Source organism: Brassica napus, chromosome C2, assembly GCF_020379485.1.
Source record: "Brassica napus cultivar Da-Ae chromosome C2, Da-Ae, whole genome shotgun sequence".
Classification (NCBI taxonomy): domain Eukaryota; kingdom Viridiplantae; phylum Streptophyta; class Magnoliopsida; order Brassicales; family Brassicaceae; genus Brassica; species Brassica napus.
The window spans coordinates 39,479,962-39,552,050 of record NC_063445.1 but is presented as its reverse complement, the minus strand read 5'-3'; the positions used below and the strand labels follow the sequence as shown (position 1 = coordinate 39,552,050).

Here is a 72,089-nt window from a genome sequence, read left to right as displayed (position 1 = left end):
AAGCTTTTATAATCTCTTGTACTGATCGCAACGCTCTTACGCGGATTCGAAATAAGATCTACCTTTTCTATAAATTCTGTTTTGTTATCTTTTCATATTTTCCGCATTTATTTGGTTACTTGTCGTTGGCTCTCGCAGAGAATCCGAGACATGAGGGAAAGTTAGGGTTTCTTGACTTTCCTCCGATTACAGAAATCACAGTGCGAATTTCGGTTCCCACAGTTTGGCATAAGAAGGAAGGGGAGGGGGGGGGGGTACAGATTACTCTAACTCATAGCCGCAAAACGCTTGATCAAAACGATGTCTAGAAATACGAAAGACAAAGTCGCAGTTCGCAACAACGCTGGTAAAACAACTCCAGCAGACACTGCACCTATGGCCAACGCTTATGCAAATGCCACAGTTCTTGAGAAAATCGAAAACTTAGCCACGACCTTTCGCCACAGGAAGAACAACAAAATGAGCTTACGATTTCTCTGTCTAAACAAAAAGGGAAACAATAAAATTTATCAAACCCCGTAAGATTTTTCTCATTACTGAGCTAAAGAAGCCTCAACACGTAAGGGTTTTTGTAAGACCCGATCTTGGATTCCTAAATCCAACCAGACCGCGACTTACCTATCCATCCTAACCAGTTTGATTCCCTTACTTCCCATTTCAAGTGTAATATTTTTCTTATTATTTATCAGAGTTTTGAGGTTTAATCAATCACACTTAGACAATCAGAATCAAGTAAAGGCAAATCGACATTTTATAGAGAGTAAATGAGATCCATACATCATCCATTCGTTCATACTAATAAGTTACACACTAGTCTATCATATAAGTTCACAATTTGCACAATAGGCTATCAATATTTCACATCTACTAGGAATGACTTATTCACCACACATCTTCCCATGGCTGGAGTCCTCACGGCGCCTTTCCTTTACCACGGTCCAAGTCAGTACCTGAAACCAACACATTACAAACACGCAAGCATATGATCAGATAACCTAACACACGGTTCTATCATTGCATGGTTCGGTTACTAGAATTCTCTACTCAACATATATCCCATCAGTACATATAACAAGCGGCCACACTTAGATTCAGAAGAGAATCAAGCATGCCCAAGCAAGGGCTCAATCTAGATCATCCGATCGTCCCTTGGTGTATCCGAACATGCCTAAGTCCGGCCAAAGGCCAATGACTTGGATTCTGAACCGACCAAGCCCTAGGTTCAATCTCTCCTGATCAAATCAACCATAAAACAACACAATATAAAGAGAGAAGGCGATTTGATGAGAAAAGGGATAGAGATGATGCAACAGGTACACAATCGGCCGCATGGCTCGATCGGATCATCCATCGGCTAAGGCCGATGGTTCCCGGTTTACACCACTGACCTTAGGCGTGCGGTCTCCTTGTGCCACCTTTTTCTCCTTCTCTTTCTCCTTCTGTCTGGTATCCATTTCCACAAGCCTTGTCTTCCACAGCCAAGCCTTCGCCAGAACAGAACAAGCTTTCACACACGGTTTCTCCTTAAGCCGCTGGTCTCTCTCTCTTGGTTTCTCTCTCACGATTTGTGCAGAGTTTTCCCTAAGGAATATGATGCCCAAAATCGACCCCAGAGACTTATATTTATAGAGAGAGGAACCGGTAACTGCTGGGCGATCGGTTGCAAGGGATTGGCCGAAATGGTGCCACTTGTCCTCTTGCACCCTTTCGCCTATAACTTCCCATAACCGGCCCATAACCGCCCAACTGCTCCCTTGCCAGTTTCCTCCATCGAAAATCAACTCCCAGGTGTTTGCCCAAGTCCTGGTTCAGTCTTGGCTGCACACGGCCCTATCGTCCCACACGAGCCGCCAACACGGTCCAGTAACCGCTCGGACCCGACCACACTGGTCCGGACTGGAACACTCCGCCAAGCTGAGATGAGCTGGCCACCAGCTGTCCCCAGCTGAGTGAGCTACTCCATCAGCTCCAGTGAGATGACCAAGTCTAAGTGAGCTAGCTCCAAGCTTCACCTACCTGATTGAGCTTGAACCGGACCTCGTCCAGCTTCTGGATCACTCGTCCATCTCTCTTTAGCTTGTCTCCATCGTATCCAGATTAAGTCTCAGCTACCTGACTTCCTTAACCATCAATTTGGACCATGATACGCTTGTCTCAAGGTCTCACGACCTGGATGGTGCGTCTCCTCGCACCATGGTCCGTCCGGACGATCTATCTAGGATTGGGGACATGACAAGTCTCCCCCACCAACAATGGATTCGTCCTCGAATCCAAGTTAAGTGTAGAATCAGGAAGGAACTGACTATACCACTCTGGATACTCAGCCCTCATCCTTGCTTCCGTTTCACAAGTGATGATGTATTTACCATTGTGTTCCCACACCACTTTGATCATGGGAACCGTCTTCTTCCTCATTTCCTTCTCTGTCCGATCAATGATACAAACTGGCCTTGTTTCTAAGGTCAAGTTTTTACCAAGATCACCAGGAATCTCAGACAAAACATTATCTTGATTCGTCAAACACTTCCGGAGTTGGGATACATGGAACACATTGTGAAATGCATCCACGGCCTATGGCAAGTTCAACTTGTATGCCACTGCACCCACTCGTTCTATGATTCTGACGGACGCAAGTACCTAGGATCCAGTTTCTTTCTTCCAGAAACCCTGGTCCTACCCTTGAACGTTATTATCTTGAGATACACCAGATCATCGACCTCAAACTCAAGATGCTTCCTGTGCTTGTCCGCGTAGCCCTTTTGGCGATCCTGCGCCTCTTCTATCTTCTCTTTGAAAATCATGATCTTATCAGTGGTCTCTTCCACAATCTCAGGACCCAACATGCTGCGCTCCCCCACTTGGGTCCAGCATAGAGGTGTCCGGCAAGGCCGTCCATACAAAGCCTCATATGGCGACATGCCAATGCTTGTGTGGAAACTGTTGTAGGCAAACTCCACCAAAGGCAAGTGTTTCTCCCAAGACTCTCCCCAGTCTAATACACATGCTCTCAGCATATCCTCCAAGGTTTGGATCTTCCTCTTCGACTGTCCATCCGTTTGAGGATGATAAGCTGTGCTCATGTTTACTCTGGTTCCCAAGGCTTTCTTGAAAGCCTGCCAAAAGTAAGAAGTAAACCTTGGATCTGTATTTGAGACAATGCTTGCAGGAACTCCATGCAGTCGCACTATCTCATCCAAGTAGATCCGCCGAATCTGATCTACACCATCTCCTTTCCAGATGGCTAGAAAGTGTGCTGATTTGGTCAAATGATCGACCACAACCCATACCGCATCCTTTCGGTTCCTGGTCGTGGGAAATCCGGTCACAAAACCCATTCTGATGTGATCCCACTTCCACTCCGGTATAGGCAAGTTCTGAAGTAGACCACTTGGGACCCGATGCTCTGCTTTCACAAGCTCGCAAGTAGGACACTTAGCCACCCATTCAGCAACATCAGTTTTCATTCTCACCCAATGGTAATACCTCTTCAGATCACTATACATCTTGTTCAACCCCGGGTGAACCGAAAATTTAGACTTATGAGCTTGTCTCATAATCTCTTCCTTCAGTTTCTTATCATTTGGAACACTAATCCTTCCATTGACCAAGATGGTACCATTGCTCGTCGTCTGGTACTCAGTCTTCTCGTTGGAAGCCACCTTCTCAAGGTTCTCATCCAAACCATGTGCTTGGCGAATCCTGGTAAGTAGATTGGCCTGATCCACTGCCTCTTACCCCAATGGTTCGTCCTGTCCAACCAAGGTGTTGAGATGCAGCGACCGTACCATCCCTTCCAGTTCATCAGCTTCCCTCTCGGCTGATACCTCCGCTCTCCTGCGGCTCAAGGCATCGGCCACTAGGTTAGCTTTTCCCGGATGGTAAGCTATGTCCAGATCATAATCTGCAACAAACTCCATCCACCTCCTCTGCCTTAAGTTTAACTCAGGCTGAGTCAATATATACTTCAGGCTCTTATGGTCTGTCAGTATCTGTACCTTAGCACCATACAGATATGATCTCCATATCTTCAATGCAAACACCACAACCGCCATTTCAAGGTCATGGGTCGGGTAATTGCCCTCATGCTTTCTCAACTGTCGTGAAGCATAGGCTATTACATTCCCGTGCTGGGTCAGGACACATCCAAGTCAAGTGATTGATGCATTAGTATACACCACGTAAGGCTGATCCGCCTCAGGCAATTCCATGACCGGTGCACTAGTCAACATGTCCTTCAAATATTAGAAACTCTTCTCACACTCTTCAGACCATGCGAACTTCACGTCCTTGCCTGTCAACTTGGTCATGGGCTGAGCCAAGCACGAGAACCCTTTGACAAACTTCCAGTAATAGCTGACCAACCCCAAGAAGCTCCTCACTTCCGTAGCATTCCTTGACTGCGGCCATTCCCGTATACACTTGATCTTCTCCTGATCAACATACACTCCTTGATCAGGACAATGTGTCCAAGGAAACCAATGCTCTTCTGCAAGAAACTACACTTGCTCAACTTAGCAAAACGTTTATGCTCCCTCAAGCGTCCCAACACTGCCCGAAGATGCTTCTCATGGTCTTCCTTAGTCTTGGAGTACACGAGTATATAATCTGTAAAGATGATCACAAACTCATCAAGGTACTCCCGGAAGATACCATTCATCATCTTCATAAATGCAGCTGGTGCATTGCTCAATCTGAACGGCATGACCACAAACTCGTAGTGGCCGTACCGCATCCGGAAGGCCATTTTCCTAATATCGCTTGGCTCAATTGGAATCTGATGATATCCAGAGGCCAAGTCGATCTTGGAGAACCACTTTGCTCCATGGAGTTTATCCACCAACTCATCAGTCCGAGGCAACAGGTACTTGTTCTTCACAGTAACCCGATTCAAACCCCGATAATCAATACACAGCCTGAAACTACCATCCTTCTTTTTCACAAAGAGGACTGGTGCGCCTCATGGCGAAACACTAGGGCATATGAAACCCTTATCCAACAACTCCTCAAGTTGTTTCTTCAGCTCAGCCATCTCGGCCGGAGCCATACGATAGGGACTTTTGGACATTGGGCCGTCCCTGGTTCCAGTTCTATTATGAACGGGTCAGCCCTATTAAGGGAAATGCCATGTTGCGCCCGAAACACATACTCGAACTCACTGACCGCGGAATCCCATCTGGATCACCACCCCCAACAATATACCAGACCGGAATGGATGTCGACCGATGTAAGGATGTTGATATCAGTCGCGGCATGTGATGCTCTGTCGATCGATGTCAACAGTGTCTCGTCGATCGATATGCATGGCAATCGTCTACTCGGATCTCTTTATTATTATTTTTTTATGACCTGCAATAAATAAAAACTAATATTAATACTAGATAAATGAAAATCAAATAAATATTACCTAATAGTGGGTTGCCTCCCACTCAGCTTTGTTATAGTCATTTAACTTGACTTTGGAGGTGATTTGGCTAGTAGTGTTGAAAGCTGGAACTTGTTAGAAAACAAGTATCCATCTCTTCTCTGCACTTGTTGAACCATGTACCAGTGAAGTCTTGTATTGCTTCATCCCCTCTGCGCCAGTTTTCCTTCATTGTTGCAATCTATCTTTAAGACTCTCAAGTTTGAACTCATGTCTTCTGAGTGTGGCATAAGTGTCAGCTCAGATCTCCTTTCCATGGTAATGTGTGTCAGACATGTTTTATGTCACCTTTAGTCGGTTTGTAGGGTCCTCGACCGATGTTTGTCTAAGAATGTCGGTCGATTTGTTGTTGCGTCTGTCGATCGATGCTTCTGGTCGACGGGCAATGTAACTCTGAATCTCCACTAATTCCCCTTGTATAGCTTCTATCTTGGAAGTCAAAGCGCTAATGGATGTCATCACATCTCCTATCAAGCATATCTTCTATAGTTTCCAGAGTTCTGTAGATCTCTTCTACCAACTAGTCAATCTCTGCTCTGGTGTGAAAATTTGGTTGAGACTTCATCGGGTGTGAGGTCTTTGGGTCATCGTCGATCGATGTTGAGTGCTATCTGTCGATCGATTCCGAGTGGTGTCTGTCGATCGATGGTGAGTGGTGTCTGTCGATTGATGGTGATCGATGTATGTCGGCCGCACGCTGAATCTTGGCTATGTCTTGCCTCATCTCCTCCATACATGTAGTCAACCAATTGATGCTATCATTCAGTGGATAGTAAATACCATCAAGCTACATCTGGAAATCACCTTCATTCTTTTCTTGGGCTCCACAGACTCCATAAAACATCTCATTGATCTCATCTTTGGTGTAGATCTCTGGTACCAGCTTGGTCTGTGTGAATGAACTAGCTTGTTCTGGAAGACTTATGTAGCTGTGCTTATCTTTCGAAGCTCTTTCCGTCTGGTGTTAGATACTGGTTATCTAAATTAGGGTTTTCGCTTACAGTGGGTTTTGTTTTTGGACGGATGTCGATCAATGATGGAAGATTTTCATCGATCGACGGGTGGTTGGCTCTGTCGATAGAATGGTAAGATCCAGTGGGAAATAGATGTCATCACATCTCCTATCAAGCATATCTTCTGTAGTTTCCAGAGTTCTGTAGATCTCTTCTACCAACTGATCAATCTCTGCTCTGGTGTGAAAATCTGGTTAAGACTTCATCGGCTGTGATGTCTTTGGGTCGTCGTCGATCGATGTTGAGTGCTATCTGTCGATCGATTCCGAGTGGTGCCTGTTGATCGATGGTGAGTGGTGTCTGTCGATCGATGGTGATCGATGTATGTCGGCCGCACGCTGAATCTTGGCTATATCTTGCCTCATCTCCTCCATATATGTAGTCAACCAATTGATGCTATCATTCAGTGGATAGTAAATACCATCAAGCTACATCTGGAAATCACCTTCATTCTTTTCTTGGGCTCCACAGAGTCCATAAAACATCTCATTGATCTCATCTTTGGTGTAGATATCTGGTACCAGCTTGGTTTGTGTGAATGAGCTAGCTTGTTCTGGAAGACTTATGTAGTTGTGCTCATCTTTCGAAGCTCTTTCCGTCTGGTGTTAGATACTGGTTATCTAAATTAGGGTTTTCGCTTACAGTGGGTTTTTCTTTTGGACGGATGTCGATCAATGATGGAAGATTTTCATCGATCGACGGGTGGTTGGCTCTGTCGATAGAATGGCTGAAACGTGTCCCTTCCCCAGTAGCTGCTGCTTGATGTTGATCTGCTTCATCACGTCTTTTCATGTTGAGAAGTTCCTCATAAGTGAAACCTTCATGAGATTCATCTGCTCTGGGCTCATGAATTTCCGTTTCTACTACATAGCTTGGGTGGTGGTAGTCATCTGTCCAACTCCCAATCGAGTGGTCTCCTTCTCGCACACGGTCGACTCCAGTGTCGATCGATGGCTGGTAGGCAATGTCGGTCGATGATCGTTTTCGTTTTGTGTGATGAGGTTGAGTGTCGATTGACGTCGAGATTGTTCCGTCGATCGATGGTGCGTTCTTCATCCTTCTGCAGCTCGTTCCTCCTCATAATCTTCATCATACTCCTCTGTATGTATGTTGTGTTTGGTGTATGCTGCCAAAGTAGGGTTGTAGTAGTCGTTCTCCCAATCTTCTGGACTAATGTCGACCGATTCTTCTCCTGGTATGTCGGTCGATTTCTGGTGGGCACTGTCGATCAATGTTTCAGTGTGAGTTTCGATCGACGTCGAGTATTCTGTCTCGTATTCTGCTCCATAGTGGTATGCTGCAATGATTCCTGGATCATTGATTCTTCTGGAGGACGCATGTGGCTTCTTGACTGGAATATGGTTGTAGTATTCTGTCTCGTATTCTGCTCCATAGTGGTATTTTGCAGGTTGCATACTGCTCCTACTGTTGATAAGAAGGCTCTCCCATGTAATAGAGAAGAGTTCCAGTTTAGCTTGATATCCAAGACATGGAAATCAACTGGAACTAGGGCATTACCAATCTGCACCTCTAGGCCTCTCACAATCCCTCCTGATTTTCTCTGAGAACAATCCACAAAGATGAATAATTCCTTGGAAGGCTCCACTTGCAGACCTAGATGGTCTGCCATAACCCTAGGTAGGATGCTGACTGATGCTCCTGGTTGCACAAGGCATGTGGGAACTCAATACCCTTCACCGTACATGGTATTGCAAATTTCCCAGGATCACTCTTCTTTTTCAGTGTAATCCTATTCCTCATCTTTTCTCTAGCTTCACAGAACATTCTCCTAATGTCTTCTTCAGTTTCCCTTGTTTCTCTGAATGACATCCACAATCTATGGGTAAAATAAGCCTCCTCGAATGACTTTTCTAAAGGAATCCTGAAAACTCTCTTTTGGAAACTTTCCCTTTCCTTTTCATTAGCTCCCCTCTTCAAATGTTTCGCCACTTTTTCCTTTCTTTTCCTCAGGGTTCTTCCCATAGGAACCCTATCAACTTCCGTAGGATCTGCTCCATCATCTGAAGGTATCCTGGCGGTTTCTGGTGGGTTTTCTGAAGGTTTGGGTTTGGGCCTGAGTGCATTAAGACATGCAACATCTATCTTCGGCATCTGCACTGGGTATGTTAGAGGTGCTCGTCGACCGATGGGCGCTGGTGGTTGTCGATCGATGGTGGATCCATACTGTCGATCGACAGGAGTATTTGATTGTCGATCGATTTTGACGTAAACAGGGCTGGGCCGATGTGGGTATCTTGCTGCGAACTCCTCGTGAGTCAGAATCCTCACGGAATTGCAAGATGCGGTTGACTCCGTAGGTGTCTTCGATCAATGCTCTGGAGAGCCTGTCGATCGATTTGGATGGTCATCGTTGTTCGAAGTCTGGCGTCGCTCGACACCAGTGCGATCCGCCGAAACTCATCGAACTTTCTACTTCGAAATCTCCTTCTTGCAGCTTCTCTTGTTCATCACTTGCTAGAAATCATCCCCAATGATGGCATTCACGTGGTGCTTCATCACATCATCTCCTACCCCTCTTATTAAGGCTTCTTGCCTCTTAACAACTTCTCATGTCTGAACAACCTGCATCTCCAGCTTTTTCACATGAGTGCTCAAAGTCTCAAACTTTGTGTTCAGGTTGGTGTAGACAGAATCAATCTTCCCATTGAAGTCCATTGTCATGCACTGCTGTCCCTCAAGAACCCTATCAAGCATCTCTTCAATCATGCTTTCTTAAGTAGGTGGTGGTGGCTTCTGTTAGTAGGAATTTCCATAACCTCTGTTGTTGCTCTTAGTTTTTGTTGTAAGGTTTCTGGTGCTGCGAACTCTGGTTGAAATTACCCATATTTCCATAGGAGTTTTTGTTTCCACCCTGGTTTCAGAATCCTTGGAATCCAGTTCCACCAATGAAGTTCACCTCTTCTTCTTCCTCTGCTCTATCCTCTGTGTCTACAGCCCCTGCATCTTCAACCAAGCAGACCTGCTTCCTGAGAAGCTTGTGAACACTGTCCAGCTTTGCCTGCACTTCATCCATCTGATCATTCCCAAGGATTGTGGCAGACCTCTTCCTTTTAAAGTCAGTGTTCTTGGTGCTGCTGCTAGATGCTAAATTCTCAATAACTTTCACAGCCTCCTCTGGATTCTTGGTGTTGAAGTTCCCATTGCTGGAAGCATCAAGAGCCATCTGGTACTGCACCGCGATGCCTCTGTAGAAAGTACTGAGCAGTTGTACTTCATTGAATCCATGGTGTGGGCAATCTCTCTAATAAGACTTGAATCTAATCCAGGAGCTTCTGAATGATTTTGCAGGCTCCTGAGTGAAAGTAGCAATCTTGCTCCTCAAGTCTTTAGCACGCGCTTCATCAAAGAAGTTGCATAAGAAGGCATTTTTTATTTCTCTCCAGGATGTGAGAGATCCTGGTGGTAACTACTTAAGCCAATGGGAAGCATCTCCAGCAAGTGAGTACTTGAAGAGCTTGCATAGGAGGTAGTCTTCATAGACTCCCTCGACTTTAATGGCAAATATAAGATCCTCGAACCTCTCCAGATGGTCCTTAGGATGCTCGTTAGATAACCCATAGTAGGGTGTCTGTCTCACGAGTGTGTAGTACTTCGGCTTCAACTCGAAATTCCTCTAAATAGTTGGAGGACGAATGGCTGATCTGTTGGTGTATAACTGATCCGGACGGTTGTAGTCAGCCAATATTCTAGGTCGAGCAGCCTCATCTACAGGTAGAGTCGTGCCTGTAGCATCAGTATCGGACTCAGGGATTGCAGCCCCCTGAGCATCTATCCTATGACATGTTGCATTACGCAGATGACCTTCCTGGTCATGGAGGTCTACTCTCTCATCACGTACAAGAATCAATGTCGCAACCATGTCTCGCGGCTCAGTATCAATCGATGTTCGGACTAAAGTATCGATCGATGTCATGTGTAAGATATCGGGCGACGTAAGGTGAGTGTCTTAGGTCGACGGTGGTGAGCGAGTGTCGGTCGACAGGACTAGTCCCTGGGTCGACGGTGGTTGACGAAAATTGAGCGACGAACAAGTGTTGTTGTCGATCGATGAGGAACACGCTTCATTTCAAATTGAACGCTCCAAGCTTGCAGGATCTGGTGAGAATAGCAGTTGAGTTTCCTTGTTGCTTCTGGTACTGCTGGGCATGTACCTGAAAATCCAAGAAAAAATTTTGTGTCAGAAACTAAACTTAACAAGAATCAAATCTAATAGGCGATCAAAGCTCCCCGGCAACGGCGCCAAATTTGGTATCACTTAAATTACCCTAAGGAGTGATTTTACTCTCTCAAATAAGAGGTTCCATTGTAGTACTTAGGGATCGACTCCACAAGGAGCTAGGGAACCTAATAAATCTAATTGGATTTGTTAAGTAAGGTGGTTTAATGATTTAAATGTAAAGTTGCAGTTGTTTGAGCAAGTAATTGCTCGATTGATTGGTTGAGGTTTTGGTGCTTAAAAGGAAATAGCTAGACATATGGTTTTTATTCACGAAATTTGGAATTATAATCCTATAGATGCCTAACGTGTTGCATGCATGATATTGTAGAGCTCAACACTTATAAACGAACCACTAGGCTCTCGCTTTCTAGGTTTGTCTATTGACCAGTGTAGATCGATGATTCTATATGATTATCGATCGATGCACTATTCAAAATGTCGACCGATTATTCTATTTGAATATCGATCGACGCTATTGGTCAAGCGTTAAAGCGCGGGTTGAATGTCCTCACTAAGCTCACTAGATCAGCTCTCGTCTTTCTCTAGTAAGAAATTTAGCTCAATTAGAATGGTTTCAGGATGAGATTAAAGCTATCGCTTATATCTAACAATTCTAGGGCAAGGTCTAGGTAGCTAATCTAGAATCAGACATTAATAACAATCCTAATGATTAATACCACAGCTTAACAATCTATAGTTGGGGCTAATCCCTCATAACCTATTTAAACCGTAAAATCTAACAAGGGAACTACTCAGACATGGCCAAGTAATTCATAACAGCAATAAGGTATGAAAACGGCATTAGAATAGTAAATAGATATCAATGAAGTTCCAATCACAAATATAACTTTGGATCTTCTCTCCAATCTATCAAAATCCTAGAAAACCTTTGCTGTGAAAATAGTAAAACAAGAAAGCATACTTTGCCTCTAACATGTTGACAAAGCTTTTATAATTAGGTTAAAACTCGTCAGGGGTAATCTTGTAAAATGGTGAAGACTTGGGCTTCAAGTTGGCTGTGACCAAACGGGCTTTCTGCGCGCTTCGCTGTCGATCGATGTCAAGATGTGAACATCGATCGATTATTCCTCTTCAATATCATCTCGGGTGCTTGCTCCAGTTATCTCCAAAATGCTCCAAAATCATCACTTATCTCCAAATCACTCATGATCCTATATATACTCTAAATAGACTCTATAATATAATAATTAATAGTTAAAACACATATAAACCATGGGTAAAAGTGGATCAAATCTATGGTCTATCAGACTCCTTTCAAGGTAATGAATCCTCGCACCAAGAGTATTCTGCTGATCACCAATCTGAGATCGAAGAATAGCATCACGGCTGGACGACGCTGAAAGCTCCGCCTTAAGAGTCTCAACAGCGGAATTCAAACCATCGACGGTGACCTCCAGCTCTTTAATACGGTTATCACGCAGCTCCTTCTCAGCAAACATATCCTCCAGTTTAGTCCGCATCCTCTTCAGGTCTTTTTCGTAAAGGTACACGAGCCGCACCGCGTGAGCTTTCGACTACACCGAGAAAATAAGACTAAGCAAAGAAGAAAATATTTTTTCATCCAAAAGGAAAGGAAGAAGACGAACATGAGCGTCAAAACGAGCCATATCCTTAAACTCTTTAGCATGCACCAAATCGTCAGCATCAGGGATGTTCGTAAAAGCGTTCCTCGGGAGACAGAAGTATTCGGCACAAGCACGCTCTTCGTTCACAAACGGAGTATCCCTGTCATAGCGAAACACCCGAGCATATGGATCCCGTCGAGATCTCTTCTCCTCATGAATGTCTCCTACCATGATGCCTTCAGAAGGACGCTTTAGAGACCCAGATTCTCGACCTCCCAGAGCAGAGGAACGAATAGCGTCGGCCATGAAACCGCCCGCCGGGGGCACACCAGAAGACTTTCCCTCTGCAGTAACAGGCTCTCCACCCCTAGGAGCAACCAGACTTACTTCACCAGATCAACCAAACACCCTTTCGGGTTCTGTATCATGATTCAAGGGGTTGGACTCGGCCATTACCCTGTTTCCTCCCCGCAGGGAAGAACTCGGCATCTCCTCCCTCATGACGTCTGCGTACGAAGGGATATCCCGACGGAGACCCCCCGTCTGCACCGAAGGAGATCGAGCGGTCCTACGCGACGACACATGAGAAGAAGGACGCAGCGAGGAAAATGGAGACCCCCCACGACGACCCGAGCGACCGACAGAAGCAGTACCCACACAGCTAAAAGCAGAAATCTAAAGTAAGCAAAAAAGTGCAAGAAAGCCTACTCGCAAAAAGACAAAAGATAAAACTTACCAGCCGAGATGCGCAGAACACTACGGAAAATCCGATCGCGATCAAATTGAGGCCATTGCTGAACACCTAGTTCACGAATCTCCTCCACTCCACGAGAAAAACCCGCCGGCAGGGGAAACAAAATCGGATGACGTTCTAGGAAAACCCCAAAAAGCGCAAAAATGAAGTCACACACAAACCACGACGAGGAAAGGGATAAAACAAGAGACTCACTAGGCGAGGGATTCCAAGTCCCCCTCAGGGACACATCAAGATCCGCTATAGAGGCCGAGTCATTCTGAACAAAGAAGTAACGTTGGAACCACTCGTGCGCCTTGTTCACCCTCCCCCTAAGAATGTCATAACGAGATTTGATATTTATATAGAAGGTATTAGGAGTTCCCGGATTCCTACTAATATTGGCTAACTCTTTAAAGAAGCGAAGATCGACGTCGAAGCCGACCTCAGCCCCCAAAACCAGAGGAGCGACTACATTTCGCATGGCAGCAGGAGTAAATTGAGTCAGAGCTATATCCCGAGCAGCAGCGTAAGACGTCAGAAGACGGGGAAGAGGAAACCAGAGGCGCAAATGAGTGAAGAACGCCTCGTACAAACACATCCATCCGGGAGGCGGAGTCCACCGCCTTTCATTGGCATTTGGGGAACGCATCTGCAACCGCCTCGGAAAACGACAAGTCCTAGCAATGCCGTCGAGCATTCTACGTGTCAAAAGAGAGGGAAGCCCCGCCAGAGGAACCTCCTCCGCCGGTGCGTTATCCGCATCATGTTCGTCGTCGTCCTCGAGATCAATGACATCTTCATCAACATGTTGAGGAACAGGAGCACGACTGGAACTCTGCTCCTCCACCGGTGTTGTTCGAACACTCCGACGAAGAGAACCCCCTTCATCACGACGCAAAAGAGGACGACGAGCAATCAGAATGTTATCGTTCGTAGATTTCGAACCTCTCGCATTAACAAGAGATGGAGAAAGAGACGGGGAAGATTGTGGAGAATCCATGCGATCATCAACAGAAGCAGAAGAGAGACCCGACTCGATCCTCATAATAAAGAAAACAATAGAAGAAAGAAATCACCGGCGAAGAGAGAGATAGTAGCAGAGCAAATGGTAAAAAAAGAAACCAAGAAGAAGACGAAACCAATTTATAGAGAAAGAAAACACAACTTCCAAAACCCTAAAAAGTAACGGAAACATTATCAACCAAAAGACACGACTCTTCACTAACACGCCTCGCGATAAACGAGGACATCTTTCCCCAACTGAAGAATGCCACGTCATCGCGACGCATGGACCTAAGCCGAGTCAACTCCCTTTCGCAATGTGTCGCTATGCCATCCGGGAAATCCCAAATGGACAATTAGGGGGGGGGGGGGGCTATTGTTGGATATGGGCCCGTCAGAGTACCAGGGCCCAAGTGTCGATTCGGGTCGGCGAAAAAAGGTAAAGCCCATCCACAAGATATGAAGGCCCGGAGAAGAAGCGTGGCCCAAGACGAGCGTCATCATCGCCTCGGGACGAGTAGTTCACCAACTCCCCAGAACGACCTGACACACGCCACCGAACAGCAGGAAGGAATAAGCCGAGACATCTACTACGGCGCTGAACCTACCCGCTGACAGCTCCGCCGATCACAGTAGCGAGTCAAAAGGTAATCATGACACACTCCCAAAGCACGTAGCTAAAGCCTATAAAAGAGAAGGGATGCTCAGTAAACAAGGGGAGGGGGGAAGAGAGAGAGAAAACAGTCTTCACGACGACAGTTCTTTTTTGTATTTTTCTCTTCGGTTTTTGCTAAACACTTCAATAAACGAAACCTTTAGCCCCTTCTTAATCTCACTCAAAATTTGTTTAGTCTTTCAATCCCTGTTACCGGATTTAGGATTCTAACATTATAGCACACAATTCCCATCAATGCCCATATTCCAAACAGCCATCCAATATAATGTAGTAAGGCGGTTGCATATAGCAAATCAACTACAGAACCGAAGCTTTGGCATGGCATGATTGAACCAGATTCCTTTGTGCCAAGCTACCTTTTCTGCTATATATCTAATGTGATTCTAAGTGTCCCAGTAATAAACTGAGCTCTGTAAATGTCTTGTTTCCCCTTCCATAAAACATCATCTTCGCTTCATATTTTATTGAGGTTGTTGTTTAATTTTGTATTTTAGTTTTGATTCCTCCTTATAATATCCTCTAACTGTAAAAATGAAAATCTTACACAAACAAATTAAAACAAATCTTATACAAACACGCACGTGTCTAAATGCGTATGTTTTATTGGTAAGTTGGCCCCTCGATAACAATGTTTTAGTTTGTATCTGAAAAGTTAACACGTTCCAAACGCAAGTTTAGTATCTTTAAAAAAATATTTTCCTTTTTGTTTTTATCTCAACATTTCTTCTTATTCTCTTATAGGTCTCAAAATCCACTTAGAAATTGCGGCTAAGGTTTATGTTAACGTGCCAGATAAGTAATTTATGGATATACAATGTCTACCGATGAATTTGTGTTAAAAATGTATGTATTATTGATATTACGAGCGGATACAACTGTGATGACCCGAGGAGTATCAGAAAATAAGAAAATACAAGAGTATTTACTATTTAGACTATATGTTTGATATGTAAAGCTTGTGCCCCCTTCTTCGTCTCCTTGGTTGTCTTTTTGTAGGTGCTGATGCGTGGTTCATAACGGCCATGTGATCTCCAGCGGATACAAGGTAAAGGCTTTGATCATTTTGAAAAATCTCTTGAGCTTGATTTGAAACAAACTGATTTTTGTGATCTTGATTTTTGCGATTCTGTTTTGCAGCCTGATCTTGTATGTTCTGAAACTAATAGAACTTGGCATCTTCTGAGATCATTTCGTGATAATTGTGTTGTTTTGAGTTTTAATGGCATCTTGGTCTACAACACCTTCTTTGACAATCATCTAGATCATTTGATAGATGTTGTTCAAACTGAACTTACTCTTTTGTGTTCAGATGTTGAGAAGGATAGGCATGTTCTGAAAATGAGTAATATTGTAGCATGCCTTGACATCATTCTGGTCTACAATGTTTACTTTGATGTGTATCTTGAAAGACTGAAATGTGTGCTACTTGTTCTTGGAAAAGAGATTTGATTTTTGAATTGAACAAGTAATTGTCTTGCACATATGATCCTGGTCTTTTAGTGTTTGTTTTGAGTATCCAGGAAAGACAGGTTCAGCCTCTGAGAAATGAAAGCATTGACCGTGGCCAACAGCCTGAGATTTGGAGAAGCTTTGTTGTCCAAACCGGCTACCTTGGAGATGCCAGCGACAGGGGTTTAGTCCAAAAAGGATATCTCAACATTCAGAAGGTCTTTTGTCATGAATCCAATTTCCCTGGAAAGCCAACTCACCAAGGATTCACTGAGGCTTGGAATCACTTGAAAAGCTTCACGGAGGAATCAAGTATGAATTTTCCAAACCAGAGGTTCTCCAGTCTGTTTATCCGCGAGTACCAGACTTCTAAAGGAGATTCAGGCCCAAGAAAGAAGCGGCCTGAGCCAAAACCGATCCTCCATGAACCAAAGGTGTTGCCTCAAGGTTCTCCAGTCTGTTTATTCAAACAATTTAGGTTCAAGCATTTTTCTAGACCAAATCTCTTTCAAAGCACAGCTTAAGTAAAACAATTCATGAAAAGGTTTAAGCAAAACGTTTTTCAACCAAGTAAAGATGTGTTTTCTTTTGGATATTCTCGGATTCAAAACGTTTTCATGATGAGCATAGACAATCAACCCATGATCCTTACAGTGCTTTTGGTTTGGACAGAAGGTTGACTGAGGCAACACCTTTGGTTCATGGAGGATCGGTTTTGGCTCAGACCGCTTCTTTCTGCGCCTGAATCTCCTTTAGAAGTCTTGTACTCGCGGATAAACAGACTAGAGAACCTCCAGTTTGAAAAATTCATATTTGCTTCCTCAGTGAAGCTTTCCAAGTGATTCCAAGCCTCAGTGAATCCTTGTTGAGTTGGCTTTCCAGGGAAATTGGATTCATGACAAAAGACCGTCTGAATGTTGAGATATCCTTTTTGGACTGAACCCCTGTCGCTGGCATCTCCAAGGTAGCCGGTTTGGACAACAAAGCTTCTCCAAATCTCAGGCTGTTGGCCACAGTCAATGCTTTCATTTCTCAGAGGCTGAACCTGTCTTTCCTGGATGCTCAAAACAAACACTAAAAGACCAGGATCATATGTGCAAGACAAGTACTTGTTCAATTCAAAAATCAAGATCTCTTTTCCAAGAACAAGTAGCACACATTTCAGCCTTTCAAGATGCACATCAAAATAAACATTGTAGACCAGAATGATGTCAAGGCATGCTACAATATTACTCATTTTCAGAACATGCCTATCCTTCTCAACATCTGAACACAAAAGAGTAAGTTCAGTTTGAACAACATCTATCAAATGATCTAGACGATTGTCAAAGAAGGTGTTGTAGACCAAGATGTCACTAAAACTCAAAACAACACAATTATCACGAAATGATCTCAGAAGATGCCAAGTTCTATTAGTTTCAGAACATACAAGATCAGGCTGCAAAACAGAATCTCAAAAATCAAGATCACAAAAATCTGTTTGTTTCAAATCAAGCTCAAGAGATTTTTCAAAATGATCAAAGCCTTTGCTATGCTTTAAGAACTGATCAAAACACAAAAATAATTCAGAACTGATGCCATTGGCTTTTTGAAAACATTTTTGATCAAGAGGTTTCTCAAGTTTAAACAATTTAAAAGAATTAATCATGTTTTCAAAAACAGATTTTGAAACACAAAAATCTTTCATCTTGTCAAGACCAAAACGAATCACATCACGAGAACTGGTCTTTACAAACATATTAGGCAGAGAATTAATCAAATCAGATTTTTCACAGTACTCTTGAAGATCAGGAGACAAAGAGGCAGGAGTTGTGCCGGGATCAATGCATAGATGGCAATCCATGACGATGGAGGTGATGCTTGTTGCTTCTTCATCAAAGACTGGGCCAGGTTCGTCCTTCTCATCAAAGATAGGACCTAGATCCTCATCCAAGGGGTTCCTAGCGTTAAGACGTGGTCCTTGATGTGGATAGTCCAGTGGCTCTTCCTCAAAAACCTGTTGAGACAAAACAAGACTACTCGGATGCTCCGGTTGCAAAACGGTTAGTTCTACAATAGTCTGTTCATTATCATTCATAGACTCAGATTCAAGAAAAGGAAGATTACAATTTTTCTCACAAGAAAACAAGCTTTCAATTGGCTCTTCATCAGATTCATCAAAGATTGGTAAATAATCTGAAAAATCTTTAAACTCTTCAACATGGGTTTCAGATTTACCTTTAGGTTTTTCACTGATGAACAATGATGGCTCAACTACAGGTGCACGTGTGGATGTGCTGTTCTTATGGCTCTTGCTAATGTCTTTGAGGGCTTTCATCATTCCCTTCTCAAAGTTGTCACAGATTTCTTGGACATCAATCTGAAGTAATCGCCTTTTTGGATCAGACACATCTCTGGTCGTTTTGATATGATCCTTGCACCTTAGGTCTAGCCGTTCCTTCACACAAACAAACTCATCAAAATTATTCAAATAATATTTAAATGGAAATTGAGAGACTGTTTGTCTTGGGGGTTTCTCCTTGCTACTTTTCCTTTGAAGACCAAACATCATAACCTGAAAATCTCAACAAAAAGTTAGGAAATAAAACCTCACACTCTCAAGTGTTTAATCTAACCCACTCAAGTATTTCTCTCAGATTTTATGGTAATCACACAAGCTTCTTCTCAATGTTCTAAGAGAACAGATCAAGGAATCCCAATGGGTAGATCCAAGCAAACAAAGGTTTTTTTTTTTGTAAAGATAGATAGAAAAGAGAGAACTTTGGTTTTGAAATCCGTTTTAACCACCTTAAAAGCTGGATTTCTCCTCAGCCAGCAGGCTTTCTCTTCCACCACCAATCCACAAATCAAACTGTTTGAATTTTTTTTTTTTTTTTTATACTTTTTCTTGTGGATGATATTGAGGGGCCCGGATTTAAGATAGAAAGAAGAAGAAAAAATGTTTATGAAATGGGAGATGAGAAGATGAACAGACTATACCGGAAGAGTGGCTCTGATACCTCTTGATACGCCTTAGAAAGGATCACTCAACCGGATTGGAAAAGATATGAACTCCGAAGGAGATCTGATGGATTGATGGGTCGCAAAAAGGTTTCGGATTGGCCTTTGATACTCCTGAACCAGATCGTTGCCGGATGTGACGCACTGGTCCAACAAAGTGGCTATCTCGAACCGTTGCTTGATATGACTCACAAGACCAACGGACAAGAAGAGTTTGCTTGGAGCTAACCACACCAAGAAAACAAGAGAAGTTCTAATCGAAGAACAAAGAGTAAAGACTCAAAAAGTTGAACGAAAATGGAATGATTTTATTATGAGAAGTGTTTGCATATTTATACTAGAAAGAGACATAAGAATATATTAATGATAGATCTAGAAATCGGATCTGGATCAGAAAATTAAAGACAATGTATTTGGATCTCAGATCTGGTCAAAGAGACTCTTTGGCTAACGTCCAGGTTCGTCTGAACTTAGTGGTTCCTTCGCGGTAAGGAGCAGGACGGTCTTGGCGCGATCCGGACAGTCCGTTGGGTAAGGCTCATGCGCCAACTTGGTTCTAGCACGACCCAAGTCTTTGGACAGTTGAAGAATCCGTGCCTTAGAGAAATTTTGATCATTAAAGTTCAAGAACTGATCAAACTGGCCGGCTGATCCATCAGTACGTTCGTCGGGACACTCGGCTTGGATCAGACGGACCAAAAGGGAAAGACTATGGTCTGTCTCGGTTTCCACTCGATCAAAGTGAGTTCTGGCTTGACCATCATTCTTGGCTTGGCGAGTTGTTAGGGGAAAACGAGCTCCGGTACGGTCGGTTCGGTCATCTGGACGTGGTTCCAGCCTTAGCTCCTTTCCGGATGCTCGCGGGTTGATCCGGTACGTGGCTCGGTCTGTCTGTCTGGAACGGTCGGCTGGTTGAACCTCAGTTGGAATGATCTGATCGTCCTGAGCTCCATCCTGGCCTCGTTCCATGTACTTATCCATGTACTAGGGCGCATCACTCTGGGTCCCCAAACGACCTCCGGGTCCAGAGCAACCTCAGGGTTCAAAACGACCTTCGGGTCCTAAATACGACCTTAGGGTCTGAAGGAACCTCCGGGTCCTTACTCAACCTCCGGGTTCTAAAGGTGACCTCCGGGTCTAGGGCAGCCTCCGGGCTCCAGAAACGACCTTCGGATCCCAACAACATCTACGGGTTCTGAAGCAATACCACGGTTCCGTTCGATCCCAGGATCCAGCTATTGAATCTCCGGGTCCATAAGAGTGACATCCTATCTCTTGGGAAAAAATCACGAGTAACCCATCTACGGAAGGTGGAATGTTACGCATCCCTATACTCCAAGTTCACGAGCCTAACACATCTGGTTCCGTCTGTAAGTCTTCCCAAGGGTAGCTGGACGACGCATTAGAATACGCTCCCACGTTTTGATAAAGGAAGACACTGCTCCAAAAATCTTACCTAGTCATCAACGAGAGTCTACCTGACGGAGGCGACTTCGAGCCGAAAAGATATACGAGAAGGTCCCCTTGAATGTCCACACAACCATCAGGTTCCTGTACAAAATTTCAACCAGCCTCCGGGTTCCAGGACGGAAGTTCATCCGGCCTCCGGGTTCTAGGACGAAAATCCATCCAGCCTCCGGGTTCAAGGACGAAAATCCGTCCAGCCTCCGGGTTCCTAGACGAAAGTCCATCCAGTCTCCGGGTTCCTGGACGAAAGTCCATACAACCTCCGATTTATGAAGAATCACATCCACGAGCCATGAGTTTCAGAAGGATGTCTAAATCTTCAGACTCTAGGAAAACATGTCCAGGATTCTCCGGGTTCCAAGAAAGCACGACACAAGGTCATCCTAGCATTGATTGTAGCCTACCTTCGGGGGCAGACTGCAATATTACATAGTTGAGAGTGGCCAAGATTCAATGGCAGAGTTCAACAAATGGTTCCGCCTTCTTTATTCGGCATGGGCACTACTGCTCACCACAAACAACATGTCCAAGAGTTCTACTCCGGTACGAAAACCTGAATGAATGTCCATTACAGCTTTTGCAAGCTCAAGAGGCGCAAGCAAGGCCAGCAGAATCAAGCATGAGGATCCTCAGTTTTGGCCTCCGAGTCTTATTAAACCTCCTCATCCCCCTAATCCTTAGCCTCGCCAAGATTCTCCCTCTCAGAATTCCTGGTCCTGACCCATACACTCCTCTACACGATTCATGGAACCAGAGAGCCTCAAGAAATACAAACTGAAGTCTTGCCTGAATTAAGTCCGAGTATAGCTACAGAAGCAGCACAAGTATCTTGGGTATGAGAAGAAGCATCACCCTTTTATGCAGACGTTCCTGGCTTCTCCATCTGACTTGCGGCCAACTCCGGCCAATTTCCACCATGGGAGCAACGTCTTATCTTTATAAAGGAGAAGAAGAAATTCTTACAGATTCAACTTGATAGACTCAACTTGATCCTGCGCGACAGTGATGTACGTCCTTAGAGCATTTACTAAGTCCTGCATGATGGTTTTCAGGCAATCAGAATCAAGGGTACAACTACATCCATGTGACAATCCTCACTCAGACCAAACACATGCCCACTGAAACATGTCTACAGCGTGTCTGTGTCGAATCAAGGATTATTGCCCATTCTCCAGGCCGTACATCTCCAATCAGACTGTGAATCGTTTCAGACCGAACGCAAGTACATCCTAGCATACTTGATAAGGAATTAAAATATAATTAATCAAGTGTTTGGGACAAATATGGAACATGACGCTTCAACCATGAAATGGATTTTCACGGTTAAGTGACAAGCGTTCAAAATAATTAAAGAGAGGAAGTTTGTTGCGCAAGCAAGAGGCAGGGCTTACCCTAGATCACTCGCTTCTCCTTGGTTAGTGCCACTACGGAATCTCCGGTAACAAGGCGGTGTCTCCGGTGACTGGGGGATGCATCTCCCGTTATGTATGGCAACTCCGGTGATCCAAAGCTGGAGGTGGCTGGTGATAACGGCGATTGCTGCGTCTCGCTTCCTCCGATGTAAGCACACACACACGATGGGAGAGAGAGAAGAAGGTATGAAAGGAGAGCAAGCAATGAGTTTAGAAACTCAGATTTCTTTCGCAACAAGAGATGCGGCTAGGTTAGATTGAGGAAGGAGATGCATACTTAATATTTTTTTTTTTCGAAGAACAGCATACTTAATATATACTAGAGCTTAATCCGTGCGACGGCACGAATAATTGTTTTCCCTTTTTTTAATAAAATTTTCTTTTGTATAAGTTATATAATATAATTTTATTGTTTACATATATTATATAATTGTTTAATATAACATTTTAAACATAATAATTATATTTATTACACTGAGTAACTATATTTTGTTATTTTAATAGTCAATTGTGTCATCCATACTTTTTATCATATAAATGTAGTGTATTCGGCTTTCAGTAAACTTTTATTTATATGAAAATATGCTACCAATAATATATTAATATAATAATTTATATTTTATTAATATATTATATAAATGATGATTTTACTTTTTAGTTATTACTAATAAATAATGGAAAATATAACTATATAGTTTTAAAATGATATTGTGTAAATAAGTTGAAGTTTTAAGAGTTAATTTATAAGTGTACTTCTTATGTAATAAAGACGATTTATGTTTTTATATATAATTTAATTTGTAAGTATATATATATATATGCTCTTGCAAAATTGTGGTACAATAAATAATTGAATTTAAAAAATTACTCAAAATATATTAAATTATACTTTTATTGTTTGCATACATTAAATTTTCAATTTTATTTAATTATATTTTAAAATTTAGAAACTACATCAATTATTTTTTGTAGTATTAAGATTCAATAAATTTATAAAATTATTTTACATATCTAATCTAATTTATGTTTAGTAAAAATGCCTATTTTATTTTATTTTATTAATCCAGTAATGTAGGAATTTAAATTGGTTTTGGCCTTTTACTTTCAAATTTAAATTAATAATACCAGAGATGGACATAGAAAGACCAAACGTATGAAAGTGCCACTCCTTCTGAGAAGAAGTTTACGAATATTAAATCTGTTTATTCACTTGCTGCTGGGAACTTGTTTTACCCCCCAATCTCATAGACTCATAGTCTTACTGACAGTCTTTCCATCTACAGGTTTGATCTTGCAAAGGGGAAGGTCAAGATCTTTGTAAGAGTTTCTTATAGTTCATTTTGCAAGTCTAGTTGACACCAAAAAAAAAAAAAAAAAAAACATATATGCAAGGGGTTCAATATCAGAGAATGCTTGTTTTAAATGAAATCTGATGCTGTAAGGTTTTAAGTATAGAAAATGTGTATACAACAACCTCGAAGAGGATTCGTTTCATCAGAGAGTGTCTAGTATATGGTGATATTTATACGTCTTTCAACATACGGAAATATGAAATTCAGACGCATGTGATAACCCAAGATCCTGACTGTGTTGTTATGTATATAACTGCCGCTGCAATCGATATGTGATTCATCTTTCAACCAAAGGGTTAAAAAGCTCCATGTGTGAATAATCATAAAATCAACAAACCCATTAAAAACGATATGACAGTACAGTAAGAATTCATACCAGTTTATAACAATTTATAAATCAACCTATGAATTTATTTTGCCTAGAATCTCATGTCAATAATGAAATAAATCTAGATCTACGATTTCGAATATACCTGGATGTTTTGCAGCGGAAAGATAAATAAAACAAACCGAAGTTTCCTAGCACTCCAAACGTCGTGCCTCTACTGGTATCCAAACGCACACAAACTAAGATCAAAGCGGGATGCTAGTGCCATCGAGATCAAATCTCAAAACAAACTATTTTGATTTATCTCGTTGTCCCTTGAGTTATGCGGCTCGTACTTTTACCCTTACTAGAGTCTTTGTCCGCGCTACGCGCGGAAAATGGGCTATTTCAATTTTGTGTTCATTTGAAATTTTTTCTTATTATTAGTAATTTTTATATTAAGAAATATGGGCTATTTTAATTTTGTGTTTGATTTGAAATATTTTATTATTATTAATAATTTATATTAAATATTTGTAAAATGAGAGCAATTTAACTCTGAAGATTATTATGTTTAAATTATATTGTAAAATGATTAATAATCATATTTTGTTTAAATTATAATAATGATTTTGTTTAAATTATACTCTGTTCTTGCTGAAGTTAAATTTTTTTGTGCTCATATGTATATCATTTTTAAATAAATAGGTTGGGTATTATGAAATGCGGTCCTATAGCTTTTTATATTGCTATATTAAGTCACAAAGTTTATATCATTTACTATATATCATTGAATATTATAATGTAGTTTTTTCTTGTTCTAGGCTGTTAAGTTTCATAAACGCATTTCTATAGATGTAGCACATTGGATAATGAAACATTTGCTGGTTGATTGGTTGCAAAACTGATTGATTTGGAATGTTTGGTTGCAAAACTTGTAGATTTTTAGGAAATATACTTTTAAATTATAATTTGTATTGTAAGTAGAACATGAGTGCGTATGTATTAAGGATTATTAGAACTTGTTAGATTCCTTGACTGCGAAGTAGAACTTGATTATTATTATTTGATTTACCATCTTGCCCGTTTTATGTAATATTATAGGCTTTAGCCACAAGCTTTACTCAATGCAAAGGAAATACATGAAATTATTGTCACTACTTTATATTGCTTTTCACATAAAACGGGCCATTCTCTAATTATAAAAAAATAAAATATTTGATTTACTGTATAGTTATTGGTTGTTATTTTTTGAGATTAGACATTTATCTCAATCATATTATATTATTCGATATATAATATATATTGAATAGAACATACAATGCGGTCTTAGATATAATATTAGTAAAGCCCATAAAAAATGTATCAAGTGATAATAAAATATAAAGATATTTTATTTTTGAATATAGATCAAATAATTTAATAACAGGTTCTACTTATATAAATTATGTAAATATGTAAATCACTAATTTATAATTTTGATGAGACCATATATTTGGTTAAAATTTTCTAAAAATATTATCTTATTATTTATCAATTCGTGATAAATTTAGCCGGCCTAATTTGGGACCGGTGAGTTTTATTAATTTATTGAGTATTACATAAAAGAGTATTAATTGATGGAGTTTGTTCTGTTCTGACTGTCAAAATGTTAGCACTTGTTCTGATCTTAAGTAGATGTTGACCAATTCTAATCATAAACTCTGAATTATATGAGTAGTAGTATGGAATAATGCCAAGTAAATTCTTTAAAGAGATGAGGATAACCAAATTGTTTAAAGAGATGAGTGTATCCAACTAACGAAAAATGTATTCAAAGAAACATAAAGACCGACCAAAAAACGGAAAGTATGAAGATAGAAATAGAAAAACGCAAAGTCGTTACGTAAACATCAAACCGAACTCATACTGCAGCAAAAAACAGTCACTGCGTATGAAGATAGCTGAAGCTGCATTAGCCACTCTTGGAACGCTTGGCTTCGTCTGATTCAATACCCTCAGACGCTTTTCTAACCCGACCACCAGCGGCATCCACTAACCCACTGGAGGAACCGGATACTTCACTTCCAGTCTTCAAGAAACCATCGGACGTAGCTGGAATAGCGTCTTCGACCAATGGTTCTATAGGATGTGGAGCTTCTGGTGGAAGTATCTTGGTGACGGTTATGGTCCGTGTCTTCCCTTTCAAGTTATGATCGGAGACTTTCACTATGAACCTGTGTGTCTGCCCGATTGTATCAAGCAAATCTTGCGGTACCGGCACGCAATGGTCAGCTTCCACGCTCTCATTAGACTAACATTCAAGAAAAATTTATGTGAGTTCAAATATTATGGGGCTATATATACACAGATTCTTAATTACCTCAAAGTATCTGGCAACTAATTCTGAAGCATGCTTTCCAGTCAACTCTTTGCCAGCATCACCAAGAATGACAAAAACTGCTTGCTCACTCTTATCATAAACAGATATCCTGGTTAGGTATCTGCAATGAGAGAAGATAATTTATTAGTGCAGGCAAAAAGTAGATGAAACTGTGTAGACATCACTTACTGAGCAACGCCCGTGACTTCACTCTTCATACACTTCTTATTGTTACAAATCAGGGAGGTAGGCCCTTTGAACGCCTTGCTGTTACACCCATCGCATGAAATATAATACCAAGCCGAACCCTGGATAACATCATCTATAGTTGCTGTGCATTCAAACCAAGCAACCTACCATAGTGGAAATTAGAAAAAACTATATCAATACAGAAGCATACGACAACTAATTTGGAAACAGAACAAATCTTGTACCTTAGCAGTTGGCAGCTTTATGTAGGAGAAGAGTTCCTCAAGAGTAGCTGTCTCAGGCTTAGTGACAACCTCTGCATTAATCTTGTTAGCAATTTCCGAGTTGGATCCCAACCTGAGAAAAATGGAAGCGCGAAAAGTATGGCAAGGTCAAATCGCATGAAATGGCAAACAGAGGTCGCTTGTAAAATATAAATACAAAAAATGCTCACCACCCGAGGTAATCCCTGCTAGGCTGAACATCAGTATCCATAAACACTCGAGATGATGCCATCGAAGTCAGAGCAAGGGTTCCTGATCAGACCACATGATTTGATTATTACCAACCAAATACTTAACGATGCCACAAAAGCATTAAAACAGAATTTCGTACTATAGATCTGGCTCACTTAACAATAAAAATGTCCAAATACATTTCAGTTCGAATCACCACACCTAAGCTATACATTACTAAGTAAATGTTACCTCCAAGATGCTTAGGGTTGACTGTGGTGACCAAAATAACGCTTGGAGTGCTTCCATAAGATTTGAATTTCTCACAGAAGTCCGATGCGGCTTTGTCCCATAGATAGAGCTTCATTACTGGCCCGCTGCATAACATTAAAACCATGTGTCAACCATAACTCACACAGAATCTAACTCTATTTGGACAGACTTACTCGTGTGTCTGAACATGAACACAAAGATGCCGCTTCTCTGCTATGCCGGCTTCGTCGAGAACAATATGATCAGTGATAGTCTGCCCATTCACCAGCTTCATGTGGCCAACATAGTCTAGGATAAAATATTTCATAGTAGTATATTCAGTAGATGTAAATATATAAAACCTAAAGATTTAAGTATAAACACTTGAGTAGTTAAACAGAGATTACCATAAAGATCAATTTTGTGGTCACAATTAGCCTGGAACTCCTCGTAGTTATGAAACCTGAACCTATCCTCAGGGATTGAAACCGGGGGGTTATCAACAACGGATAGCTCAGAATTCCAAGCGAAGGTGACGGTTGCGTTATGATCAGAAACACGATACTGAGTTTTGTTTCTGGAGCCGAAAAAATTCTTCAGTTTGTAAACACAACCCGATATCAGCTCATATGACCCAACCCGTCCCGATGGAACATAACCTTGAATAACAGCTCCCTATAGATGATTTCAAATTCACGATCAATAGAAATCTAACAATGTCGAGCAATTATAAATAAGGATCAAGAGTAGCAAAATAGTTGAAGACGAACCTCTTCATCGATAAGGAGCATTTCCTGTCCAATGAGAGTTTTCGTATTTGGATTTCGAGCCTCCCAGTAATGAATCAGACGGAACCTCAAGTCGACCTCTTGTGGGCCGAGTTTCACATCTCTGAAGAACATCATTTTATCGTCATGCGCGGAGGAGACGGCGGCAGAAGTGTTTGACTTCATCGGAATAGCAGACGAAACAGCAGACTTCCCGTTACGCTTCATCGCAGTGGCGGAGGAATCGACGGACTTCCCGTTTGGCTTAGTGGACGCGGAAGATGCGACGGTCTTTTTGTTGGTAGTGCGGAGGCTTGAGATCGGAGAGTGTCCTTTGGGTTCCATCGCGACGATTGTTTGAGAGAGAATTTTCAATTTTGATCGACACATAACTCAAGTGAAAAGATTTATAAATAGAGAGATAGAGAGGAAGATGAAAAGAATCCATTCAATGAAATCAATCAAGGTTTGATTAGAGCGTGAAGTAAAGAGAGTATGGGATGAAACGGATCCAGAGAGAAGAGTAAGAGAAGAGGAGGAAGTCGAAGAGAAGAACGGCAAGATCACCGAAGTCGGAAGAAGGAATGATTGAGAAAGAAAGACGAAGCCCTAATAATCGAAAAAATCTAAAACCAGAAGCCCAAAATCAATTATACCAAACACGAAGCCCAAACGAAATTATTAAGAGATGACATGTCTCTTTGCTGCACTATCATTGGTGGAATTTCCGATCCGACGTGGCACCCTTAAGGAGCCTGCATATCGCCCTTTTAATAGAGTAAGATGTCTCACGTACTAATCATATATGAGTTTTCTAAACCATAAGGCAATTAGGTCTGGTTAATGTAATTTAATGTAATTTATGGGCCAAGCCCAATAATTAGTTAACCAACAAAACGTGTATGGTTACATCATATGTAACACATAATTAACTTAATAATACCACAATAGATATAACAAGCTTATATCATTATTTCCGAACTCAAAGTATCGTTGATCTAGTTTGCTTAGGTGTGTGACCTTGTAGGATCATATAATATTAGTAATTGATTCTCAATCCATAGATTATAAGCGGTTTTTAGCAAAACATTACAACCACCTAATATTATACGACTGTCTAACCTTGATGTTACGACTTTAACGAGAGTAACTACAAATGATTTTAGGACATTCCCACAATCTCCCACTTTGTCACTATATCTCGTTCTCAGCATAAGGCAAGAACTGGTGTCATCCTTATTAAGCTAGATCACGTTTATCGAACTCGGATTTATATTGATAAAACAAACGACTGACATTCACCTCGTTTGAGCACGGCCATGCATTTCTCAATATCAAATCTTCGATAGGCCCAGAGATATTTATCTCCCGTTATATGGGAGAGACAAATCCCATCTTGTTCCATCCATGTTCCTTACAAACTTCATAGAACACTTAATCAATACCTTTATAATCACCAGTTACGGCTGACGTTTGACAAGGTCAAAGTGAACTAATCCATAAGTAAATAATCATGACGAACTCAGGTCTAAGGACTATACTCTATAGTCATAACGAGAAACTCTTATGACACTCATATAACAATCTTGTAGAGTTCAAATAGCGGGTCAGTCCGACCATGTGTTCTCTAACACATATCCATGTGCTTGACTTCAATACCACATATTGAATGACTCCATAAAACTTAGTCATCAATCACCTCACATACTAGTCATTCTCGGTTATTAATGTCCCAAGTTAACAACCTTGACTAGGGACCTCAATAATTTATAACATCTCTCACATATAGGGTTTCATGATCAAGTCACGTACTTGATGACCTATAAGAATGATATAAATCATTTTGGGACTTTTGTTTAATTATCCAATAATAAAATAAATCTGAAACAATTCCTTTAATTTTAAAACATAACCAAATGTATGTAAACCTGAACATCATATCATAAAAGAAAAATCTACCACTAGAATCAAGATCATATCTTAAGAAACTTTATGCCTATAGCACTAGTATGACTCTCATGCTTAGGTCGTGGGAGAGGTTTAGACAATGGATCAGCAACATTTGCTTCCGTTGAGACTCTGCTAATCTTCACATCTCCTCTATCAACGTTCTCACGATGAGATGATATCTCCTTTGAATGTGTTTGGATTTTTGGTGGGATCTAGGTTCCTTTGCCTGTGCGATGGCTCCATTGTTGTCACAATAAAGATCCACTGGGTTATAAATATTCGGAACCACACCTAGTTCATCAATGAACTTCCGAATCCAAACAGCTTCCTTTGCTGCTTCAGAAGCAGCGATGTATTCATCTTCAGTTGTTGAGTCTGCTAGGGTGCTTTGCTTGGAACTCTTCCAACTCACTGCTCCTCCATTAAGACAAAAGTTGAAACCAGATTGTGATCGGAAATCATCTTTGTCAGTCTGAAAGCTGGCATCAGTGTAACCACTCACAACAAGTTCATCACTTCCTCCATAGACCAAGAACTTATCCTTAGTATTTCTCAAATACTTGAGGATAGTCTTGAATGATGTCCAGTGACTTTCACCTGGATCAGATTGGTATCGACTAGTCATGCTCAAAGCACATGCAACATCTGGACGAGTACAGAGCATGGCATACATGATAGATCCTAGAGCAGAAGCATATGGGATTCTACTCATGCGCTCTCGGTCATCATGTGTCGACGGACACTGAGTCTTGCTGAGAGTTATGCCATGGGACATCGGCAAGAAGCCTTTCTTGGAATCATGCATCTTGAATCTATGCAAAACCTTATCGATATAAGTATCTTGACATAATCCAATAGTCTTATTTAATCTATCTCTGTAGATTCTTATTCCAAGAATATATGCAGCTTCTCCCATGTCTTTCATTGAGAAACAACCTCCAAGCCAAGTCTTTACAGAATTAAGCATAGAAACGTCATTTCTAATGAGAAGTATGTCATCTACATACAACACTAAGAAAACAACTGCGCTCCCACTAGTCTTCTTGTAAACGCAAGGTTCTTCTTCATTTCTAATGAAATCAAACTCTTTGATTGCCTCATTAAAACGAAAATTCCAGCTCCGAGATGCTTGCTTCAAACCATAAATGGAACGTTGAAGCTTGCATACTTTCCCAGCACTTCCAGGGATTGTGAAACCTTTAGATTGTGTCATGTACACATCCTCTTCGAGATTTCCATTAAGGAAAGCTATTTTCACATCCATTTGCTAAATCTCATAGTCATAATGAGCAGCAATTGCTAGGAGAATCCGAATGGACTTAAGCATTGCAACTGGTGAATAGGTTTCATCATAGTCAATACCATGAATTTGTTTGTAACCTTTAGCCACCAATCTAGCTTTGTATATCTGTATATTACCATCCATGTCAGTTTTCTTCTTGAAAATCCATTTACACTCAATAGTTTTAACACCATCAGGTAAATCAACCACAGTCCACACTTTGTTTACTGACATGGAATACATTTCGGATTCTGCGGCTTCTCGCTATTTATCGGAGTCTGGGCCCATCATAGCTTCCTCAAAGGATGTAGGTTCATCACTATCTATTATCAATAGATCATGATGATCCGTCACCCAAACCCCATATCTAACAGGTTCGTGATGTATCCTTTCGGACCTCAGGTTCCACAGGTGTAGATTCTACGACTCTTCGTAAATCTAACTGACCATCTTCCTGAGAGGATGAAACATTTTCCTGTGTTTCTCGAACTTCTTCGAGTTGTACTTTTCTCCCACTGTTCTTTTTAGAAAGAAACTGTCTCCCAAGAAAAACGCCACTAAGAGCAACAAACACTTTGTTCTCAGTGGAGTTGTAAAAGTAATAACCTTTGGTTTCTTTGGGATAACCAACGAAGGAGCATTTATCAGATTTTGGTCCAAGCTTATCTATAAACGTACGTTTGACATAAGCATCAGAACCCCAAATTTTTAGAAAAGACAGATTTGGAACCTTTCCAGTCCACATCTCATATGGTGTCTTTTCAACTGATTTTGATGGACATCTATTCAGCGTAAACGCAGACGTTTCTAGAGCGTATCCCAAAAAGGATGGTGGAAGATCTGCATGACTCATCATAGATCGAACCATATCTAATAAAGTTCGATTTCTCCTTTCGGACACACCATTCCATTGTGGTGTTCCTGGAGGAGTGAGTTGTGAAACAATTCCACATTCTCTCAGATGATCATTAAACGCTTGACTCAAATATTCTCCACCTCGATCAGATCGAAGAGCTTTTATTTTCTTGTCAAGCTGATTTTGTACTTCATTCTGAAATTCTTTGAACTTTTCAAAAGTAACAGACTTATGTTTCATTAGATAAACATAACCATATCTACTGAAGTCGTCAGTAAATGTAATGAAGCTTTTGAATGCGTTTCTCATTTATGTGGCCCAAATGACAATGCCAAAAAAAAGTCTGATTCGTGTCGTTAGACTTGAATCTCTTGGTACTGATATTATAGACAGGCACGCTTTGGTCTAGAATATAAAGTCCATTCTCTAATGGACCGCTACCATAAAAGATATCATTACAATCAAAGGAACAACACTTGTTTTTGATCGAAAACTGAAATCTTTCCAAATCCAAACAAGGAATGGAAATAATATTCCTACTTATAGCAGGTACATAGTAGCAATTCTTAAGTTCTAAAATCAAGCTTGAAGGTAAAGACAAGTGAAATGTTCCCACGGCTAATGCAGCAACTCTTGCTCCATTTTCCACTCGTAGGTCCAGTTGACCTTTCTCCAAAATTCTACTGTTGCTTAGGCCATTCATATTCGTACAAATATGAGCACCACAACCGGTATCCAATACCCATAAAGTAGAACCAGAAGTAGTAACATTTACTTATATAACATAAATACCCCTAGACGATGTTTCAAAAGTCATTTTCTTTTTCAGATCTTCCAAGTAGGGTTTGAACCCTTGTTTGAAAACAATTCTCGGGTTTTGATACCATTGGAGGAAATTTGATCCATTCAATTTGTCCTTCTTAAGGGCATATCGGAATGAAAATGGGTTGTGAGAAGTTAACATTGCTGGAATAGGAAAATAGCAAATACTAATATGATGTTCAGGAATTAGAGAAATCTCAACAATTAAGAAAACCCATATTATATTCAAAACATTTTCCTCAAATGAATATAATAATCCAAGATCCATATTTCACTAAAATCCGAGTGAGCTTTGGCTCATCGCCCGAATATAAAGCTATTTAGGTAAGCAACACTTTGCTAATTATATCCAATATAATTCTTGGTTGTCAGACGACATCTTATATCTTATCCAACCTATGTCTCTAAGCCCAAAACCGTTTTGATAGCCTAGTCAAGTAAACCAATCTTGTTTCACATGGTAACCGTTACCATCCACCTCATTCATGTAATTGCAGACATCTTGGTTTGGCAAGCCCATCTTACAACGAATCGAGCCTTGATAGTTGATAAGATTGGGTAGTCATCAAAAATACTTGAAATTAATTGAGGAACAAATTTTAATTCAATTTTAGTTTATATTTAAATTTTATATCTAATATAAAATATAAATATAACTAATGCATATCTTATATGTATTTTAATTGAACTATAAATAATTAAATTAATTTAATCTAATTAAAATTATTAATTAGATAATCTTAGTATTTAGTTCTAATCAAATTAGAATTATAACTAAAATTATCAAAACGTGTTAAACGATTTTACCGAATCTATATCAACTCTTTGATATACTATCTTAAATACACATATTAATTTAGACAAGCAATCGATTATTACTATATACATGTGCTAAATATAATTAATGCATTTTGCACATACGATACATGCAAGAAACCACTACGAGACAAAAGCATGTTAAAACTAATTGATTACAGTAATCACAATGTTCGTATAATCTTATTGTGAGCATAAGCACATTAGTTTTAAAGGCACTTCAACCAAAACGTGTGTCTCATATAGACGTTCGGATGTTCTAATTGTTTAACTTGACATGCCGGTTCTAGTTATCAATCAATATCATTATACTGTAAGATACTATAATCAAATTAGGGTTTCTATTAACAAGCTAACATATCAAGTTCAAACAAAAAAACAATTCCAGTATTAAACAACTAGGTTTTGATACCACTGTAAGAATTCGTACCGGTTTATAACAATTTATAAATCAACCTATGAATTTATTTTGCCTAGAATCTCATGCCAATAATAAAATTAATCTAGATCTACGGTTTCGAATATACCTGGATGTTTTGCAGCGGAAAGTAAATAAAACTAACCGAAGTTTTCTAGCACTCCAAATGATGTGCCTCTACTGGTATCCATACGCACACAAACTAGATCGAAACGGGATGCTAGTGCCGTCGAGATCAAATCTCAAAACAAACTATTTTGCTTTATCTCGTTGTCCCTTGAGTTATGCGGCTCGTACTTTTACCCTTATGTCTGACGTACTCATCATATATGAGTTTGCTAAACCCTAAGGCAATTAGGTCTAGTTAATGTAATTTATGGGCCAAGCCCAATAATTAATTAACCAACAAAACGTGTATGGTTACATCATATGTAACACATTATTAACTTAATAATACCACAATAGATATAACAAGGTTATATCATTATTTCCGAACTGAAAGTATCGTTGATCTAGTTTTCTTAGGTGTGTGACCCTGTAGGATCATATAATATTAGTAATTGATTCTCAATCCATAGATTATAAGTGGTTTCTAGCAAAACATTACAACCACTTAATATTATACGATTGTCTAACCTTGATGTTACGACTTTAACTAGAGTAAGTACAAATGATTTTAGGACATTTCCAACACTTAGGACAGTAGTGGTTAATGATGTAACCTTATACCGAACTCTTTTAACTTCTGCAAAGATTCTTGAGCCACATTCAAGTGTTTACCAACCAGGAAAGCTAAAACCACAAAAAGAAGCCAAAAGGCACATGTTTAAGAACTCACCATAAATCTCTGGCGTAGATGGTTCCCTTTACAACCGATTTTCCGGTTTGAAGTATTCTGTCGCAACAAAGGCATGACTTAAGAAAGTAAAGAAGGAAAGATGAATGACGAACAAACATAAATACAAATAAGCAGCCAAAGAAAGACCTAATTTCTTACACTGATGACTTCTAATCCTTTTCCATTTTGAAAATCTAGTTGGCTCGTTCATTGCCATAAGAAGCATTAATACCTGAATCAAGAAAGAAAGAAAATGTATCACCATTCGTGTTAAAGAGATGAAACAGAGAGAGAACCAAGACATGAGACAAAACTTCAAAACCTTTCTCATAACAAAGAGATACAATTGATTTTTTTCCAACTTCACGGTGAATTAGACATCTTTACATCGCAAATCAACCCAGCAAATGCAACCTTTCCTATAATCATACTTTTAAATTGTTATGATTTATTCGTAAAGACCTAAGTGGATTTTCTAACGAAACCCTAGAAGATTAAAATGGTGTGATTTTGAATTGGAAATAACCTTGAAATCAGAATCTGATATCACCAAACTTAATCCAAGTTCCACATGGTTTATCCTCAAATCCAATTTGACACCAAGTTTCCTGTGAACTCACAGTTTCTATCTAAGAGCAGCATCACCTCATCTTTGATTCGAACGTCGAAGAACGCTTCCATCGTGAAGGCTTCTTTCATCGTGAAGGCTTCTTTCGTGGAGATACAGAAAATAATATGGGTTAGGGCTGGCGAACGATGAGAATTAGGTAGCTAATGCATTAAATGACCGTGTTTTAATTTCAATGGCATTAGATTGTAATTATTGAGGAAAACTCAGGGTTAAATCTTATTTGTATTCCTGTTTTAATAGTTTAGATATGATGCATGGTTTGGTTCACAAAAACAAAAGGTTGAGATAATTAATTAACCCAAAAAGAAACTACGGGTTAGTGAGTTTAATTAAAAGAAAAAAGTAAACCAAACCGGTTCTAAAAGTCCTGGCCGTTACAGAATAAGTATTTAATGCGTATATAAATTTATTAATATGTAAAAACAAAAAGTGTCCATCATTGTGAATCGATTTTAGAAGTATGTGGAAATCTAAGCAGAAGTTTAACACGGTAAGTTACAGCTTCTTCCTCAGCACCAACTTCAGCGAACATGGCAATTCCACGAGCAAAGGCAAAAGCTCCTGTCCCTCCTACAACCTTCATAACCTCTTCCAATTTATGTGCCATGTCTCTGCTTCTAATACTAACACTCCCCGTGTACTCAGGACTCTCCAACGTCAAATATATAACGTTAAAATTCGAATTAGCAAAGTCTTCATGCGGGATTATAAATCCCTCAGCTTTCCCCACGATCCGAGAATTGTTATCGGGTCCCTCCGTAAGAGTACGCCGGAAAATCAATGCTCCTCCTCCTCCGCCTCCTCTGCGGTGGGTCTCCGCCATGCGTTGACTTGACCTGCGAGAGATATAGGAGGAGGACGGGATTTGGGTTTGTTGAACATAGAGAGAGAAGGAGAATAGTGATTCTGGTGGGTCGTAATCAGGAACGGGAGAGAATAAAGCAAGTAGAAGGACGACGATAACAGAAGTAGAGACGGCGATGAGGAAAATGATTCTAGTTAGCATGATGGAGAAGAAGAGATACAAGAGGAGTTTCTACCTGTTTTTTCTTAACAAACGTCAAAGGGTTTTAAAGTTAGATTAGTGATTTAGGTGTAACCACTACTTTCACAACATAACTACACCATTACTAGTTAAGAAAAAGCTACACCATCAATTTCTTGTTTTTGTCTTGAAGCTGCTATAGAGATTCAATCTTTCGTTTTTGTTTTTTGTTTTTTTGTTTTTTGTTTTCTGCTTTTGTTCTTTTTTCATGAAAGAGTATTTTCCAAAACCATATGTTTTTTCTTCAATTTATTTATTTATTTATTTTTTTTACATCGGACGGCTGATCTATTACTCAAGCTTGAGGTGGTCTGGGAAAACAGACTGGAATAAAACAACCAATGTAATACAGGTTCCTATGAAAGGATCTCGGTATATTAGCTAATGAATCAGACGATACATTTTCAGTTCGAGGAATAAAAACAATATGAGAACTCTGGGAATATGCTCTTCAGCTTCTGCAGCTCATCTAGTTCAGTGGAGAAGTTGGGCCATGCTCCTGGGTCTTGAATCATTGAGATGAGATCCTTACAATCGGTGCCAAAAGCCTGACACGTCGATAGTTGAAGCATGCACTCCATCACCCATAAAAGGGTCTCAAGCTCAAAATGAAGTGGTGAGATTCTTCGGCGTTGGTTTCTTGCTCCCAATAGTTGAGTTGCTCCTCCTGAGGTTTTCCATGTCCACCCATAACTACTAAAGAATGTGTCATGTGTCCATGAACCATCTATTAGACTTCTCTCTGAATTTGTTATGTGCTCCGGGGGTTATTCTAACTGTTTGTTCCTCTTATTTGCTGTTTTGCATTCTAATTCAGTATGTCGGACAGTTTTCAAGGGGTTTCTGTCTATTCCTCTGAAAAGTTTATCATTCTTTGCTTTCCAAATATACCACATAATCCAGGGATATGAGTTTTTATCCAACTCAGATCTTCTATGTCATTTTTTCTCCAAAAAAAAATAGTCAATGTTTTTTCTTCAATTTATTTTGAGTTCTGTTTCAGTTCTTAATATATACTCCCTCTGTATTGTTATATACGAGGTTTTGGAACTTTTATTTTGTGTCAAAATATATGACTTTTTCCAAAATTCTATGCATTTGGACCTCATTTACCCTTGCATTTGACTTATTAATGATTTACGATCGAAAGTAAATTACATATTACAACAATTACAGAATGATAGACTAGACATTGGAATAACTTTCTTAAATTGTGTGAAATCATTCAAAAGTCAAAACGTCAAGTAAAAAAAATACGGAGAGTTTATGTGTTGGTTACATGTCTGCTCGTTTTCTGATACTAATTATAACATTCAAGTAAAAGAAAATATTTTACAGTACTACACATAAACTGTAAAATATTTTCCAAAGGGTTTTAAAGTCCAGTTATAATTAGTATCAGAAAACGAGCAGACATGTAACCAACACATAAACTGTAAAACCATTTTGGGTTTCGGGAGTTCCAACCATAAATTATTTATAGTCAGTGAAATCAATTTTGACTTTTGGATGATAAATAAGAACTAACAAACAGAAACAGAGCAAGAAGAATAACCACATAATCAACTCTAAACCCTAAACTCTAAACTCTAAACCCTAAATCCTAAACCCCATCCCTTAACTCTAAATCCTAATGTCTAGATTAATTAATCCTAGGTGTATAAGTGTATATTTACTTGTTTTGTTTTGATAAAAGATTTAAATCTATTTTGGTCTTTTTATTTTTAAAGTCTATATTTGTGACAAAAAACTTTTTAGATCTATCATAAGAAATTTTTTCACATCATTAGCTTTGCTGTATACATCAAGAAACACATTAAAACCATAATATTACTGAGATACACACCAAAACGATTATTACAATTAACTATATCAGATATCTATGTTGTTTTGAGTCTATATACATTCATCATCTAAATATCTAACTATCGTATTTAATTGTAATTCTACCAGATGTTATACCTTTAGCTCTGTTCTTTTACTCAATTTTATAGTCTACTAGGGGTTGGTCCGCCCTACGGACGGAAAAGTTTACACTAAAACTATTTTATATTAAATATATTTTAATTTATAAATTTTTTGAAAATGTACTTTATATTGCAATAATAAATATAATATGTTTTATTCTAAGTTCAAATTGTAAATTGTATTAAATTTTGTTGGTTTGATTTAAAAAAAAACAACTAACATTGTTTTTTGTTAGAGAACACAAAATTTTTAAATTAACAAAAATTGAAAAATGTAATGATTTATATTTTTCCTATTTGATTTCTATTTTTCCTATTTGATTTCTATTTCAATTTAATATAAGGGGTTGAAGAAAATATAAAGTAAAAATAACTAATATTTTTTTATTTCTAAGAGTATCAGATTTTAATTTTATTTCAATAACTAATTTTCTCATGATAATAAATTAATACACCCACTTCCAAGCTAAATCAACTGTAATATGATAAAATTATAAAAGTTATATTTTAAAGTAATATATTATTAGTTTCAATAATTTCATAAATAATAATTAGTATATATTATGTAACACCAATTGATGTTTTATAATATATGTTTGTTTCAGTTTATATTCAGTTTTCAATTTATAGTGAAATTTTCTTTAATTTTGAGTGTTTTACTAATTATGTTTCGTAAATAATTGTATTGTTTCTTGTAGAAATTAATCGCATCATGTTGATTGGGATTAAAAATACCTCACTCTGAGCCTAGTGGGCATTCATGTTACCCTCACATACCATGCTCTGGTGGTTTACAATAAGCTCTTGAAATGTGTAATACATTGTGTAGAATGATATTTAGGTGGATGATCAAAGTTTGAGGGAAGCCGGTTTAAACATAAGATGTAAGTATTGTATGCGTATAAATTTACATATTCGTTTTTTTCCTTAAGAATGCAGGGGAAATTGCTTTTTTCCTAATTCTGGAATTTGTGTTGTGTTGGCAGCTTCTGTGTTAAATTGCTGTCCAGAGAGAAGCATACCACACTGCAAAATTTGTAAGATCATAATTTAGCCAAGTTATAATAAGCCCGCTTGGTGATTCAATATGTTAATATAATATACACATATTTTTAATGCATGACATATTGGATATTGAAGTCGGAGCCTAACATGGATTCAAGTCGGAGCCTAACAAAGCAAATAGTTGCTAGATTGAACACATTTGAAGGACCGGAAAGTTTATGAGCTTGAAATAAAATTATACTAAAGTTAACTGAAATGTGAAAACACGTTTAAGCTGCGTGGGGACGAAATGAAAAAAAGAAAACCAGCTGCTGTTGCATTATTTTAAAAGCTGGGGTTGGGGAAAAAAGTGAATCCTCTCGGATTTTATGCCATGCGGGACTTTCTTGGTTGCGTTGAAGCCAGGTGAGAGCAAGATCTTGGTGGGTGATTTACAACCTACACTTGGGCCACCAGTTGAGTCAGCTGCATTGTCAGTAACCAACGCGGGGTTTGTAAGTCACTGACGCCACTCCAGGCATATCATCACCAGATTCACCGTTGCCTCCCTTTTATGACAGAACCATTGTGGTTATCTTTATGGTCAACTAATAAGGCTCGAGTTTTGTAAATATGTCATTTTAAACAAATTTCGGAAAGCTGCAAAGGTATTAATCGAGAGAGCTCAATGGTATACCAGAGGTGCATAGGTGATAACACATTCCCAATATATCTTTGCAAAAACACGACTGAACGGAGCAGCTCCTGGGTTAGTGTCGGCATTAGACTCCAACCTAATGCATTGTACGGTGGTATTTCGAACTGATAAAATGTTTAAAAGTCTGGGATAGCTTCTCAACTACAAAATGGATGATGTCAAATATACATACCTCTGAAAAAGCTCTTGCCAGCTGCTGTATGGAATTCTTGAGTTGGAAAACTTGAGAGGAAGGGATACAATTAATGGGTCTCCTTCTGTAAGGAATTCTGCAAAGTCAGTGGAAGCTTTTCCTAGAAAACCAATTTCGAAGAACCCTAAAACAAATTTTCGAGAAAGAAAACCTTGTTGTAGCCTTCCCCATTGATTTTGCAGATTTGGAAGCCATTTTCTGAGGTGCTTATACAGTTTCAATATTTTGGCTAGGGGAAGAGAATGTGAATATGGGTACAAATAAGTGAAAAGCAGAGGGATTCTCAACAGTTTCTTGGTCTCGATTGTTGCGGTAAATAAAGGGTTTTATGAGTTGGCCCCCAACGTTACAGATGAGAATCAGAGAAGTTAGAAACACATAGAAACATAGAAGGTGAAGACTATGAGACATGCTAGGTTTCGACAAAGTTGGAGTGATGTGGCATCATACTGCTCTCTAATTGGTTGATTTAATCTGCTGAGGTGGATACTGCTCCCGGGTTAGTGTCGGCATTAGACTCCAACCTAATGCATTGTACGGTGGTATTTCGAACTGATAAAATGTTTAAAAGTCTGGGATAGCTTCTCAACTACAAAATGGATGATGTCAAATATACATACCTCTGAAAAAGCTCTTGCCAGCTGCTGTATGTTTGTCAAAGTAGACATGTGTCGCTAGATGTGGTGTTAAGGAATAAAAGACACGCATATGACGTGGGTGATCAGTTAAAGAAAGTTGAAGAGATGGTTTGCTATGCAGTTTAAGTAAATAAAAACCTTATTTAATAAGAAACCCAAGAAAAGATGAGACTTAAGACAAAGTACCTGCTATTTGCTGAGCTTGGGACTTCGTAAGCTTTTCCTCAAAACCTGAGAAGCCATGCTAGTAACTGTACACCATTGAATCATGAGCATCCTCTTTAATATAATCATGGGAACAACAAACAGTAACAACTGAGACATTAATATAAACTTGGAAAAGAAAAACTATTCTCACATACCATCCAAGAAGTTGACAACATCTGATAATGAGATTCCGTGACAAACTCATAATCATCATGTTCTTCTACCCAAGTACAATATATGAACCTATTATTGTTTATAACAACAGAACCAAATTTGTTAGTCTATTGGTGTCTGGTTGTGTTACTGGTCAAAGACTCAAAATATAATAATAATCATTGCCAATTACCTTTTGTCAGCATTATTGTTTATAACAACAGAACCAAATTTGTTAGTCTATTGGTGTCTGGTTGTGTTACTGGTCAAAGACTCAAAATATAATAATAATCATTGCCAATTACCTTTTGTCAGCACCAGTTCTCTCCAATATCTCCACGGATCTTGTTTTTGAGATGAGGATTGTGGAGACGAAGCATGGGACGTTTCAGTCTACTGAGGTCGAAACCTTCATTGGAATCAGTTCCAACTCCTTTGGGCACCTAGAGAGGTTTGGACTTTATTCTTCCATGTTCGTGGTTTTATGGATTTTGATTTGTACCCAGGATTTAATAAACAATAATGCGTTATTGATGCCGGAACTGGCGAGTGTGCATTCCCTTCCGAACCATCCATCCACGTGATTCACCAATGGAATCAGTTGAACCTCCTAGACCAACAGTCTAAGCCATGTTAACATTTAAGCTCAATTCCTGCGAAAAAACACAAACGATCAATACAATTTCTCAGTGGACGTTTGAGCTAGTTTTAACTCTCTAAACCAGGAACATTACGTCTTCGTTATATCCCTCTAAATAATCATTGCTCGGTAGGCTTCTGAAGCTATCCACTTTGGAAAGTATTGACCTTATTTTCATCTTGAAAAATCTGCAATAACTTGAAATCAAGAATCTCATAACAGGATTGAAAGCAATACAATAACAGCAGGTACACATAACTTATATAGAAACTATTTTACCTTAAATCATTGCCTCCTTGGATCTTCTCAATCGTAACCTGCACACAACAATGAAGAACTATTTCTTCTTACTAATGCTTTAAAAGAAAAAGAGAAGAGAGATTACATTCAAGACAGCACCAGAGTTGGAAAACTTGAGAGGAAGGGATACAATTAATGGGTCTCCTTCTGTAAGGAATTCTGCAAAGTCAATGGAAGCTTTTCCTAGAAAAGCCAATTTCGAAGAACCCTAAAACAAATTTTCGAGAAAGAAAACCTTGTTGTAGCCTTCCCCATTGATTTTGCAGATTTGGAAGCCATTTTCTGAGGTGCTTATACAGTTTCAATATTTTGGCTAGGGGAAGAGAATGAGAATATGGGTATAAATAAGTGAAAAGCAGAGGGATTCTCAACAGTTTCTTCGTCTCGATTGTTTCAGTAAATAAAAGGGTTTTATGAGTTGGCCCCCGACGTTACACATGAGAATCAGAGAAGTTAGAAACACATAGAAACATAGAAGGTGAAGACTATGAGACATGCTAGGTTTCGACAAAGCTGGAGTGATGTGGCATCATACTGCTCTCTAATTGGTTGATTTAATCTGCTGAGGTGGATACGCTAGCTGATACTCTTATCTCCCTTTTACTTATTATTATATTATATGATACAGTTTGTAATAAAGCCTTCAGATAGGTAAAGGTTGTTTCTAATCTTCATCAAAATAGAGTTTGTCTTATTATGTCTCGATATATATTGGAATCATGGAATATACTAGGTGATTTTACCCTTTTGTTAGACTTAATCCATCTGGTGATTTACCCTTTTGTTCGACTTAATCCATCTATCCAATTAGTTGAACATTCAAAGTACTTTTCTTATTCGCGATTCAATTGATGAAGTTTGATGTCATTTTTTATTTTATTGCTTTGAACATTGACTTTTCGAAAACCAAGAACGAAGTGGAAGAAAGCTACTGAATCTAAGTTGTCTTACGAATGCGTTATGAAGCATCATGTCAATGATGTATGTATTGAAAGTTTTTCTTAACAACATGTTTAGTGTAATTTATGTTTCATGTAATATATTACATTAATTTGATATCAATAAAGTTACGATGTTATAAAGAAAAAATAAAGATATGTTTACTTCTCATCAACTATTTTTTTTCGAAATTGTTCCCGGAAAAAAAACTGTTATAGTTAAGGGCCTAATTTTGTTTATGAACAAATATTAATGTGCTTATTTAATGGGCCTATTCCATAAACGAAAATATTATTTATTTGCCAAAGTAATGGATCTTAAAAAGCTATCAATTGATTTTAGATGGGCCAAATGTGTTTAATATATTTTCACAAAACTTTTACGTATATAAATCCCATAATTTTTTTTGATATATTTAATAAAATATAAAGCACAATTATTTTGGTTAAAAGTATTTTTTAATGTTATTCATCCTAATGTTTAATATGAAATTTCTAAAGCACAATTAAGCATGTATAGTTTTCAGTAATACACTTTGATACTACAATGTTAAAAATGTAATGAAACTAAAAATTAATAAATTATTTTAATCTAATTTATTTTGGTTAAAATTATTAGAAATTTATATCAATTAAACCAAATAATTTTTATAATCTAAATTAAAAATATAAAATTCAACAAAATCAACTCCTTAATTTAAGAAAAATAATATAACAGTTAATCATTAAGTCAAACAACTAAATGACTACATAGAAAACATTATACATTAAAATTTAACACCAGGAACAACATGTGTTATAGCACAAATCAATTATATAATTATAAATATAATATAACACAAAATAAAAACAAAAAATTCGGAAATCATATAATATAATCTGAATAAATTTAATGAAAATTTTGCAAAACAATATCCACGCACAACGCGAATCCGTATCATTATTTAAAGGAAAGTAAGTTTTTTAATGTTTGTGCACTAAGCTAAAACATCATATATTATGAAACGAATGGAGTATATATTGATTTGGTAACCATTTGTTGGAAAATGGTTATAGTTTAGCAACAAAAGGTCCTAACACGTAAGGTCTTTTAGGATTATATTCTTAGCGTTAGATTGTAGATTTAGATTTTTATTGAAATAAATTTACATATCAATGTTAAATAATTTATATTTTATATATTTTGGTATTTGATACAATAGTTAATTGAGACTTGTTGGTTATCAAGTACACATTTAGGTTTTGGGGTTTCAGGTTTAGGGTACGTAGACGTATAATGGAGTCTACTCAGCTTTAGGGTATAGTAGACATCTTTTGTAGTTTACTAGGATTTGAGAGTATAAAAATAATTTTAAATAAATTTAGTTATTTTATGAAAAATGTGAAATTATATATTGAAATTATTAAAAAAATAAAGAAGGAAAATTAAATTTATATATTAATTTTTCTAAAACAATGAAAAACAAAAAAAATTAAATGATAATCTTCAATTTGAGATTACAAAAATCAAAATAATTTGGATTAATTTTAGTTTTTGTATGATAATTTTCAAATCAATATTCAAAAGAATGTAAGATCGTTTATTAAAATCATCAAAACAGTAAAGAATAAACAACAATAATGCAATTATCATAGTAGACTTCCAAAATAGTCTACTATGTGACTTACAGTAAAGTAACTCCAAAATTTTAATCTTAGTAGGCTTCAAAGAAGTCTATAGTATCGTAAAGTTTAATATAGTTACAATTTTTGTCTCCAATATAAATAAAATTTACATAATTTCTCTCTAAAATAGTTGCACAAGTTTCTAAAACTCTCTCCCTTCTCTATAAAACTCTCTCACTTCTCTCTAAATTGTTTGAATATGAAGAAAAACTTTTGTTTAATTTATTAATTTTTTCTTTCTTTTTTTTTTAGCAACTGGATAATTCATTATCAGAAAAAAAAAGAAGGAAAAAGGCCTCAGGACCATGAGATTACAGAATTTTGGAGACAGGCTTTTGCCAAAGAGTCCGCAAGCCCATTGTTGTTTCTAGGAGTAAAAGAAAAAGTGCAGAAATCAAATAGAGAAGATAGCGATTCGATATCCGAAACAATCCCATAGAGATTCCTCGGTTTGGTAATCGAATTAAGAGCTCTGACGAGCGATTCTGAATCTGTTTTGATCCAGATTTTGGAGATTCCGAGATGTTGAGCATGAAGGAGTGCTTCCCTGATTGCTAAACCTTTGGCCATAAGGGCTGAAGAGACCAATCTATGGAATTGCGATCCACTGGTGACGGGGAGGGTGCTTGACGGGTTGAAGATTCAGGCGAGCCCCGCTAGATGTGTCTCCACTCTCCAAGCCGCATCGGTGTTGCAAATGATAGATAGTACCCGGCGGCACTGATTTGACCGGTGTCCTTGGCTTGTGGTCTCTCTGTGTGGGAGTAGTTGAAGCCTGAGCCAGCGACCATTCATGTGCTCCCGCCAAGGCTCTGGTGACCGCTGCTAGGGGAGGAGATCTTCGCGATTCGAAGATCTTATGGTTTCGCGCCGTCCAGATGTTCCAGCAGATCCAAGAGAAGAGGTTCCCCGTGATTCCACAAGGAGGTAGTGTTATCCAATTAGCTGAACCCTCGACTGCAGCAGAGAAGGTTGTGTTGTTGTCTGGGAGGAATTCAGATGTGATTGGTGCTTGTTCCCAAATCTGTTTTGCGAAGTTGCAGTGGAGAAAGAGGTGTTCTGTTGTCTCAACTTGGCCGCAATGAATACAATTTGAGTTTCGTCTCATCCCTCTTTTGCTTAGATTATCACCTGTGGGGAGTGCTCCTTTGATTGCTTTCCATAAGAAGAGTTGTAACTTCGAAGATGTCTGAACAGATCAGATGTAGCGTTTCCAATTGAAGGCGCTTTGTGTCGACAGTTCCACGGGAGTGATCATCTGGTCTGCAATGGCTGAGGCATACCCTGATTTGGCGGTGCAGATCCCGTTTGTAGTTGGATACCAGATGTAAGAATCTTTTACCCCTGTTTTACTACTCCTGAGGCATAGTATATCATCGACAAAGTCTGGGAGCACTTTCATAATTTCCTCCTTGTTCCATTGACAGGATCCGTGTGTGATGAGGTCAGAGACATATAGGTCTCTTGAGTCTTCTTTCAAAGGGCCGCAGGGGATCATAGCTTGTGTGGTAGAGATCCAAGGATCAAACCAAACTTTTGTTTCAGTGCCATCTCCCACAACCTTCCCCAGGTGCTTAAAATCTCGTCTTTATTATCTTGTTTTTGTTGGTATTATCATTCATGCTTTTCATCTCCCCCTCTAGAAATGTAAATTTTAGATCTATAGATTTTAAATGTGTATTTTTATGTTTATATTCAAATAAAATTAAAGATTCAAACTCTATGGATTTACTTTGCTACTATTTTATCTTATAAATTATAATTTTGAAGTTTTTAACTATTCAAAACTATTTTTACATTTTTAAATGTACATAATTTTTCAGATCTGAAAGTTATATGGTAGACAGAATTCTAATGAAGTGTGCTTAAAAGTTAAAGCTAGTGGACTTCATTTATTAAACCACAAATTGTAAGGAGACTTCATTGGAATTATACAAAAATAAGACTTAATTTTTTTTTCATATGTTTTTCTCATAATTTTATATTATTTTCATGTATTTTCTTCCATGTTCTTATCTACTCCTCCCAAAATTGTAAGATTTACATTTATAGATTTTAAATATGTGTTGTTGTACTTATATTTAAATAAAGTTACATATTCAAACTCTATGTCTTTACTTTACTAATATTTATCTTATAAATTATATTTTCTAAAGTCTTTTAGATTTAAAGTTATTTTCATGTTTTTAATGTATATATTTTTCAGATCTAAAAATTTTCCAATATAGTCTACTTAAAAGTTAAGGCTAGTACATTTGAGGTGAAGTCTATTAACCTTAACTTATAAGAAGATTTCATTAGAATTCTACACAAATATTATTTAATCTTTTTCTTATATTTTCTCATAATTTTATCTTATTTTACAGATATTCTTTTCCAAAGTTTTCAAATAAATTTCCTAGAAATGTAAGATTTACATCTATTCATTTTAAATTTGTATTCTTGTGTTTATATTGAACTAGATTTTTGGATTCAAACTCTGTCTTTTGCTTTACTACTATTTAGGTTAAAAAATTATTTTGAAATATTTTGGAGAACAAACTATTTTCAAATTTTCTAAATGTACATTTTTATATCTGAATTTTTTTCAATTGTGTAGATTTCCAATAAAGTCTACTTAAAAATTAAGGCTAATAGACTTCAAATAAAATCTACTAAACCATAAACTTAAGTAGATTTTATAAGAAGTCCACTAAAATATGATTTAATATTTTTATCTAATGTTTTGTCATAATTTAATCTTATATTACGGGTACTCTTTTCCAAGACTTCACTTGAGGAATAAATATTATAATAATCAAACAAACTCTTGATTTTTTTTTAATATTCATTTGTAAATAATTATTTTTATGCATAATCTATAAACATTGTATTCATTTTTAGTCATTTTCACTTTTATTAGATTATTAATTTTTGTTAGCTATCAAATTTTTCTAGAAGATACTCTAATCAACCGAGTAGTTAAAACCACCATAAGCTAAAACAATAACTAACTCACATGTGAGAATAAGAAAATCTATGCAAACTTCCTGACAAAACTAATCACAAAACTTTCCAGTATGTCTCAAGTCTATTCTTCAAACACTAAAATTACAGAAGCAGGCTTCTATGTAAGTCTACATTTATTGGTTATTAGCCTAATCAAACAAGAAAATTGCTAATTCTATAATTATAACTTATTAAAATTTGAAACCAATTCAAGACCATTACGATTCATTTTAAGTCATGAAAAATTTGATGAATAAATACACGAATCACTTTTAGTAGAATTTTTTTACGTAGATATCAACTTCAGTCTACATCTATAGACTTTTGAAAATGTCTACACTAATTAGCTAACAACATAGTCAAACCAAAAATTTGATAGTTTTATAATTATAATAAAATTATCCTTTCAAAATCATTCAAGACCATTAAGATTAACTAATACACACTGTAAAACAATAGCATCATGAAAAAAATTGATGAATAATACAAAAATCCACTTTTATATAATTTTTTACGTAGACTATTGAGTTTTCAAATTCGTAGACTTGCAATGTAGTTTATGTATGTTGACTATCATACACGTCTACCATTTGGGTTAGTTCTTGTATTTGCAAAATTCACGGGTTATTTTTTTTTTTATTTTTTTTAAATTGTGATTTTATACAAGTAGACTTCCTTTTCAGTCTACACTTTAAAAATCTTAGTTTTGCAGCTGAGCCGAAGTCACCTTTTATTTGACTTTCAAAAATAGACTTCATTTCAGTATACATTTTAAGCTTTTTTTTTAAAGACGTTAGTTTTTCAATTAACCAAGTTTGACCTTCTACGAATAAATTTAAATTGATGTCTACGAATGTGCAGACTTCCTATGAAGTCTGCTCTCAAATCCGACAGGTTAGTTTTGTGTTTGACCAAAATAAAATAATATACTCTCAAATCCGACAGGTTAGTTTTGTGTTTGACCTTCATATGCAGTCTATATTTTTTCTAAGAATAGTAGACTGCATATGAAGTTTACACTTTAACTATTTTTTGGTTAATATTTTAACATTTTAGTCAAACACAAAACTAATCTTTTAAATTTTATAAGAATAGTAGACTGCATATAAAGTCAACATTTTAGTCAAATGAAAAACTGTCATTTTGTAGACCTCCCAAGCAATCTACATAATATAAACTTCCATGAAGTCTACTATGAAAAGTAAAAAGTTTGATAAAATGCAAAACTAACTTCTTTTATGTAGACTTCTTCGTAAGTTTACCAATTATTTTTGTTTTCAAAAGTAAAGACGTAGAATTTTTAGGGAAGTTTGCGTTGTAAATAATATAACTTTGGTCAATTGCCAAAATATGTGCATTGACAAGTAGACCGCATAGTAAGTCTACACATATGTAGATATACAAAACAGTCTACTATCGCGACACATATTTGAAAGTGATGAAAATCAAGTAAATAGTTACATGTTTCCTGTGTAAAGCTCGTTTTCAACCTTTTTCGTCGTCCAAAATCCAAATATAAGCAAAAAAGCACATTTGACAATTCTTTACTAAAGAAACTCGAAAATAGAAACTTGTGTTTATATAAATGAAAATTATGAGAGTTTTTGATGAAAATGGAGAGAAAATGAGAGGAAATGAAGATTTGTTGGTGTATTGTTCATTAAGTTTAGTTTTATAATTTATGAATATGGAATTAACTTATTTCATTATATACATCATTTGGTTAACTACTTTTAATATATACATATATACTATAATATTTAATAATATTAAATTAAATAAATATTAACTATGATAAAATGAAATAACAATTATGAATTTATTTAATTATATTTTGAAAATAGTATTTAAAATATTTCTATAATATCTCATTACATAAAAATGTGAACTAATATTTATATTTAAAATAAAGTATATCAAAAATAATATGAGAAAATTAATACAAAAACTATTATTTTGCAGTAAAATATTTTAAATTTTTATCTTGCGCTCAAAAAAGAAAAAATAAATTAATATTTTCGTAATTTTTGTTAATAATATTAATCTATCTAGTTATTTAAAAAATAAGAAATAATTTTCAATAAAGCTTTTTTAAAATATAATATAAAAATTTAAGATACAATAATATTATTTAGTACATGTATAATCTAATGTGTGATAATGTATTTTATTAAAAATGTTATAATATATGTAAGTAATGGCAAATATATCTTTAATGATATGTCTAGGTGTGGTGTCAATTTGAGTGACATTTTTCGTAAATTACATTTAGAGATAATTTTATTTTAGGGAAAATTTTACTTTTACACTTTGTTTGATACCACTATTCTACTTTACCACCAATCTAGGGATATTTTCATGAATACCACTTTAATTAATGAACAAAAGACAATAGTACCCTTACCTTATCTTCGCCTCAATCATCGATTCTTCCTCTCTCTTTTCGAGATCCATCTTCTCTCGGAGTTACCGTCGAGATCCGCCGTCTCTCTCTCTCACGCAGAAGGTGACGAAAGCGGATTACCGAGAATCGCGATTCAAAGCCTTCAAATTATTGATTCCTGTTCAAGATTCACAACTCCTATGTCTCTAATTCTTGTATCCTTTGTTTGTTTCGAGTAATTTTTTTTATTTTGTTCTTTCTCTTATCAAAAAATCAAACAAGCTTGCTTTAGACTTCTCATTTGAACATGTTGATCTAAGAGAAACAGTTTCGATAGTGAACAATATTGAGTTTTGACAACTTAAAACCCTTTATAAATCTGGGTTTCAAGTAATTTTAGGGTTTTCTTCTATATGTTATCCAAAAATAGAATACGGTTAATTTGGGCTTGTCATCTGTATGGTTCCGGCTAAGAGAGAGATTTTCCGATAGTGAACACTGCATATTAAGGAATTATAACCCTTATAAATCTGGGTTTTAGGATATTGTTGATAATACAACTCAACGATTTACAAGGTTTTATAAAAGAAGTTTTTTTAACAAGAGTTCATCGTATATCTCTATAGAACAACATATAAATGTGTGAACTCAAGAAGTCTTGTGTTGTGTTATCCTATATTATTTGTAAGATTGTTGTCGAAATACACAAACACTATGCTTGGATAAGGTATCTTTAAGCCATGATTAGAAGTTCATATCATCATTTTATTAAGTCCATATCATTGTTGCCTTAGACTTCTCATTTGAACATGTCGATTTAAGAGAAACAGTTTCGATAGTGAACATTGAGTTTTTGAAAACTCAAAATCCTTTCTAAATCTGGGTTTCAAGTAATTTTAGGATTTTATTCCTTCTGTTTATCCAAAACTAGAATACGGTTGATTTGGACTTGTCATCTGAATAGTTCCGGCTAAGAGAGAGATTTTCCGATAGTACACTGCATATTAAGGAATTATAACCCCTTATAAATCTGAATTTTAGGATATTGTTGATAATACAACTCAACGATTTACAAGGTTTTATAAAAGAAGTTCTTAAACAAGAGTTCATCGTATATGTCTATAGAACAACATATAAACATGTGAACTCGAGAAGTCTTGTGTTGTGTTATTTGTAAGACTGTTACCAAAATACATGAACATTATGCTTGGATAAGGTATCTTTAGACCATGATTAAAAGTTAACATCATCTTTTTATTTCGTCTTGCAGTTAGATAGCAATGAATTTTGCACATCTTCATGATTGCCTCCGAGGATTTATGAATCTGGAACAGAACCACTCGACAATCCAAAAGTGATTATCCAATCGGTGTCTTGGTCAATAATGTGAAGCGTTTTATAAAAGATTATAAATGTAGTTTTATAGGGGTTTATAAATTAGAGATTTGTAGAGACTTATAATACATTGTTTATTCTTTGTTACATTTTGTGGTTAATACAGTGTTTGGATTCTCTTAGGAATACAAACATTTGGTAACCTCAACACATCCTGATCTTGATGACATGGATTTTGACAGTGTTGTACAATTAGTTCAACAAGGATATAAAAGGAAGAAAAGCTAATGGGAACAAGGATTTGTGGATTTACTTTTTGTCTGTATTTTAATCATTTGATATGGACTCCTTACTTACCTTCATAATATAGACACTGAAAACATCTAAACGATATGTTTCTTTACTTGAATTTTGGATACAATGTGTTATTTCCCTTCTTGTTCTCTCTTCCGTATAAGTTTTCCAATTCTGCCGGTTTGAGGTCAATCAGCATCCAGTAGCAGAAATTATGCCCGTTTTACTGAAGAGTGGTCAGTCTGCCTCGCAAGAGGAAGCTGTCGAGAAGATGCATGACTGTCGATCAATGAAACAGCATTGCCATCGATCGAAAGTGATGCCAGAGCGTGGGCAAAGCATATTTCAAGACCGATTGAAGCCCAGAAGCCACACAAAGTTACCAAAATACTCATGGACAACCATAAACCCTATTTATGTATTTCTAAGCCATTGTTTACGGCAACAAGCTTTCTACTATCCTATTCTATTGTTTTCTCTTAGGGTTGGAGAGAAGATCAATTCTCCTTCAGAGATTGATTGGAACTCCATTGATTTTATCATTAATTTCTTATCTATTATATTATTCAGACTATGATTTGTGTTATTGCTTGGATGTCTGAGTAATTCATCTTGTTAGGTTTAGGGATTTCATGAGCTGAAAGTCAAACTGATAATCAATTAGGATTGCTAGATTATCTATACACCATGGTGATTTGTAATACTAGGATCTGGAATAGTTAGAATAGCACGACAGTGTGACTAATTGTTTGAACCTAGAATCATAGGATAGTTGAGAGGCACGAAAGTGCAATCAATTAACGGAACCCGAACTCTGCTGGATTAGATACCTAGGCGCATACGAGAGTTGGTCTAGGATTCTAGTTGAACTTAATCGATTAGGTCGTTAATGCTTGTATGAGAAAGCATCGATCGACGCTCAGGACATAGCATCGATCTACGCTCAGGCCATAGCATCGATCGATGCTCGCTCCAAGTCAATAAGCAACAGCTGAGACTGGACTTAGACATCTGATTAGCAATTGCATGCAAAAGCTGGATTGCTTACTTATTAAAATCGAGTTCTAGAATTGAATCTATAAACCAATCTATAAACCATTAGCATCCTTGAATTGTAGTTTTGAATCTCTTGATTGATAAATCCCTAGGTCTAGCTATTTCTCCTAATTGTTTACAACCTCAATCAACCAAACGAACAACTGCTTTGTTCACCTTGCTTTCATTCATTTACTGCTTTATAAACTGTTTGCCTAGCTTAATCTTGATTTCTGTAGTCTATTGTGTGCCCTAGCTCTCTGTGGATTTGATCCCTAAGTACAACAATTGAACCTCTTATTTGAGAGAGTAAAATCACTCCTTAGGGTAATTTGAGTGATATCAAATTTGGCGCCGTTGCCGGGGAGCAAGGATTCGCCAATAGACTTGATAAATCGGTTTAGTCTAAGTTTTATTTACTGTCATAGTTACTTACATAAAAAAAATTTCTTGTCTTTCAGGTACATGCCTATCAGTACCAGAAGCAGCAAGGAGGAATTACTTTTCTTCTCAGACCCAACACATTTGGAACGCTCGATTCGCAAAGAGAAACGCACATCATCGATCGACACTACCTCTACTACGTCTATGGACACCACCTCTACTACGTCAATCGACACTTGTGACAGAGCAACGATCGACAGTTCAACTCGAACATCGATCGATACCAATCCGCGAGCAAACATGGTCGCGACACTTGTGCTATAGAGGGATGAGAATGAAGACCTGCATGACCCTGGAGGTCATCTGTGTAATGCAGCAGGTCAGAAGATAGATGGACAAGGGACTGCAATCCTTGAGCCATCTGCAGCCACCGAGGATGCTAAAGTTCCTCTTCAGAGAACACTAGCAGATTTGATCAGGCCTAGTCAGTTCTATACCAACAGGTCTACAATTCGACCTCTAGAAATCCAGGGATTTCAAATACACCCTACACACTTCTCTCATGTGGTCAGCACCCTTATCATGGTCTTCCTGATGAAAATCCCTCGGCTCATATTGAGACACTCGAAGACTTTGTGTCTGGCATCCAGGAGGATGAAGCAACCAAAGACTACATCATCTGCAAGCTGTTCAAATATTCTCTCTGGGAATGCTAAAAAGTGGTTGAGATGTCTACCACCAGGATCTCTCACTACATGGAATGATGTCAGGACTGCGTTTATGACTGAAGAGATGAGAGATAAAATTTGGAAATTTTCTCAGGGACCTACAGAAGCTTTCAAAAGCTTTTGGGAGAGGTTTAGGAGATACCAAAGGGACTGTCCACATCATGGTTTAACGGAGATTCAGCTGTTGAAGAAGTTCTGCAAGGGTCTTGATGTGCGATATAATATGATGCTGGAAGCTGCAAGCGAAGGAAACTTCGAGACAAGGACCCCAGAGGAAGCTAAGAGGCTGATTGAGAACTTGATGTCTAGCAACAGTTCCAAAAATCTGGATATGCCCAGGATAAAATCAGCTGCAATGGATAGTGACCAGATCGTTGAGGCTGAGATTGGTTCTGTACATGAAGTTTCATTGCTGGAACAAGATTTAGAAAATGAAGAGAATCAAGACCATATTCAGATGATGGAAAAGATCCTAAAATTCAGCAGAAGATGAGTGCATACTTAAATCTGAGGTTGGATGTTCTCTACAAAGAGCTGAATGGAAAATTTGAAACCTTAGATGCCCATGTCATGATGCTAGATGCCCATGTTTCTCAGACTGCAGAAGCTGTGAAGAAGCAAGAAGCTCTGGTCAAAGGGAAAGCCGTGGAAAGTGAGAAGCACCAGGTTAATGCCATCTCAGATGATGACCTTGGGGAAGTGCTCGAGCAGGAGAAGCTGGAAGAAGATGATTTCCTAGTCGAAAGCTCCATGTCCATAGGCAGCTCGTACTGGTGTCGACCGACACAAACAACTGCGCATCGATCGACATCAACAGCTGAGCACCGATCGACATCAACAGCCGAGCACCGATCGACACCGCTTTTGGGATCAGACAAAACTATTCGAATTTAGAGCCACTCAGATTTTGCTGCTCGACACCCGCATCCTCCCACCCTAGCTCGAGTTAAATCAGATAACGTCAACTGGCAACAACACGAAAAAATCGATCAACAACAACATGGAAGCGTCGATCGACAACAGCAAAAGAGCAGCGATCGACAACCGTCAATGCCATACCGAGTACGTTTCCCAGATCTTGATGCACACCACTTGAAGGCAACTCGAAATCCATCTCAGACATCAGTTTACTTGAAGACAACAGAGAAGATAAGTCAGCAATCTGCAGAAGCACCAGAGCAAGAGCAATCAGCCCTAGCTGAAACCTCTTTCGTAAAAAGTGTTGATCAACGACATCTACTAGGTATCGGTCGACACCAAACAGACGGATATGAACCTGCCATGGAAAAGCAGGCAACGAAAGAAGAAATTCCAGCTGAGAAGGGAGTGAAATCTAGGAAACCCTATATTCCCAAACACCTCAAGAGAGAAGTTAACAAAGTGGAACTTGAAGGATTTCACAAGAGGGTGAAGAGGGTTCCTAAGGATATGTCTTTCGAGGATGCATATCATAAGTATAGACTTGGTAATTTCTTCAGAGAGAGTAGAGAGACTGATAAGGACATTGAGCTTCTATTCAATAAGGTCAGCCGTAAACCCAAGAGGACACTGAAGAAGGAACAAGATCCTGGAAAGTTCTTGATTCCATGCTCTATATATAGCCACCATTTACCAAACGCCCTATGCGATACTGGATCTGCAGTCAGCATCGTGGCCATTGACACTGCTGAGATATTAAGACTAAAGATGAAACCTTCTAAAGATAGTTTCACTTTTGTGGATAGCTCCCGAGTAAACTCAGCAAGCATGATCAAGAATGTTAAGGTGGAGATAGGGGAATGCATTATCCCTGTGGAATTTCATGCTATGGATATCAAATCAGGCAAGACATCTCCACTCCTTTTTGGAAGAGCCTTCATGGTTACAGTAGGGGCAGTTTGTGATCTTAAGAGAAATAAGATGTGTCTGACTAATATTGATGAAACTGTCTTCTATGATCCCATGGAAAAGAAGAAAAGTGAGGAGCTTATTTCATGCATAGAGATGTTTGAAGATCCATGACCTACAACTGATTCTAATCGCGAGCCCACAATACCAGAATCAGCGTCGGTCGACATTAGAATTGCAGCATCAGACGACTCTCAGTCTTCAGAATCGATCGACACGAAGCCTTCAGCATCGGTCGACACCCTACGAATTTCAGAACAGCCTGAGACTGAAAAGTCTAAGTCTGGGGGAAGGACCAGGAATAGAAAGAAGAAAAAGAAAAGGAATGTAGATGCCGATTTCCTGTCACTAGTCCCTTTGCAATGTCAAGAGGCAAGTCTTGCGTACAGAGTGCGCTGTAGAGGAGGTTCTGAATCCTTTACCAAAGTCAGAGTGCTATGTGATCCAGAGCTGAGAAACAAAGGGGAAGCTTCTGCAAGAGCTTTTATCAACTGCATCAACAAGATGAGAAAGAGAGACACTGAGACTTATTCTGGAGGAAGTTCACATCCTCATCCAGACTAAATCAGATATACAAAAGTCAAGCTAATGACTAAAAATAAGCGTTGAGTGGGAGGCAACCCACTATTAGGTAATGCCATTTAGTTTAGTCTAGATCATTACTGATTTTCATTTTACATTTATTGAAGGTAAAACAAAAAAAAAAGATCTGAGGAAGACGAGTTTGCACGAGGATCGACGATGGCTGCACATCATCGATCGACAGAGCATCACTAGCATCGATCGATCGCCACTTAACTGTGTCGATCAACATAGCTTCTAGAGTATTGATCGCCACTTAACTGTGTTGGTCGACACTCACATCAAAGTCAAGTATATCGTTTTTCCTTGTTAAATATTGTCCTTATGATTTGTTTCCCCACCGATCTTAGACTGTATAACACTGGAGATAGTGTTGTTTAAGTTTAGGGGAGGTTCAACTAATTGTTTGAGTTAGATAAAAAAAAAAGACAGATCCGTGTAGACGATTGCTCAGTACATCGGCCGATGAGACCAGCTCGACATCGATCGACAGCACTTCAGATCCAACGATCAATTGTCACTTCATTGTGTCGATCGACACTGACATCAGCGAGTAGGTCATCGTTCTTACTTGTTAAATTATGTACTTATGATTATTTCTCACCACAACTCCGACTAGATATACACTGGGGGCAGTGTAATTTAAGTCTGGGGGATGTTTACTGATATTAGTGTGTTCATGAGTCTTATCAAAATGTTTTCAAAAGAGTTTTATTGAGTCAAGAAGGGGATAATGAACTCATTAGATTTTTGCTTGTTATCTAACCACTCTTTAGCACCATTCTAGACTTACTGATTGCAGATAGTATTAAAGATACTAACGTGGATAAACCTGTCAGCTATTCTTACTTGCTGAGATTGTTTGAAGGAACCAAAGCTGACCTCCAACACTAAACTTGACACAACTGCTTGTCTTGGGGCTTGATATACATGGGATCGGATTCTTTAAACAAGTTTGGAAGGTAAAGCCTTGTGTAGATTTATCACATTTTTCTCTGTATTTTGACCCTAGAATTATAGGTAGACAGATTTATTTTCAATATATATATATATATATATATATATATAATAGGTGTTAGTTAGGTGGAATCCGAACAGGACTTGGTGGCTACAACCATTAAGGCTTGCTTCATAAGGCTTCCAACAAAAAGAATTCGAACGGGACTTGGTGGCGGCAATCATCGAGGTTCGATTCACATGAATTCTTGGATATAGGTCAAAAAGAAGTGAACATGACTTGGTGGCAACCACCATTAAGGTTTGATTCATGGAAGACTGTCCAATCTTGGTCAATAATCCTGCAATGTAAGCAGATTTTGACAAAAGAGAGAAATTAGTAGAAAGAAAAGATATGAACTAACTTTTACCTGCAGATCCAGATATTTTTTTGAAAATCCTTGCATCCTGTGATCGATACTCACAAGGTAAAGCATGCACTTTTATTTTTGTTAGGAAATGAGGTTGGTAGAGGGGAATGTCAGACAAGATTTGCTAAGTTGTTGGCTAGGGGAATTTGGTTGCTAAGCTAGGATATGGTATAATGTGTTTTTGTGATTAAGACTTCTTAGATATGGATTGCAATATTGCAGATGTAATGATTCTAAATTTTAAATCAAGTGAATCCCTGCTGTTTTCAAACCTCTTTCAGAGAGACTATCCGTCTGTTTCGCTTGAGGACAAGCAAAAGGGTAAGTCTGGGGGAGTTGATATACCATGGATTTTATCCACTTTAAACCATGGCATATAAGTGTTTTAAGATATAATTATTATGTTTTAGAGTCTTTTTAGAGTATTTACAGGTTCAGGTACGTTCTGGAGAAATATGGTGATTTTGGAGTATTTTGAGTGAAGAGCTGCACAGACGCGTCAGATGTTTACCTATGGATGGAGACCTTCCCACCGTTAGATTGAGCCCATCCTTTGACACAAGATATAGCGTGGAGTTAGCTTTCCAATGCCGCCGGTATGAGGTCAATCAGCATCCTGTAGCAGAGGTTATGCCCGTTTTACTGAAGAGTAGTCAGTCTGCCTCGCGAGAGGAAGCTGTCGAGGAGATGCATGACTGTCGATCGATGAAACAACATTTCCATTGATCGATAGTGATGCCAGAACGTGGGCTAAGCATATTTCAAGTCCGATTAAAGCCCAGAAGCTACACAAAGTTACCAAAATACTCATGGATGACCAGAAACCCTATTTATTTATTTCTAAGCCATTGTTGACGGGAACAAGCTTTCTACTATCCTATTCTATTGTTTTGTCTTAGGTTTGGAGAGAAGATCAATTCTCCTTCCGAGATTGATTGCAACTCCATTGGTATCATTAATTTCTTATCTATTATATTATTCAGACTATGATTTGTGTTATTGCTTGCATGTCTGAGTAATTCATTTTGTTAAGTTTAGGGATTTCATGAGCTTAATGTCAAACTAATAATCAATTAGGATTGCTAGATTATCTATACACTAGGGTGATTTGTAATACTAGGATCTGGAATAGTTAGAATAGTACGATAGTGTGACTAATTGTTTGAACCTAGAATCATAGGATAGTTGAGAGGCACGAAAGTGCAATCAATTAACGGAACCCGAAATCTGCTGGATTAGATACTTAGGCGCATACGAGAGTTAGTCTAGCATTCTAGTTGAACTTAATCGATTAGGTCGTTAATGCTTGTCTGAGGAAGCATCGATCGGCGCTCAGGCCATAGTATCGATCGACGCTCGCTCCAACTCAATAAGTGACAGCTGAGACTGGACTTAGACATCTGATTAGCAATTGCATGCCAAAGCTGGATTTCTTACGTATTAAAATCGAGTTCTAGAATTGAATCTATAAACCATTAGCATCCTTGAATTGTAGTTTTGAATCTCTTGATTAATAAATCCCTAGGTCTAGCAATTTCTCCTAATTGTTTACAACCTCAATCAACCAATCGAATAACTACTTTGTTCAACTTGCTTTCATTCATTTACTGCTTTATAAACTGTTTCCCTAGCTTAATCTTGATTTCTGTAGTCTATTGTGTGCCCTAGTTCTTTGTGGATTCGATCCCGAAGTACTACAATTGAACCTCTTATTTGAGAGAGTAAAATCACTCCTTAGGGTAATTTGAGTGATATCAAAGATCAAGACTATGAGTTGAAAGGACTATATAAGGCTTTCATCTGAACATTAGAGATAATTCCTTGTTCTCAACAAAAAGTTGTCATTTCAAACATAATTTGAGAACATCAAGGTTTCTCCACATCGCACTCTTCTCTTTTGTAAAAAAAAAAAAACGATTGCAGTCAAACTCATTTAGATGTCCAACTAACCTCTTCAACTCTGCAAGTCTTAGGAGAGATATACGATTGTTTTAGTATAAGAGATGTCTGAAGAAGATGAGAGAGAAGATGGTGTTAAGAAGCCAACTCTGCAACTTTTATAAAGCATTATAAATATGTAATTCTTCGATCCCACAAACCACGTTCTTGTTCAGAGTCCCTCTTGCTTCTTCAAACAGCTCACCAACCTCGTCGATCTTCAATATCTGAACACAACCCAGTCACATATTATTCCTACGCATAAGCACTCACTTACAAAAACAAGATTCACTGTAATTTAACTCAGAAAATTGCACTTCAAAGTTCAAACACGTCAATTATATTTGGGGTTTTACATAGATTCAATTGAACTAATTTATTCAATTGAACTCAGAATTCAAATCCACTGACACAAACTATCTCTATGTTTGTCGATCGTGTTCACCGGAGCTTGTCGGTGTTCACTGGAGCGTCATTGGTCTCGTTGGATTTGGTCGAAGCAATTGGATATGGTCACTGGAGCGTCGTTGGTTCAATCATCATAATCTGATTATAAGAAATATAGGGATCAAGGAAGGAATAAAAAATATTCAACACAAAAAAAATCTCAAAACAAGAAGGATCAACAAAGACATATCAAAAACGATAATACATAAGCACTACGTTCTTCACTGATAAATATTTATAAGGTTTTACAAATTTGAGATTTGAAAACTTCGTGAGAAAAACTTCGTCTTCCTTCCTAGAAACATATCGATTTTCAGAAACAAAAACTACAATTACATAATGAGACGAAAATCACCATCTATTATCCTCTGACCTTTGTTAGTGTTCCTTAGCGTCGTGAGAGAGATCGTCTCGTTCGTCTGAGCTTGTAGATTCTGTCAGATCTCGCTGGAAACTCGTCAACGTCGTCAGATCTCGCCGGAAACTTGTCAGCGTCGTCAGATCTTGCCGGAATTGGTCAACGTGAAGAATCTGAGATTTGGGGAACTTGAGCTTTGAAAAAATCGTGGGAAAGAGAAAGATGTTTTAGGTTTAATTAGCTAGGGGTACAATAGTATTTTGCCTATTAAAATTATAGTGATAAAGTTGGTCAAGACATCAATGAAATAGGGTACAAAAAATGTGGTAAAAGTAGCAAGTTCCCTTTTTTTTTATATAATATTAATGTTGTTAAAAGATATATATATTGTAAATATATTTTTTTAACTCTGGAAATTGCATTAGTACGATGAAGAGACCAAAGACAAAACAGAAGTACAACGAAAAAAAACAAAAGCTGTTAAGCCAAAAAAGTGGGAACAACCCAAACTCGAAAAACATAGAGCACCCTCCAAACAAAGCGCTACTGACAACATAGGACACAGTCTTACCTCCCTTGTTTATCAGCTTCTAACAACTCCCCCAGCCAAACTGGAGCTCCACTAGCCACGTAGATTGATATCGTCTCTCCTCAGTTACACTCTTTGCCACTTTTGCAGCACATCTATTTATTCTGGCTGACACACTCCTCCCAAACTCCAATCATTAATCTTCACTAGAGATTTTCTCAGCTCTGATTCTTGATATCTATACGCTGGCCACGCTTTTGGTCTCAGTACCGCTCGCACTAACTCCAGCGCCTCCGTTTCAAAGATAATCTTATGGACATGGTGACTAACCATGGATTCTACAGCCCACATAATCCCCAAGAATTTTGCATCCATAATTGAGATCGACACATTGCACTTGACAACCCCCTCACATGGGATTTCCCATCCAACAGCACTCCCAACGTTTTAATGCAGAGCTTCATCTTCTGAAAGAGCTAGCTTCTGGGCATCGAACCATTCTTTTGAATCTTCTATCATTTTCAAAACAGTATCTTCAGCTGCAAACTCTTTTGCTTCAGTGAGAAACATATTTCTGTTCTTCCATAACATCCACAATTTCCATGGAACCGGCATATCTCGTCAGGGATCTTTAACTCTTTTGGAGGACTCAGGAGATAATTATTTTTTTTTCAGAATGGACATGTTTTCAAAACCTCTGCGAGGGAAAGGGAAGTTTGATTGCACCCACACCCTCCTAGCTGCCGGGCACGTGAACATGACATGATTAATGGACTTACATTCATCTCTGTTGAGTTATGAGGAGATTGGAGCTTGATAAAGATGAGGAAATGAAGAGTAGAAGAGAATTGAAGGATGGAGAGTTTGGGTCGACCAGACCATACAGGCCGTCCAGGCCGTACCGGCCGTACAGTCTGGATCGACCAAACATCTACCAAAAGTGAAAATGTTTCACCCTGGTAACTACTTAAGGCATGAGAATTTTCCTTGGGCATCAGCTATGGTTCTGACCATTGGAGAGGATAAGGAAGGCGCGTCTAGACAGGCTGTCAAGGGCTGGAAAGGCAAAGCATCTTAGTCCAAGATTCTTAGATGCTTAAGAATTTGAGGACTCTTATTGGCCATTTTGAATTGGGTGCTCCATTCCTCTTTGACTTCACATGCTTATACTTTCTCTTCTTTGATTCTTATCCTTGTAAACTCTCTATTTAAGTTGTAACCTCTCTCTTAATGAAACATACACGAGTTTTGTGAATCTCTCTTTAGTTTATCATGATTCTCTCATACACTTATACATAAATCTCTCTTAATCTCACTTAATCTCTATTAATCTCTCAATACATATTCTCTTTCTTTAAAATCATATGGTATCAGAGCCCGGTTGGCTTTGGTATTGAGATCTAGTGTTCTTCAGCTTCGTTCAAGTTTGTGTTCTTTGTGTTCTAAGTGAAGTTCAAGCAAGACAAGATGGAAGGGAAAAAGATTGTCTCGGTTCCGATTGCCCTCAAAGGTGGGGGAAACTACCTGCTGTGGTCTAGGCTTGTGAAGACAGCTATTGGGAGGCTAGGGTTGTGGAGCCACATTACAGATGAATTGGGAGGCTAGGGTTGTGGAGCCACATTACAGATGAATCTCCAAAACCAGTGGTTATTGAAGGTGAAGGTGGAAGAGAGCTCGAGGTCGTTGAAGAAAATAAATGGGTTCAAGAAGATCTAATGGTTCTATCTGTTCTAAAAGGATCCCTTGAAGTCCATCTCCTAGAAGCTTACAGCTATTGTGAGGCTCCTAAACACATGTGGGAGACACTCCATAAGACATTTGGAAACATCACCAATCTGAGCCGTGTGTTTGAGTTAAAGAGAGTCATCAACACACTGATGCAAGAAGAGGAGGAGTTTACCAAACACTTGGGAAAGTATAGGTCTTTATGGACCGAGCTTGAAATTTTAAGGCCTAATACAACTGATCAAGAGATACTCATGGAGAGGCGTGAGCAAGACCAGGTGTTTGGGATGTTGTTGACTCTAAATCCGGCCTTCAATGATGTGATCAAGCACATACTAAGGTCAACAAACCATCCATTCATGAGGAATTGTGTGCTCATATTAAGAAGGAGGAAGGGTCGCTTGGTCTCTTTGATGGCAAAGAAAACTTATCAATGGCTAACAAGGCCGAGGAAGTTGTGCAAGCTAACAAGGCTGCCTACAAATCTGATAAGAGGAAGTATGGTGAGGATAGAAGGTTTGGAGGCAATTGTGATCATTGCAAGAAGCCATGACACAAGAGGAGCCAGTGTTGGATACTACACCCTCATCTCAAGCCAGCTAAGTTCAAAAAGGATCGAGAGGCAAGAGCTAACCTGTCTGCTGAAGCAAGTGAAGCTGGTCCATCAGGAGCTGGTTCAAGTGTAAAAGCGGGTAAAAGTGCAGGAAGAGAAATGGCCTCTCATTACACGGCCGGAAAGATCTTGGAGCATGAGGTGATCAGGAAATCTGACATTGATGAGCTCATCAAAGCTCTTAAGGATTATGGTACATTCGGAAACACTCTTGGTTATTCATACGATGCTCATATGATGCCTAGAAATGATGATAGGTTATTAGATATCACTGATGAGTTACAACTTAAAAATGAATCTCATAGAACCTATATTGCTCAAAACAAGATAAAACCATTGATTGTTGACTCTGGTGCATCTACTCACATGATTAGTGATAATAGTCTCATCAATAACATAGAACCTGCTCATGGACATGTAATGATTGCAAGTGGTGATAGAATTCCTATTAGAAGAATAGAAAACTTTAACCGGTTTGATAAGGAATCTAAATCTTTTTACATGCATGAGTTTACTTTAAACTTATTATCTGTTAAGAGATGTACTACTGATCTTCAGTGCAATGTTATCTTTAATCCTAATGATGTGAAGTTTCAGGATATTGAGAGCAGTAAGTTGATTGGGCAAGGAGTAACCAAATGAGATCTTTATATGCTTGAAGACATTTCCCCTGTTTCTATTTCTAGTTACTTGTTTAGTTCTTTGTTGAATAAGGGTTCATTGTGGCATTCTAGGCTAGGACATCCACATTTAGAGCCTTGAGCTTATTGTTACCAAGTATCATATTTAAAAACAATGAGTGTGAAGCTTGTATTTTGGGAAAGCATTGTAAGACTGTGTTTCAAAGATCAACTACTATCTATGAGAATTGCTTTGATTTGATTCATTCTGATGTTTGGACTGCTCCATGTTTATTTAGAGATAATTACAAGTACTTTGTCACATTCATAGACGAAAAATCCAAATACACCTGGTTAACACTCATTAAAACTAATGATAGGGTTCTTGATGTATTTAAAAACTTCGAAACATATGTGTCTAACCAGTATAATGCTAAGATTAAGATTTTCAAGTATGATGATGGTGGGGAATATTGTTCATGCATTCAAGAATCATCTAGCTCAACATGGAATCCTTCATCAGACAAGTTGTCCCTATACTCCTCAACATAATGGAGTGGGTGAGAGGAAGAATAGACATCTCATGGAGGTTGCAAGGTCGATGATGTTCCAAACCAGTGTGCCAAAGAGGTTTTGGAGTGATTTTGTGATCCATGCTTGCTATCTCATCAATAGGATACCAACCAAGATCTTGGAGGATCAGTCCCGTTTTGAAGTTCTCAACAAGAGCAGACTAGTACTGGATCATCTGAGGGTATTTGGATGTGTGTGTTTTGTGCTGGTTCAGGACGAGATAAGAAACAAGCTGGAAGCTAAGAGTACTAGAGCTATGTTCATTAGATACTCAACAACTCAAAAGGGGTACAAGTTTTTGATCCACAAACCAGGAGGGTTCTAGCCTCTAGAGATGTCAAGTTTATGAAGAAAAAGAGCTATTAAGAAGACAAGAAGTGGGAAGACTTTGAGGATCTATCTCGGCCATCTAATAATGCGACAAGCATGAGGCTGTTATTAGAAGGACTTGGGATCAATATGTCCCAGGATCAGAGAAGACAACACACGCACCAAGTGTTCATGAAGCTGAAGAACCATCCCCCCTTGATCATGAAGGAGGAAATGAACCTGAGGCTCGAGGTCAAAAATATCAAAGCTCAGGCAGTCCAGGATGTGATACAAAGTGAAAAGGGATATAGTCGAGAAGATAAGAATGGAAGTTATGAGGCTGAAGAAGAAGTGGTGGAACCAATAGTTGTTCCTTTGAGAAGAAGCACACAGATGAAGAAGGATTCTCCCAGCTGGGTAATGTTGGGGTCAAAATCGGTCACGACGGAATCAATGTCTGAAAGTCCGTAAAAATCGGCATGAACATTTTTACAAAAAATAAATCTTAGAAAAAGATTTATTTTTACGAAGAATCTTGCGGAGAAAACACATTCACGAAAAATCGGAGAAAGACGTGAACAAGGTTGCCGCGTAGCAACCAGCACAAAAGCTGGTCACTACGTAGCGACCGAGCTCTCCCCGAAGCTAGGTCGCTATGTAGCGACCGAGCACGTATACGGCTCGGTCGCTACGTAGCGACCGAGCTCTCACCGAAGCTCGGTCGCTACGTAGCGACCGAGCTCTCATCGAAGCTCGGTCGCTACGTAGCGACTGAGCACGTACACGGCTCGGTCGCTACGTAGCGACCGAGATCTCCCCGAAGGCACGTACATGGCCCGGTCGCTACTTAGCGACAGAGCACGCACACGACTCGGTCGCTACGTAGCGACCGTGCTTTCTTAAAAATCGATACGACCCGAATCCATGCATTCTCGTCTACTCTTTAATGCTATCTCCCGAAGACCGTAGCCAACCCATTTCATGTTTCTCGTCATTTGAAGTCATCAATCGAACTTTACGATAAAAACCGCGGAAAGTTCGTTTTTATCGAAAGAAGCCGTAATAAACATTTCGAGTCAAACAACGGCCCAAAGAGACCTAAGACGTGACTCGAAACTCACTTACGATTTCTTAACCAAAGGCCCATAAACCGTTGAATGGTTTATGCTTGGTTCGCAAGAAAATATAAATGTCAAGTTTCCACGGATAAATATGAAGTATTCGAAGATAATTAGAAAGATCGGGAAAACGGAATATCTCCATTTTTAAGTTATGACGGCTTAAGGGCAGAAGAGGAAAAAGCGTAAACCAACCTAGGAGCGAGTATATAAGGAGTCCTAGGCGAGAGGCACTGGGAGAACTTTAAAAACTCAGAACTCTCGGCACTTAGAAACTCTGAGGCATTATTCTCGACATGCTCTGTTTCCATGACTTGCACCCGATTACCAGACGAACGTGCACAAGCAGTTCGATCTCTTGGTTCACTCTCTTGAACTACGTTCGGCTTGATCCTCGAAAGAGGTACGTAGGCAGCCTTTCATAAGGTTCAGTCTGAAATCAATCAAAAACCTTTTCTGTATTTTCTTCGTCTTTAGTTATCGAGCTGCGAGTCAACTAGGTTTGAGCTTTTAGGCCGTTAGAACTAGGTAACTCGCTGACAGACTTTGCGGCCAAAGCTTTTATGATCTCTTGTAGTGATCGCAACGCTCTCACGCGGACTCAAAATAAGATCTATTGTTTTCTCTAAACTCGTTCGTTACCTTTTCATGATTTCCGCATATATTTGGTCACTTGCCGTTGGCTCTCGCAGAGTTTCGGGACCTCTGGGAAATTAGGGTTTTCCTAGTTTTCTAATTTAAACATAAATCGACAGTGCGAATTTCGGTTCCCACAGTTTGGCGCTAGAAGGAGGGGGGGGGTACGGATTACTCTAACTCATAGTCGCAAAACGTTTGATCAAAACAATGTATGGAAATACGAAAGAGAAAATCACAGTTCGCAACAACGCTGGTAAGAAAACTCCAGCCGCCACTGCGCCTATGGCCAACGCCTATGCAAACGCTACAGTTTTTGAGAAAATCGAAAACCTTGCTGCGACTTTTCGCCACAGGAAGTGCAATGAAACGAGCTCGCGATTTCTCTTTTTAAACATAAAGGGAAACGATAAATCTTATCAAACCCTGTAAGTTTGGCTCATTACCGAACAAAAGAAATCTCAATGCGTAAGGGTTTTACCAAAACACGTTTTCCGAAAACAATTCGGAAGGGTAAAACTTGTTCACACAAAAACAGCAGAAAACCCCTAGGTTAATCGCGTAAAAAGGAAGCACAACAAATCGATTACACAGCTCGGTCGCTACGTAGCGACCGAGCAAGAACACGGCTCGGTTGTTATGTAGCGACCAAGCTCAAGCCAAGCTCGGTTGCTATGTAGCGACCGAGCACGCACACAGCTCGGTCGCTACGTAGCGACCGAGCACGCACACGGCTCGGTCGCTACGTAGCGACCAAGCTCAAGCCAACTCTTCACTCGCTACGTAGCGACCTGTCAGGCCTAAAAAGGTCCTCCTTTGCGTTCTCTTTTGAATCCTCATCGTAACGCTTTTCGTTTCATCTCAATCGGAGTTTCCGTTGAGATTTTACGACGAAAACAAGTAGGACTCTTCCTGGCTTGCTTCCACTCGCTACGTAGCGACCTGTCAGACCTCCACTCGCTACATAGTGACATGTCAGGCCTCAGAAAAGTCCTCCTTTACGTTCTCTTTTGAATCCTCATCGAAACGCTTTTCGTTTTGTCTCAATCAGAGTTTCAGTTGAGATTTTACGTCGAAAACAAGTAGGACTCTTCTTGGCTTACTTCTACTCGCTACATAGCGACCTGTCAGACCTCCAGATCGCTACATAGCGACCTGTCAGGCCTCAAAATGCTCCTCCTTTGTGTTCTCTTTTGAATCCCGATCGAAACGCTTTTCGTTTCGTCTCAATCTGAGTTTCCGTTGAGATTTTACGACGAAAACAAGTAAGACTCGTCTAAACTCCTTTGCTTGCTCCTACTCACCCTTACCTCCATCTTTGTGTTCTCCTTCAAATCTCGATCGAAACTTCTCTTGTTTCGTCTCGATTGGAGTTACCATTGAAACTTTACAATAAAAAAAAAACCCGCAAAGACTAGTTTTCTCGCGTGGATTCAGATTAATCGTATAATACGGCAACGGTTAACTTAACACCTTAGCCGCCTCAACTATACGATTACGTTGAACCTTTTTATTGACTTCGTATCAGTCAAGTACGGAAGATAAATGTCAAGTTTCAAAGGATAAACACCAATATCAAAAAAGGCGAACATACAGAAGAAGAGGGAGGGGAAATGAGCAAGCAAAACTGAGAAGAGACAAAACTGCATCTTCGAGAGAACTAAGGTATTTGCGACTTGAAATTTTTGAAATCAGACGAGTTTTCGTAGGAAATTAGTAAGAAATAAAAACGCCTTTGAGACTGCCATAGAACTTTAGGGAACGTAAAACCTAGGTGGATAGTCTAGCGAACTAAGTCTTAGGTGTTTTTTCCTGTCTCGATATATTGTCCCATAACTGTTCGTCCAGATCTTGCAAACCGATCTAAACTCTCCAGAAATCGAGAAACGATCGCCACGCATATCAAGCTTGCTTCCTAAGGAGAGAAAAAACTAGACACATGAACGTCGTCTTAAAACTGATTCATTTCTGGCAATTCTCTCGGAACCGACATATTCCAAGTCTTCAAACCGACTCGGACTGTCGATCATTCTATTCCTCGAGAAAAAAGGACGGAGTAGGTGCGTATACTATACTCGTATACTCCCATACTTCAAAAACATATTCAAACAATGCGATGTCTCGTCAAGATCAAGAAAACGCTTTCGACAAGAAAACGCTTTCGACAAAGCAAACTCTCGTAGAAATATGCGGAAAAATATTCATACAATGCGATGTCTCGTCAAGATCGTCCTAAAAGCAAACGACAATATGAGATTCGTCTTAATGCTAGGAACTGATCCAAACCATGTTGGAAAAATTCTCAAAGACTATACAACATCTATCATCGCAATCATTCGTTTAGAAAACTTCTGCCAAACTTCAGAATGAAAGTCGATGATTTGCTGAAGTCATAAAGATCTTTTCCGATTTGATAAAACGAGTTTCGTATAAGAATCATTATACGAGAAATCTTCAGGCATCAAAGCATCACTCTCATTTTCCGTTGAACCAAACGACTCACCGAAAAACATCAAAAACATTTGCGACAAAGAAAAATCAAGAACAAAAGTAACAGAAAATACGACAAAGAGAACACGTCCTCCCCGTTCGTCGACTAAGTCTATCGCTGTTTAACTGATTCATTAAAGAAACCTGCAACAACGTTTCACGACTAGATCTCGGTGAAATAACCTTTGGTAAAACTCCATGAGTTACTCAGAGAAACTTTCACCGAAGAATAAAAATAAAAGCGAAAACGTTTCTCAAAATCTGCGGAAACATCGTTATTTTGACATCTCGATATGTCGCGTCAATTTAATAAATTCGTAAAAACTGGTCGCCCGTTACTTACGCAAAAAATCCTTCGTATAATCAGATCATGTCATACGAAGTAACTTTCGAAAGTAAACGTAACAGGTTTTACGGAAAATTACTTTCCTTATAGCAAAAAACCAAGCTGTATGATCCGACATTGGACGACCAATATAAACTTTACTTCGTCGCACCACAATCTGAAAGATCTCATTCTTTAGCCCCGCGACTCACTGGCATCCGTTCTCATTACACTTTTCACGTCTGAGCATGAAATCACCCCGCAACTGACTCCGCACGGGCTCTGTATCGAGCTTCTTAGGGTTTATCTCCCTCAGAAACAAAGGAAAAAACTTCCATACGAATAAAGGAAACATTATACAAAACTTTCATCGTATAAATTTACCCTAAAGTGGAAAAACGTTTTCTACCACCATGGGCATACTCGGCCTATCAATCTCGATAAACGCCATTCGTCATTCGCCCAATTACGCCTTTCCTTCGAAGCCAAACTAGGTTACAGCATCCCCTTTAAGGACGATTCTAATCGACTTTACCTTATTGACAGCACGAAAGTGTCATGGTCTAATCCTTTGGCAACAACGTCCTTGGCTATAAAGCTGAGCACAACCTTCATGCAAAGCCAAAACAATTGAACGACCACCGGTCCAATAACCTGACGGCTAAACGGTAATCCGGAATTTATCTTGAAACGCCAAGTAACGATTACACAAACAATTATCGTACCACCCAAAAACGGGAATCATACGGTAAATTCGTCATAACAAAACTCAGTCCTAACAACCAAACAGTTAACGGAAAGGTTCCACTTGTCAAAAATCGACCAAGTTCCATATACTATGATTCACTTTAAGCCCGCTGTGTTTTACTCATAAAATGCGGCATGTAAGGAAAACTCGTAACAGAGCTCCTATAACTAAACGGAACATCCTCAAATAGACACGAAAGAAATCTCGGAAGGCCAACACCACACAAAGCACAGTATAGGAGGATGCCTCTTTTCGGGGACAAATTTACGTGACCCCTTGGTCCTAACTCCTCGATCGCAAATCAAATCCAAACAGGAACAACAATTCTGGCTGCGAACATCCTTAGTCAAACCAGAATGTTTTCCAAACGCAGGGCTAAGACTAATCCCTTGCAACATCGCGAAACATCTTCAAGCCCGCGAACATTTCAAGCACGAAACGCGGCATACGAAAGAATAACAAATCTTCAGCATCGCGAGATGTCGCAGACGCCTGAAGATTCGTTCTTCGCGAAGACTCGAAACGGTAATTTTAACCATTAAGTTTGTTGCTGATCACAACAAACTCTTAACGTCCTAAACAGACTTAGCCATCTCGTTGAGATGACTCTGGTACATCCGACACAAGAATAATATCGCTATAAAAGAAACCCAAAATTTTTGGTCAGCACTTCTAGGAAGCTTAAAAATTGTCCTTGGAGAGATGCTCGGTTCCAACCATACAAGTCGTATAAGCCGAGAACCTATCGCGGACTTTAAATCGGTATGGAATCAGGATGAAACTGAAACGGGATACGTAAGCCGAATTAGTCATCGCACCCTCTAAAACCAGGAGTAAACCTAGGTCTTGCCCTAAACCCAGCGCACTGGTCTCTAACATCTCTAGGCATAGTATCAAAAACCTTGATACGAGATCCCAAAATTTTTCTCTTTGCCAATATTCGAGCGTCTTCAGAAATTCCGCAAGTTTACACACTGCGGAAAACTCTCGAAACAGATCACGGATATAGCAATTCACACAGAGTTAGATTACGAGATGACAACTAGTAGTCTTCCTTCTACACCCATATAAAATGCCATCGGCAGCAACACGCCTGATAACCTCTACATAAAAACCAGACTGTAAAGGTCTCGCTGGAAAACTAGTCATACGAACCTTAACTCCAAGACGAACTACAAAAGGCTTGATCCCTTCAACAAGGGTACGTAGGCAGCCGTCATAAGGCACAGCCCCAATCTTACCGCGTTCTACTTTTAGAAAAGCGCGAAGACCACTTACCACGGACCTTTTCGACCATTAATTCCGCCTAACTCACCTAACTTGTCAAGCCACACGCTAAAACCTCACGCTAGAAGCTCATGGTTCTAACGAGCTGTGGGCTAACTGTTGGGGTCAAAATCGGTCACGACGGAATCAATGTCTGAAAGTCCGTAAAAATCGGCATGAACGTTTTTACGAAAAATAAATCTTAGAAAAAGATTTATTTTTACGAAGAATCTTGCGGAGAAAACACATTCACGAAAAATCGGAGAAAGACGCGAACAAGGTTGCCGCGTAGCAACCAACGCAAAAGCTGGTCGCTACGTAGCGACCGAACTCTCAACAAAGCTCGATCACTACGTAGCGACCGAGCTCTCCACGAAGCTCGGTCGCTACGTAGGGACCGAGCACGTACGCGGCTCGGTCGCTATGTAGCGACCGAGCTCTCACCAAAGCTCGGTTAGCGACCGAGCACGTACACGGCTCAGTCGCTACGTAGCGACCGAGCTCTCACCAAAGCTCGGTCGCTACGTAGCGACCGAGCATGTACACGACTCGGTCGCTACGTAGCGATCGAGCTCTCGCCGAAGCTCGGTCGCTACGTAGTGACGGAGCACGTACACGGCTTGGTCGCTACGTAGCGACAAAAAACGTACACGGCTCGAATGC

The 72,089-nt window shown here is 38.6% G+C and overlaps 4 protein-coding genes and 1 long non-coding RNA gene across 5 annotated transcripts; 1 reads left to right on the top strand and 4 right to left on the bottom strand.

Moving 5' to 3' along the window:
* Window positions 1–25,284: 25,284 nt before the first annotated feature.
* LOC106395992 lies at window positions 25,285–28,499 on the bottom strand. The gene is made up of 9 exons (XM_048748249.1): window positions 27,691–28,499; window positions 27,328–27,595; window positions 27,115–27,229; window positions 26,921–27,045; window positions 26,668–26,749; window positions 26,459–26,570; window positions 26,214–26,377; window positions 26,025–26,145; window positions 25,285–25,955 (listed from the first exon to the last, which is right to left on the bottom strand). Exons 1-9 carry the CDS (start codon window positions 28,075–28,077, stop codon window positions 25,617–25,619), a joined length of 1,713 nt encoding a protein of 570 aa, XP_048604206.1. The 5' UTR covers window positions 28,078–28,499; the 3' UTR covers window positions 25,285–25,616.
* A 760-nt stretch (window positions 28,500–29,259) lies between these two features.
* LOC125581447 (secreted RxLR effector protein 161-like) lies at window positions 29,260–30,349 on the bottom strand. The gene has a single exon (XM_048746901.1). The coding sequence runs from the start codon at window positions 30,347–30,349 to the stop codon at window positions 29,777–29,779; it is 573 nt and encodes a 190-aa protein (XP_048602858.1). The 3' UTR covers window positions 29,260–29,776.
* A 4,802-nt stretch (window positions 30,350–35,151) lies between these two features.
* Window positions 35,152–37,504, bottom strand: LOC106449751 (dirigent protein 2). Its single transcript, XM_013891456.3, has one exon. It carries the CDS (start codon window positions 36,304–36,306, stop codon window positions 35,737–35,739), a length of 570 nt encoding a protein of 189 aa, XP_013746910.1. The 5' UTR covers window positions 36,307–37,504; the 3' UTR covers window positions 35,152–35,736.
* Window positions 37,505–40,224: 2,720 nt separating this feature from the next.
* Window positions 40,225–43,347, bottom strand: LOC125582119. The gene is made up of 4 exons (XR_007319979.1): window positions 41,940–43,347; window positions 41,511–41,858; window positions 40,828–41,295; window positions 40,225–40,731 (listed from the first exon to the last, which is right to left on the bottom strand). It is a non-coding gene; the product is annotated as an uncharacterized LOC125582119 (long non-coding RNA).
* An 11,037-nt stretch (window positions 43,348–54,384) lies between these two features.
* Window positions 54,385–55,896, top strand: LOC106448458. Its single transcript, XM_013890342.2, has 2 exons — window positions 54,385–54,655; window positions 54,800–55,896. Exons 1-2 carry the CDS (start codon window positions 54,385–54,387, stop codon window positions 55,894–55,896), a joined length of 1,368 nt encoding a protein of 455 aa, XP_013745796.2.
* The last annotated feature ends 16,193 nt before the right edge of the window (window positions 55,897–72,089 follow it).

Excerpts from the sequence above, each read along its gene's own strand:
- LOC125581447 (XM_048746901.1), bottom strand. The coding sequence starts at position 30,349 with ATGAGTAGAATCCCATATGCTTCTGCTCTAGGATCTATCATGTATGCC.
- LOC106449751 (XM_013891456.3), bottom strand. The coding sequence starts at position 36,306 with ATGCTAACTAGAATCATTTTCCTCATCGCCGTCTCTACTTCTGTTATC.
- LOC106448458 (XM_013890342.2), top strand. The coding sequence starts at position 54,385 with ATGAGTGCATACTTAAATCTGAGGTTGGATGTTCTCTACAAAGAGCTG. Across the intron at positions 54,656-54,799 it reads CGAAAGCTCCATGTCCATAG|ATTTTGCTGCTCGACACCCG; the intron begins GCAGCTCGTACT and ends AGAGCCACTCAG.
- LOC106395992 (XM_048748249.1), bottom strand. The coding sequence starts at position 28,077 with ATGTGTCGATCAAAATTGAAAATTCTCTCTCAAACAATCGTCGCGATG. Across the intron at positions 27,230-27,327 it reads CCACAAAATTGATCTTTATG|ACTATGTTGGCCACATGAAG; the intron begins GTAATCTCTGTT and ends ATTTTATCCTAG. Across the intron at positions 26,146-26,213 it reads GAAGTCACGGGCGTTGCTCA|ATACCTAACCAGGATATCTG; the intron begins GTAAGTGATGTC and ends CTCTCATTGCAG.